Source organism: Stegostoma tigrinum, chromosome 35 (assembly GCF_030684315.1).
Source record: "Stegostoma tigrinum isolate sSteTig4 chromosome 35, sSteTig4.hap1, whole genome shotgun sequence".
NCBI lineage: Eukaryota > Metazoa > Chordata > Chondrichthyes > Orectolobiformes > Stegostomatidae > Stegostoma > Stegostoma tigrinum.
Genome location: NC_081388.1, coordinates 16,573,588 through 16,645,296, shown reverse-complemented (window position 1 = coordinate 16,645,296; position 71,709 = coordinate 16,573,588). Strand labels below are relative to the sequence as shown.

At 44.5% G+C, this 71,709-nt stretch overlaps 3 protein-coding genes and 1 long non-coding RNA gene across 6 annotated transcripts; 3 read left to right on the top strand and 1 right to left on the bottom strand.

The window, feature by feature from the left end:
- Positions 1-4,861: 4,861 nt before the first annotated feature.
- On the top strand, positions 4,862-7,721 carry LOC125447410 (fibrous sheath CABYR-binding protein-like). Its single transcript, XM_048521737.2, has one exon. The coding sequence runs from the start codon at positions 4,862-4,864 to the stop codon at positions 6,152-6,154; it is 1,293 nt and encodes a 430-aa protein (XP_048377694.1). The 3' UTR covers positions 6,155-7,721.
- A 9,653-nt stretch (positions 7,722-17,374) lies between these two features.
- LOC125447473 (small integral membrane protein 44-like) lies at positions 17,375-28,735 on the top strand. Its single transcript, XM_048521846.2, has 2 exons — positions 17,375-18,521; positions 26,125-28,735. Exons 1-2 carry the CDS (start codon positions 18,281-18,283, stop codon positions 26,274-26,276), a joined length of 393 nt encoding a protein of 130 aa, XP_048377803.2. The 5' UTR covers positions 17,375-18,280; the 3' UTR covers positions 26,277-28,735.
- farsa (phenylalanyl-tRNA synthetase subunit alpha) lies at positions 27,834-55,897 on the bottom strand. Of its 2 annotated transcripts, XM_059640056.1 has the most exons (13): positions 55,739-55,897; positions 51,355-51,492; positions 51,079-51,177; positions 48,805-48,923; positions 45,918-46,010; positions 44,935-45,063; positions 44,253-44,368; positions 42,832-42,916; positions 41,336-41,435; positions 38,974-39,142; positions 37,954-38,031; positions 35,874-35,988; positions 27,834-28,624 (listed from the first exon to the last, which is right to left on the bottom strand). In XM_059640056.1, exons 1-13 carry the CDS (start codon positions 55,886-55,888, stop codon positions 28,519-28,521), a joined length of 1,497 nt encoding a protein of 498 aa, XP_059496039.1. In that variant the 5' UTR covers positions 55,889-55,897; the 3' UTR covers positions 27,834-28,518. The 2 variants fall into 2 exon arrangements, with proteins under 2 accessions (XP_059496039.1, XP_059496040.1); XM_059640057.1 differs by lacking the exon at positions 45,918-46,010.
- Positions 55,898-56,065: 168 nt separating this feature from the next.
- On the top strand, positions 56,066-70,620 carry LOC132206324 (uncharacterized). Of its 2 annotated transcripts, none has more exons than XR_009442975.1 (3): positions 56,066-56,114; positions 60,823-60,928; positions 61,039-70,620. It is a non-coding gene; the product is annotated as an uncharacterized LOC132206324 (long non-coding RNA). The 2 variants fall into 2 exon arrangements; XR_009442974.1 differs by having other exon boundaries at positions 56,091-56,982.
- The last annotated feature ends 1,089 nt before the right edge of the window (positions 70,621-71,709 follow it).

The following is a 71,709-nucleotide window of genomic DNA, read 5'->3' as shown; positions in this document are numbered from 1 at the left end:
GTCAAGACACCTCTTTAAAGCCGACATCTTTGACCTAGCTTTCGGGCATCTGCCTAAATATTGTTTTACATGGCTCAGTTTCCAATTTTGATTCATAATGCTTATGCCGAGGATACATTTTTTTTGTTAAAGGCATGAAATAAATACAAATAGCTGTTGACAGACAGGTCTCCAAGATATGGAGAGATTTAGGAATTTTAAATCTCGGTCCAGATGGCTGGTGGTATGCCAGTATAGCAATTAAGTTAGAAGTGCACAGGCAGTGCAGTTAATTCTAACAATGCAGTATTATCAAGAGGTTGCAGGTCTAGAAAAAGAAGATAAACCAGGGTGACAACCTAAACTTCCTTCTAAGTAAGCAAGTCTAATTGCATTTACCCATCCTTTTCCCATATCTCTCTATCCCTGTTGCTTTCAGCCAGTTATCCATTACAGTGAATGTTGACAATACTGTCTGTCTCAAGTGTCGAAGAAAGTCTTGACAGAAAGATCTGCATTTATATGTGAGTGCCTTTCACACACACAGGGTATCTATAATTTCAAATATTGTTGATCTTGCTTTGCAGCTGTAACCTTGCATGCCTCAGTCTGACTCAGCACCCGATGATCTGTATGTCCTTGTTTGCTATGGTCTGCCTGTACTGCTCACAAAACAAAACTTTTCAGTGTAAGACAACAGTGGGGCTGGATGAACACAGCAGGCACATCAGAAAAACTGTTTTCTGATGAAGGGTCTAGGCCTGAAACATCAGCTTTTGTGCTCCTAACATGCTGCTCAGCCTGCTGTGTTCATCCAGCCCCACACTTTATCTTGGTTTCTCCAGCATCTGCAGTTCCCATTATCTCTGAAAACTTTTCACTGTACTGTGACAATAATAAATCAAATCAAACATATCTGGTGGCACTCTCAGACTCACTATCATAATGTAGGAAATGTGACTGCCAATTTGGGCACGGCAAGCAACAATTTGATAGTGGCCAGATAATCTGTGGTAACTCTTTCATGAAAGAGTGCCTGCAGGATCTTGCATGTCCACTTGAGAAGGGAAAGCCTCAGTTTAATAATTTGAATGGCAGCACCTCCGATAGCGCTTTCTCAGTACAGTGTTAGGCTGGAGTCATTCTGTTTCTCACATCTCTGGGTTGACCTTTGCAGGAAGGAGGTCTAGCATTTGCCACTGGGGCTGACTGGGAAATTAATCCAGCAACTCAGTATGTAAAGTATTTCTTCCTGCCCTCTGTTTTAAATCTAATTTACTTAATTTAATGTTTATGGCTTCCTCTCTTTACAACCTAGTTGCAACAACTAGAAACAGTCTGTTCCATCTTTTCTATCATGTCATTTCTATCATAGGGGCAACTTTTTTTACACAGAGAGTGTGGTTTGTGTGTGGAATGAACTTCCAGAGGAAGCAGTAGATGCAAGGACAGTCACAACGTTGAAAAGACATTTGGATAAGTATATGAATAAGAAAGGTTTGGAGGGATATGGGCCAAGGTAAGTGGAACTAGTTTAGTTTATCATGGACTGACAGGACGAAGGGTCTATTTACATATTGAATGACTCTGACATACCACTCTGCAACTTGTGTTCTTCGAGAGGAAAAAGCTTCAATTTTTCAAAACATATTTAATGGTTATCTTTCCTTCTCCGAGACAGTATCCCCATTTGTCTACATTATGCCCTTTCTAAAGCCTTTATTTTCCTACAGCATGGAACCCAATTCAGCACTCTATGTAGTTACTGAGGTTTCACATAAGGTTCTTATTAACCCTTGGTTTTCATATTTTATCTGTCAACACCAGAAACACAGAGTGAATGAAGGTGATGCAAGATGTTCATAAATAAAATTAAGGTGCACCTGTATATCTGCAAGACATTGAATCAGAAATTGATAGAGAACAGGAGGCTATTCAGCCCATTGTACTTGAGCAATCATCCAATTTGTTCTTCTGCTCTTTACATATAGGCCTGCAAAATTTTCCAAGAAATATCTGGACTTGAAGCACTCATCAGAGCCCATTTCAGATTGAATGGACTTGTGGTTATGTATGAATAATGAGAAAACCCTAAAGTAGTCATGTGCTCAAATTCAACGGCTCCTTGAAGACAGATGTCCAGAAATGTGGCATTCTCATCATGTCCTGATGGAGATATGCAGGAGAACGAGCAATCTTCAGTAATGGCATTGTTTCCTTCAGGCTACAAAGAATAGAGGGCAAGATAGAAAATACTTTGTGGAACTGGAGGAACATAGCAGGTCAGGCAGCATCAGAGGAGAACAAAGACCAAAGAACAAAGAAAGTTACAGCACAGGAACAGGCCCTTCGGCCCTCCAAGCCTGCATCAATTGAGATCCTCTGTCTAAATCTATTTTCTAAGGGCCTGTAGCCCTTTGCTCCCTGCCCATCCATGTACCTGTCCAGATACACCTTAAAAGACACTATCGTGTCTGCGTCTACCACCTCCGCTGGCAACACGTTCCAGGCACCCATCACCCTCTGCGTAAAGAACTTTCCACACATATCTCCCTTAAACTTCCCTCCTCTCACTTTGAACACATGACCCCTAGTAATTGAGTCCCCCACTCTGGGAAAGAGCTTCTTGCTATCCACCTTGTCTATACCCCTCATGATTTTGTAGACCTCAATCAGGTCCCCCCTCAATCTCCGTCTTCCTAATGAAAATAATCCTAATCTCCTCAACCTTTCATCATGGCTAGCGCCGTCCATTCCAGGCAACATCCTGGTGAACCTCCTCTGCACCCTCTTCAAAGCATCCACAGCCTTTTGGTAATGTGGTAACTAGAACTGTAGACAGTACTCCAAACGTGGCTGAACCAAAGTCTTATACAACTGTAACATGACCTGCCAACTCTTGTACTCAATACCCCGCCCAATGAAGGAAAGCATGCCATATGCCTTCTTGATCACTCTATTGACCTGCATTGCCACCTTCAGGGAACAATGGACCTGAACACCCAGATCTCTCTGTTCATCAATTTACCCTGGGACTTTTCCATTTACTGTATAGTTTGCTCTTGAATCAGATCTTCCAAAATGCATCACCTCGCATTTGTCCGGATTGAACTCTACCTGCCATTTACCTGCCCAACTCTCCTCTATCTATATTCTGCTGTAATCTCTGACAGTCCCCTTCACTATCTGCTACTCCACCAATCTTAGTGTCATCTGCAAACTTGCTAATCAGACCACCTACACCTTCCTCCAGATCATTTACATATATCACAAACAATAGGGGTGCCAGCACAGATCCCTGTGGAACACCACTGGTCACAGGTCTCCAATTTGAGAAACCCCCATCCACTACTACTCTCTGTCTCCTGTTGCCTAGCCAGTCTTTTATCCATCTAGCTAGCACACCCTGGACCCCATGTGACTTCACTTTCTCCATCAGCCAGCCATGGGGAACCTTATCAAACGCCTTACTGAAGTCCATGAATATGACATCTACAGCCCTTCCCTCATCAATCAACTTTGTCACGTCCTCAAAGAATTCTATTAAGTTGGTAAGACATGACCTTCCCTGTACAAAACCATGTTGTCTATCACCGATAAGCCTATTTTCTTCCAAATGGGAATAGATCCTATCCCTCAGTATCTTCTCCAGCATCTTCCCTACCACTGATGTCAGGCTCACCGGTCCATAATTACCTGGATTATCCTTGCTGCCCTTCTTAAACAAGGGGACAACATTATCAATTCTCCAGTCCTCCGGGACTTCATCTGTGTTTAAGGATGCGGCAAAGATATCTGTTAAGGCCCCGGCTATTTCCTCTCTCACTTTCCTCAACAACCTGGGATAGATCCCATCTGGACCTGGGGAGTTGTCCACCTTAATGCCTTTATACCAATTTGACCTTGAGTAATCAAACATCTGTCCCTAACCTCAACATCCATCATGTCCTTCTCCCTGGTGAATACCGATGCATTGTACTCGTTAAGAATGCCACGCATTTTCTCTGACTCAGCGCATAACTTTCCTTCTTTGTCCTTAAGTGGGCCAATCCTTTCTGTAGTTACCCTCTTGCTCTTTATATATGAATAATAGGCTTTGGGCTTTTCCTTAACCAAGTTTGCTAAAGATATCTCATGTCCCCTTTTAGCTCTCTTAATTCGTCATTTCAGATTCGCTCTACATTCCGGATATTCTTCCAAAGCTTCCAAGAGAGCAGGAAAGTCAACCCTACATCATGACAATCTCCTCTTTCCGAGCAAGATAGAAAAGCTGGGCAGTGTAATGAGACAATTCATTCTTGGCTCCACAGCCACATTAGAAGCCATAACAACTTGAACGCAAGAAATGGCCATCTTCAATAATTAAGGGAAACCAATGATGACTAGGGGGTCAAGAGACAAGATAATTGAAAATGTCACATGAGAGTGAGTGTCATTGATCTGTATGTATATCTCAGAATCAGAGTGTCAAGACAGAAGGTTGCTAAGGAACCAGTAACAAAGTTGTGTATGATGCTGCCACCGTGCAATAAGCATCACCTAGTGAGCTCAGGGAGATTCCGATTTCAAGTCCCCCACTTTGTGCTTTAGCTGCTCGGAACTGGGGTGGGAGGAAGGGTCAATAAAACAGGCCTCAGCAGCAATAGACGGAGGTAGTTACATCTATTTCACCCCTCCCTGTCCTCCTCCCCTCCCCCACCTTTCAGGACTGGGACAGCCCCTCCCCCAGCCCCCGCAACAGTCAGAACAAGGTGTATATCAGGTGACAAAAGGGCTAAGCTTCATTGTGATGCCCCAACGGTCCATCAAGTTGCCAGCAGCCAGTGCCCATGTTCACGCATGAAGATCTGTGTCAGCTGTAAGCCAACCAACTCTCGTGAAAATGGCAGACGACGAACAAGCTGCAGCACCTGCGGAAGAGGGGCAGCCAGAAGAGGCACCACCTGAAGAACCAGCCCCAGAAGAGGCACCACCTGAAGAGCCAGCCCCAGAAGAGGCACCACCTGAAGAACCGGCCCCAGAAGAGGCACCACCTGAAGCACCACCAGAGGAGGCACCACCTGAAGAACCAGCTCCACAAGAGGCACCACCTGAAGCGCCACCGGAGGAGGCACCAGCTGAAGAACCAGCCCCTGAAGAGGCACCTGAAGCAGCCCCAGAAGAGGCACCACCTGAAGCGGCCCCAGAAGAGGCACCACCTGAAGCGGCCCCAGAAGAGGCACCACCTGAAGCGGCCCCAGAAGAGGCACCACCTGAAGCGGCCCCAGGGGAAGCACCACCTGAAGCGGCCCCAGAAGAGGCACCACCTGAAGCAGCCCCAGAAGAGGCACCACCTGAAGCAGCCCCAGAAGAGGCACCACCTGAAGCAGCCCCAGAAGAGGCACCACCTAAAGCAGCCCCAGAAGAGGCACCACCTGAAGCAGCCCCAGAAGAGGCACCACTTGAAGCAGCCCCAGAAGAGGCACCACCTGCAGAAGCCAAGAAAGAAGAAGCACCTGAGGAAGCCAAGAAAGAAGAAGCACCTGTGGAAACCAAGAAAGAAGAAGCACCTGCGGAAGCCAAGAAAGAAGAAGCACCTGAGGAAGCCAAGAAAGAAGAAGCACCTGCCGAGGCTGCCAAGAAGGAGGGAGAGAGCTGTGAAGTCCCTTCTGGGGAAGAGAAAAAAGCAGACGAAACTTGTGAAAAACCAAAGTCCCAAGAGGAGAAGGAGAAAGAGGAAAAGGAAAAGGAAGAGAAAGAAAAGGCCAAGAAAGCTGCAGACTCATGTGAGAAACCAAAGTCCCAAGAGGAGAAAGAAAAGGCGAAGAAAGCCGAATGTGAGAAACTAAAATCCGAGAAAGCTAAAGAAGAGCGGCCAAAACCGGCAGAGAGTGCTTGCACCAAACCAAGGCCAGAGGAGAAAGCGAAACCAGTAGAATCTTGTGAGAAATCAAAAGAGGAAGAGAAGATTTGTACGTGCCGAGACTCGAAGCCGGCAGATGCAGGCTGCAAGTGGAAAGAACCGAAGGAAAGCTCAGCCAGTTCCAATCAGTGCTCGAAAGCTAATGAATCGTTCTGTAGCTGTGGAAATCCGAAGGCTCCCGGAGCCATGACCTGTGCAGCAGCACAACCGGCAGCCTGCAGCTGTGGAAACCAACACTCCAGATCTTCATCCTGTGGACACTCTTACCATTAGGCAGCAGGAAGGTCCAACATTGAATGGATTCAGGAACAGTCCGCGCAACACTTGTTTTTAGGGAATGGCTGTGAAGTGGACAGTAACAGCCAATTTGGCAGCATTACTCAGCAATGAGCTTTTAAGTGATGACAAATTGGTGCAATGACAGAAAAGTGGCAGAATGTAACACTGGTGCAAAGTTGGCTTTGCTTGAGCAGAGAACAGGAGGATGACCTACTTCCCAAAACCTTGACGAATAGAAACAAGTTCTCTACAGAACTGCATCCCCCAACCACCACTCTCCCTTTTAAAGTCAATGATGTTACACGGATGAATGGCAGAGCAAGGGAGGTTAGAATATCTTCAAAAGGAATCTGTTAAGATAACAAGGTAACAAATAACACAGTAGCCCAATTGTCAATCTCAGCCGCTAGATATATCTCCTTATACCAGATTCTAGTTCCCGACTTGAACCCCCATGGTCTCACGCCTTGTCGATCACAGGAATCTACCCCTGACTTTGCAACAAAAAGAACGCACCCAGGACCCTTTTTATTTGCGTAACCTCAAAGTTAACCTGTCCCACACTTGGGTGCAGTTCCAGAGTATCAAAGCACAAAAACAATGTTCTAAGATAAAGCGGTATTGAAGAAGAAAAGAGATATCAAGTGTGTTGTTAAATAATCAGCTATTCCCCCCAACCCCCAAGGATTTGTCATTTACTGTTGTATCTCATAGGCATTCCCTTCTCATCTGTCATGCATTTGGATTTATGAAAACCCCTCCATTGCAATGTCAGAAACATAGCACCAAGGATTCATGGTAATGAGAAACAGAGCATTTAGACACAAAGCAATAACGGGTCAGAAGTCGGTTCAGCCATTTATCTAGCCACACTGTGGCTAATATATATACCAATTCCATCCAGCTATCTTAGCTTCATAGCCTTTAAATGCCCTTTCTTATCGTCTTCTGCCAAATTGCCATTATTCCAACATCCAACGAATTATCTGCCACTCCTTTACTTGCCCCTAAATTTTATCTCACAGCAGCGGCCACTGCAGGGTGAGGTCGTTAAGGTGTGTCAAGGTCATATTGAGGGCAGTTAGATGCAAAGTAAAACTGCCTTCCACCCTGTAGAAAACAAACCAGCTGTATGAAGGATGAAGACAAAGAACCTTGCCCAACCCATCTGATTGCCTCCTTACGCATTATAAACCAAACCATCTTCCACTCATGGCATCCAGCCACTTCTTAAATCAGCCCTCAACCTCAAGAAAACTCATCTTGGAAGAACTAGCCCTTAGTGCAGCAATGACCCTGTTCTGTCCTTGGTGGCTGATACAGTTGTGGACATATCTCCTTGCGGTAACACGAGAGACACCTCTTAGAACACAAACAACTTCAGCATCAGTAGAATCTGCTCTGAAGTCCCTTCTTGTATGAGACTTCTTCCCATTCTTGGTTTCACAGTTTGGAGACATCATGTACAAGAACAAGACCATCACTGTGAACCATGAATATGACAGAAAATGTGCAACTGTTAGTCCTAGTGGATGACAATACCGACCTCACGGGAAGCGATGATTCACAACAACATGCTGCGTAAGCTAGTCTGAAACTAGGTTGGCAATAAAAAGAAGTGCATTGGCTCAAGCTGAGGTAACATTGTCCGTGAGTGTTTCTTTCCAGGATGCTTAGTGCTATAACCGATATAGAAAGATGAATAACAAATGAGAATGGTAAACTGGTACAGTGTAAGTATATAGAGAAGAACCTTTTAAAATTACATCTGATTTTATTAACTTGATTTGATTAATTCATTGCTCACATCTTCAGTGCAGCAGAACACTTTCCAAATCATTATTGTGGCTAGGGCAGGGCAAATATAGGAGGAGGAATGGAAGAGGTCGATAATGTATCCCATCCATCCGCAGACAAGAATGAAAATAGGAAATAATGAACGTAGAACATAGAACATTACAGCACAGTACAGTACAGGCCCTTTGGCCCTCAAATGTTGTGCCGACCTGTCATACCAATCTGAAGCCCATCTAACCTACACTATTCCATGTACATCCATATGCTTGTCCAATGATGACTTAAATGTACTTAAAGTTGGCGAATCTACTACCGTTGCGGGCAAAGCATTCCATTCCCTTACTACTCTGAGTAAAGAAACTACCTCTGACATCTGTCCTATATCTTTCACCCCTCAATTTAAAGCTTATGCCCCCTCGTGCTCGCCATCACCATCCTAGGAAAAAGGCTCTCCCTGTCCACCCTATCTAACCCTCTGATTATTTTATATGTCTCAATTAAGTCACCTCTCAACCTTCTTCTCTCTAACGAAAACAGCCTCAAGTCCCTCAGCCTTTCCTCGTAAGACCTTCCCTCCATACCAGGCAACATCCTAGTAAATCTCCTCTGCACCCTTTCCAAAGCTTCCACATCCTTCTTATAATGCGGTGACCAGAACTGTACGCAATACTCCAAGTGCGGCCGCACCAGAGTTTTGTACAGCTGCAGCATAACCTCTTGGTTCTGGAACTCGATCCCTCTATTAATAAAAGCTAAAACACTGTATGCCTTCTTAACAGCCCTGTCAACCTGGGTGGCAACTTTCAAGGATCTGTGTACATGGACACCGAGATCTCTCTGCTCATCTACACTACCAAGAATCTTACCATTAGCCCAGTACTTTGCCTTCTGGTTACTCCTACCAAAGTGCATCACCTCACACTTGTCTGCATTAAACTCCATTTGCCACCTCTCAGTCCAGCTCTGCAGCTTATCTATGTCTCTCTGCAACCTACAGCATCCTTCGTCACTATCCACAACTCCACCAACCATAGTGTCATCTGAAAATTTACTAACCCATCCTTCTACGCCCTCATCCAGGTCATTTATAAAAATGACAAACTGCAGTGGACCCAACACTGACCCTTGCAGTACACCACTAGTAACTGGTCTCCAGGATGAACATTTCCCATCAACTACCACCCTCTGTCTTCTTTCAGCAAGACAATTTCCGAACCAAACTGCTATATCTCCCACAATTCCATTCCTCCGCATTTTGTACAATAGCCTATTGTGGGGAACCTTATCGAATGCCCTGCTGAAATCCATATACACCACATCAACCGGTTTATTCTCATCTACCTGTTTGGTCACCTTCTCAAAGAACTCAATAAGGTTTGTGAGGCGCGACCTACCCTTCACTAAACCGTGCTGACTATCCCTAATCAATTTATTCTTTTCTAGATGATTACAAATCCTATCCCTTATAACCTTTTCCAACACTTTACCAACAACTGAGGTAAGGCTCACTGGTCTCTAATTACCACGGTTGTCTCTACTCCACTTCTTGAACAGGGGAACCACATTTGCTATCCTCCAGTCATTTGGCACTATTCCTGTAGACAATGATGAGTTAAAGATCAATGCCAAAGGCTCGGCAATCCCCTCCCTGGCTTCCCAGAGGATCCTAGGATAAATCCCATCCGGCCCAAGGGACTTATCTATCTTCACACTCTGTAGGATTTCTAATACCTCTTCCTTGTGAACCTCAATCCTACCTAGTCTAGTAGCCTGTATCTCAGTATTCTCCTCGACAACATTGTCATTTTCTAGAGTGAATACTGTCGAAAAATATTCACTTAGTGCTTCCCCTATCTCCTCTGACTCCACACACAACCTACCACTACTATCCTTGATTGGCCCTAATCTTACTTTCGTCATTCTTTTATTCCTTAAATAAATATGGAAAGCCTTAGGGTTTATCCTGATCCTATCCACCAACAACTTCTCATGTCTCCTCCTGGCTCTTCTGAGCTCTCTCTTTAGGTCTGAGCTCTCTCTTTATTGAAAAATAAAGTATGTAAGCTTCGAGCTCTCTCCTGTATTAGTAACTGGGTCCTGGGTCAGCTGTTAATTTTAAAACTGAGATTGCTAGGTTTTTGTTGACCAATGTATTTTGGGAAATAGGACAAATGCAGGTAGATGAACTAAGGCAGTATCAGCTATCGTCTCATTGAATGGTAGGACTGGCTTGACGGTCTGAATGGTCCCTTCATTCCACCCGGCCATCCTTTGGTGATAAAGACACAAAATCATGTCCTAAAGGTAGTCCAGAGAAATCCGTCTCGGGTGACACAGAGTTTAGGCAGGATATCAGAGGGTGAAAGAAGCAACCGTGGAAACCGTACACAAGGGAGAAAATGGCGTGGCTGAAATAAATCTGGAGTAGGACTTCAAAGTAAATCAAAGGAGCAGGAGAAATAGGGCAAGGGATCAAACTGAATGTAATACAAACAACAATATTGTTCACACCAGACCAAATGTGTTCAAACTATAACTGTGCTCCTGGTTTTGGTACTGAAAGCAGAAGCCATGTTTATTCAGAATCCACAGGAGGAATTAAAAGGTTTTCCTGCCTAGATAGTGAAGCTGAGTTATCCGACTTATCTGCCTCTCTCACACACTGTACTCAACAAGATGAGGGATTCCAGGTTTGGTGTCCAGTTCCAGCATCAAGAGTTCTCGGGTTAGGTAAGGCAAAGTTGCAGAAGCTCCTACTACCCTGCCCAAACTATGCACTTCAAACCTATCCTTTAGAAAGCCCACTAGAGTAGCATCTGACATGGTATCTCAGAATTTGACCAACAAGGCACTGTTACTGAAACTTGTATAGGATCAAGGTCAGAATGCACTAACAGAGTGCTGTGCCTCATTCCAGGGAATAGAAAAATGGCATGGAAGCACAGAGACTGGACAAAAGACAAAAGCAATTATGGGGATCAAATCTGAGTGACAGTAAGCCATCAGGAAAGATTATTTCTTCTGTTTGATAAAGAAACTTGGATGGAGGTGACCTAATAAAACTCCTTACAATTAGCAAGGAATACCCCAGAGAAGATTTGGAGTAGACATGAGAGTGTGCAAAATTAGAGGCAGTACATAGAGCAAGGCTATAATAAAATACAATGGGGGATTCAAGAGAAATCCCGGGCAGTAGTGAGAATGTGAAATTTACCACTATTGGGAGTCGGCTGTATTTAAGGGGAAATTCAATAAACCCATGGGAGAATGAGGAATAGAAAAATATATCGATAAAATCATGGAATCCTTACAGCATGGAAGCAGGTCATTTGGTCCATCAAGTCCACACGAACCCTCCAAAGAGCCTCCTGCCCAGACCGACCAGCCTACCCTATCCCTGTAATCCTGCATTTGGGGGTAGATGAATGAGAAAAGAAAGCTTCTATGCAGCGTGGATCTGTTGGGCTGAATGACTTTCTGTACTGTTGATGTGGAATGACAGGAAGGAAGAAAATGAAGATTGGTTAAGAAAAAACAGGCTTTTTCTTCATTTCAGGCTGTCACTGGTTAAAAGTCAGCCTCCTTACCTCTGGGTTGATCTGTCATGGGTTTCAGTTGTGCTTACTTTCTCCACGCCTCTTCATTTCACACTCTGACACACTGCACTCCTTCGCACCTTGACTGACAGCAACTTCAAGAGGTGGGAAGTTAAGGCTGGCAGACCAGCTCATTGCCATGGTAACCTCTCCAGCAACCAACGTTTCTCACAGACAGTAGGTAACCACTTTGGTTAGGCCACAGTGCAGTAACTGTGTGCAGTTCTGGTCACTGCACTATAGGGAGGATGTGTCTGCACTGGAGGGGGTGCAGAGGAGGTTCACCAGGATGTCGGTCTGGGATGGAGCGGTTTTGCTATGAAGAGAGGCTGGATAGGCTCAGGTTATTTTCTTCAGAGCAGAGGTAGCCAAGGAGGGGCCTGACTGAGGTCCATAACATTATGAGGGGCACAGACATGGTGGATAGGAAGCAGCTGTTTCCCCTTAGTTGAAGGATAAATAATAGTGGTAGTGTCCCTACCCCTGGACAGAGAGGCCTATATTCAAGTCCCACCTGCTCCAGAGGTGTGTAATAATATCTCTGAACAGGTTGATTAGGAAAATGTAGGTTAAAGTAAAAACAATGGGTTATAATTCTAAGGTGAGATGCAGAAGGTTTAGAGGGGATTTGAGGAAAACCTCTCTCATCTACTGGTGCTGCAATTGAAGCAAGAAACCTCAAAATCTTTCAACAAGTACTTGGATGAGCACTTCAAATGTCATAACATTGAAGGTCATGATCCAAATGCTGGAAAGTGTGAGATGTGTAGATAGGCCAAGGCAGACCAGATGGGCTGAAGGGCCGCTTCTGTGCTGTAATACTCTGTGACATGACTAGAACAGGCAATGCCTGTGACACACTGATAGAATATGTGCCATTCTCCCTTCCTCACCTGGTGAAAATACGTTGGCCCAAATGGTCTAGGCCCGAAACATCAGCCTTCCTGCTCCTCTGATGCTGCTTGGCCTGCTGCATTCATCCAGCTCCACACCTTGCCATCTCCGTTAAAGGTGAAGACCTGGTTAAGTGAGGACCCATGCCAAGATAACAAGCTTGAGTTGTAAAGCACCTTCCACGGCCTCAGCTGGTTATCACACACTCTTCACCTAACCTCAAACATGCCAGCTGGGCTGATACTTTAGAGCAGAAAAGTGATGCATTGTCAGAGGCACGACCTTGCAAGTGAAACATTAAACTGAGAGCCTATTAGTTTGGTCAGATGGCCCTATAAAAAGAGCAAGGAGTGCTCCTAACATCCTGACCAACATTTCATTCCCTAACGATCTCCACTGTCAACAGGTTAATTTGTCACTTACCTCATTGTCTCTGGGACCCTGCTGCGTACAAACTAGATGCTACACTGTAACAGTCACTGCACTTCAGTGAGAATGAGATTTGAAACAGGCTTTGGTGGTTTGAGAATGTAACATCCTATGTAAATGAATGTTTCATTTTTTTCAGTTTCAGAACTCAAGATCAAATCAGCTGAGTTCCCAGTGACAAAGTGAATGACGGAACACAATGGAAACTGAACTCAACACAGAGCATGTTGCCCTAACATTGGGCCAGGTTTCTCAGCAGCTGTAAGACCATAAGACATAGGAGCAGAAATTAGGCCATTCGACCCATCGAGTCTGCTCCACCATCCAATCATGGCTGATAAGTTCCTCATCCCCATTCTCCTGCTTTCTCCCTATAAACCTTGATCCCCTTGATAACCAAGAACATATCTATCTCAGTCTTAAATGTACCCAATGACCTGGCCTCCACAGCCTTCGGTGTCATCATTCTGAATGCGGATAAGACAACGAATTTATGTAGCACCATTTACAATCAATGAACATGTCAAAGATCCTTTACAGTCAATAAGCATGTTCTGAAGTGTAGTTACTATGATGTAGAACATGTGGCAGCCAATTAGTGTACAGCAAGTAGCCAGCTACAAAAGTAGGGCTCTTGTGGCAGCATGGCAGTGCCCTACCTCTGGATTAAGAGGCCCAGGTTCAAGTTTCAACTCTCCAGAGGTGTGTGCTAACATCTCTGAACAGGATGATTAGAAAACTATCTAGCCAGACACAAATAGGGCTCTTGTGGTGCAGTGATAATGTACCTATCTCCCAATCCAGGTTCAAGACCAGTCTGCTCCAGAGGTGTGTCATAACCTATCTGAGCAAGTTGGTTAAAATAACTACCTACAGGACATCTAGGAGACACCCCTGCCCTTCTTTGCAATACCTTTTCTTAAATCCTGGGATAATGGTATCACTGACAAGGCCAACATTTATTGCTCATCCCTAATTGCTCTTAAACTGAATGATTTGCTCAGCCACATCAGGGGACAGTTTAGAGTCAACCACATTACTGGGGTTTGGAGTTACATGTAGACCAGACTGGATAAAGATGGCAGATGTCCTTCTCTGAAGGGCATTTGTGGCCCACTTGGTTTTTACAACAATCGATGATAGTATCGTGGTCATAATTACTTTTAGAAATACAGAAACTAGGAGCAGGAGTAGGCCATTCGGCCCTTTGACACTGCTCTGCCATTCATATTGATTATGGCTGATCAACTAACTTAGTACTCTTCCCACTTTCTCCCTATATCCTTTGATCTCTTTAGACCTAAGAACTATGATTCCTTCTTGAAAACATTCAAAGTTTTGGCAACAACAGCTTTCAATGGCAAAACAAAAATCCACAAATTGCACTGATTGAATTTAAAACTCCACTATCTTCTTTGGGGGCGATTCGAACCCATGGCCCCATAGCGTTTAGTCTGGAATCCCTCGATTACCAGCCCAGTGACACATCCACTACAGCACCATCTGCCTCCCATGGGATTGTTTGGTCACCTGAAAGGGCAACTCGGATCTCTGTTTATCACCTCATCTCAAAATGTGCACCTCTGAGAGTGCAAGGTTCCTTCAGCGCTGCATTAAGAATGGCAACCTGGATTATATTCTGCAGACGACACATGGCCTGGACAGATGGGGTTTTCAAAACAAAGTGAGCTGAATAATAATGAGCTATTGGACAGATGGTTTTCACCTAATTTATAACAAAGCAGCACCAGAATTGTAAAGTTCCTGCACCTTAATTTGACATTGCATTCATGCAACAGTTCATCACATTTCACAAGAGTTTTATAAGCAAGACATTATGTTTAGCTGGCACTGCTATTATCCACCAGGCAGTTGAAATATGGAGCAAAGATCCACAAACTCAATGAATTCAGCACCCATGGACCAGTCGAACCAGGAACATTCCTTGTCACAATGGACATTTCGGCACTCTATGACAATGACAGCATCGCCGCAACAGCCTCAGTGCTCAATACCGCCAATTCCCAAGTGCATCCTACAAGTCATCCGCTTCATCCTCGACCACAACGTCTTCACCTTCGACAACCAGTTCTTCATCCAGATGCACAGAACAGCTATGGGGACCAGATTTGCTCCCCAATATGCCAACATTTTCATGCACAGGTTCAAACAAGACTTCTTTGCTGCACAGAATCTCTGAACAATGTTATACACCAGATACATTGACAAGACTTTCTTCCTTTGGACTCATGGCAAGGAATCACTGAAACAACTACAAAGCAAAATCAACAAGTTTCATCCCACCATCAGACTTACCATGGATTACTCTTTCAAATTGGTCTCATTCTTGGACACGCATCTCCATCAGAGAGAGACAGATACCACAATACCACACGCTACCGCAAGCCCACGTTTACCCTCATGATGCTGCGCTTCTCTAGCTTCCAACCTAAAAGTATTAAAACAGCCAGCCCCTACAGGCTAGCCCTATGCATACACAAGATCTGTTCAGATGAGGAGGAGTGTGACAGACACCTGAAGGTGTTGAAGGACACCCTCATAGGAACAGGATACGATGCTCAACTCATCAATCGCCAGTTCCGACGTGCCACAGCGATAAACTGTAATGACCCTCTCAGAAGACAGACACGGATATATCCGATAAGGTACCCTTCGTCACCCAGTACTTCCCAGGAGAGGAGAAACTAAGCCTTTTTTTTGTAGCCTTCAACACATTGTCGATGATGATGAGAACCTCACCAACATCTTCCCCACACCTCCACTTCTTGCCTTCAAACAACCACCAAACCTTAAACAGCCTTCAGGACAACATCGATCACAACACCACACAACCCTGCCATGGAAACCTCTGTAAGACATGTCAGATCATCGACATGGACACTACACTACCATCACATATGGGATCATGACCCGAGACGTGCACAGCCTATACTCATGTGACTCGGGCAACGTTGTCTATCTCATACGCTGCAGGCAAGGATGCCCCGAGGTATGGTATATGGGTGAAACAATGCAGACACTATGTCAGCAGATGAATGGACACCACGTAACAATCGTCAACAGTGATGTTGCCTCCCAGTGGGAGATCACTTCAGTGGTCAAGGACATTCAGCTTCGGATCTTCGGGTAAATGTCCACCAAGACGGACTTTAGGAGGCACAACAACACAGAGTTGCCAAGCAGAGGCTGATAACCAAGTTTGTTATCCATGAGGAAGGCCTCGACCGGCATCTTGGGTTCATGTCTCACACACACACACACACACACACACACACACACACACACACACACACACACATTTTCTCTCTCTCTCTCTCCCCCTCACTCAGACACACTCTCTCCCGCACAGATAAACACACACATTCTCTCTCTCTCACACACACACACGCACCCTCTCCTACCCCATATACAAATACTCACTCTCTATACCCCCCCACCACACAAATGTAAATCTATGGTGTGAATTTGTATTTGCAGATACATTTTGTTTTGTTCAAAAAACACACAATTTATAGACAGTCGGTCAATGTGACATTTTATAAATTCCCACTTCAGAAATAATAACAGTCTAGACTTGAAACCAAAACACAAACAGATTCTAAACAAGGCTTCACACCTAACAGGTGTTGTCTGGTCTAAAACGTACCTCCTCTTTACACTGATAAAACCCTTAGTTCTCTCAGGGCAGTGACTTGAAATTAATTCGGGGATTTACATAAACATATTAATCAATTAAAACGTAACTGATTAAAGATTTACCAGCATCTTAGGTTTGTTTAATAGATCCTCATCAGTGGTGTGACCCTTTGATTTTCTACTTATAAATTCTGTATCTGATACTACTTCTCTCACTAACACCTGAAGCAGGAGTGAGGGTCTAAAAGTGAGGCAGTCCCCTCTACCTGGATTCAACAGAGCCTCAGTTTAACATCTCACCCAAAGGATTGTACATCTATGGGCATTTCCCCAGTACCACACTGGAGGCTCTGGGTCTCTAGAAAAGCACCTTGTCGGACTGAAACTCGCATCTAGTTTAATGTCTCCGTGTTAATTCTAATTTTAAACATATTTTAACCCCAGTTCGGGATCTGGGATTCCTGCTGTGTTATAATAAACTCAGTGAGTGACCAAAAAGGGTTAATTAAAGAATGACAATGGAGGTGAGCCCGATTCTATTTCCAAGACAGTTCTGAAGAAACCACTGGACTCGAACCATTAACTCTGTTTTTTCACTCTCTCCACAGGTGCTGCCAGAATTTACTGGGTTTCTCCAGCTTTCTCTGTGTCTATTTTTAAAGTTTCGGCACTTTGCTTTTATCCGGCTCAAATTGTCTTCTTTGAAGAATTGGATTTAACAAAAGAAAAATCAGTTAAAGTAAAATAGGGTGCGAGAATACCTGGTCCCAAGGGAGATGCTGTAAATATCAGGGAGTAATAATATCGAACATTAGAGTCAGGCAAGGACAGAACAATGAGCCGGAGTGCCCCCCGCTGGACAGTCTGACGGGAGCTCTCAGCCAAGCTTCCTAAACCCACCTGGAAGATTAGCGTTTGGAAATTCATGAGGAATTGATTCGCATGTAATGGATAACAGTCCACTCCACAGGACTGCCTCCTCTCTGCTGAAACATCTTGGTTACACACCCCAGTCAGAGGTCGGACGTGGGGAACATAGAAATGACGGTGTTAGCCGGATACAAGGCACGAATTTCAACGCAATGACTCGAAACATTAACCCTGCTTTCTCTCTGCGCCCGACCTGCCGAGTTTCTCCAGCACTTTCTGTTGTTACTGCGTAAAAAGAAAGACTTTTCAGCATTTAGCTTCGTTCAGCTGACGACCTCTTTGTCCTCCCTTTCTGGCTGTCTCTTTCCCTGCATTGTGCTCAGTACACAATTTCCCTCTTTTTTTAAAGGTTTTTTGCGTCTTCGGTTTTCTGATTCCGTCCCTTTATCCCCCTCGATATTTCACTTTATCGTGTCTTTGCCTCCCCAAAAATGGGACAGGTTTAAGGACCGCCCAGGATTGATGTGATTTGCTGATGAACAGTCGAACTTTAGCAGCTCGGTAGACAAAGCGCTGTTCTGGCACCAGTGTCAGAGAAGGATCTGTTGGAGGGAACAGCTCCAGTTAAGTCTCGATACACAGCCTGCTGCCGCTAACAGCCAGCTGAACGTTCCCAGGCAGTGAAAGCTGCGCAGAATATAGGCTTTGGGACTGGGAGAAGGGGGTCAGAAGCTTTAACATGCTTACAAATATGAAGCAAAACTGGGTTCAAACCAACGGTGCACCATCAATCTTCACTCTGTAGGACGGTTCTCAGCGGCGCCCTTCACCCTGAGAGGGGGAAATTTCAGCTCACACCTTGGACGGACCTGCAGCCATGGAGCAAGTCTCGAGTCTGCCCACAGGGAACGCCAATTTGACAGAAGCGCTGGGCCACGCGTTCCAGTACTCGCTGCCGTCCAGCGATGTGCTCTATAGCGACTACAAACCCCCTCAGAAAGAACTCATCCCTCTGCCCAAAGCTGTGCTCTACCTACTTACGGCGGCCCTGGTGGTGGTGGCAGTAGCTTATGCCATCGTGGGCCATCTCCTTAAAGACCTCGCACACGACTTTGCAGGTGAGTTCAGGTCAGCAACTATCAGCATTTATCACTTGCTGGGGAGCGAAATGCTTTTTGCTTTGGAATTTGTGGCCTTAAGGTATCAGAGCGCAGGGAGTCAAGGAGATTCGTGTTTTCATTTTTTTTACGGGGGATATGCTAGCATTTATTGCCCGTCCCTGATTCCCATTGATAAGGCGAGCTGCTTTGAACTGCTGCAGTCCCTGTGCTGCAGGTTAGCCCACAGTGCCCCTAGAGAGGGATTTCCATGATTTTGACCAAGTGATCCCGAAGGAACTGTGATATATTTCCAAGTCAGGCCAGCAAGTTGTCTTGGAGGGGTCCTTGCAATGGGTGGGTGTATCCATATATCTGCTGCCCTTGTCCTTCTAGATGGAAGTGGTTGTGGGTTTGGAAGGTGTTATCTAAGGATGGTGTCATGCTTCTTAAGTATTATCAGAGCTGCACTCATCCAGACAAGTGGGGAGTATTCCATCACACTCCTGGCTTGTACTTGGTAAATGTGGACAGGCCTTGGAAATCAAGAGCTGAGATACTTGCCACAGTATTCCTAGCATCTGGCTTGCTCTTGTAGCCATTGTATTAATGTGGCTAGTCCAGTTGAGTTTCTGGTCAATGGTAACCTGCAGGATTTTAATCATGGGGAATTCAGTGATGGCAATGCTATTGAATGTCAAAGGGTGATAGATTCACTTCTGTTGGAGATGGTCATGCTAAAAATCAACAAGGGAATAGAAGTCCCAGAGTCTGTGTAACGCTTACACTTCCACCACTTTTCCTCACAGTTGACAATCTGCCATATGGTTATGAGGTTGCTGCTTTGTTACATCTAGGATTAGATATTACTTAATCTCAACTATCTAATCAGATCATAAAATACCAGTGAGACCAAGGAGTCTCCCGGCCGTCATAGCCAATTTATGGCACCAGAAAAACAGATTAGTGCGTCACTTTTTAAAACCTGCTTGCAGATGCTTTTGGCAGACCTTCCACTCCCAGGATATTTATGACTACCTGGGCTAAGGGTGACAGCCACACAGGAACACCAGCTCTTGTAGTTTATCCTCTAACGTACACACTAGCTTGTTTGGAAACTAAATCACCATTTCTTCACCATTGCTGGATCAAACCATGTAAATCCCTTCTTGGACAGCTCTGTGGGTGCACTGACACCATAGACATACTGCAGCGGTTCAAGGTGCTGATTCACCACCATCTTTCAACAAGACTTGGGGAAGGGCAATAAATCCTGACATTGCCAGCAATACCCTACAGCCCAAGAATGAACAACATCACCACACTGAGTGCCTGCAAAAGATTAACACACTCCAAAAAAAATCATTATGTTGGCTTTACAGAGAGCTGTAAAAATCTATTAATTACTTGCAATCCAATACATAATATGCTGATATCGTTCCTCTAATGTAAATCTGTTTTGTAGTGTTATGAGACTAGTCAATTACGGTTACCTGATTTAACTCTGCAGCTCTCAATAGATGCTGGGTTAACAGTTGCATCATATTAAGATCCAGTAACAGTAACTCCTCGAATCGGGTTGGCTGAGGAAATGTCACTGGGCTAGATTCACCAGTGTGGAAGGAGGTGCTGTCTGAACAGGAAAAAATGCTCTGGCCATCAGAAAATGCACTTGAAAGGAATTAAGGCCAGGGTAACACTTTTCTTTCTTTGCCTTTCACTCTCAAAGGATACCTGTCTAAGCAAGATGCACATATCTTAGTTAGTTGCTATTTTACCAGTAGGAACATGATCAATACAGGAGTACTTCAATGTTTCGTTCTGGTGATCTCTCTCCCTCCTCAAGGTACAACTTCCATAGAGGCATAGTTGTACGTGGGCTAGCCTCATGCCAATGCCCAGCCTTTGAATAACTGGCAGACTACTTGACCAAGGCAACCATCACAGTTGATGCTACTCCCAGTCTGTGTTGTGCTGACCAAAGATGATCCACATCCTTCAGCCCCAGGAGGTTGTTTCCAGTTGTACCATACCTCAGTACCTAGGCAATGACCCATTATTTTAATAGATATTGAACCAGGTGACCCTTGTGTGGCATAACACATGGGGTGGCCACTGATACATCCATTTCTACACTATGTTAGGTTAGGTCACCTTAAAGACTACAACATCCAACTTATAATTAGACATAAACCAGAAAAACTTTGCGGACACTGTAAATCAGGAATAAAAACAAAGTTGCTGGAAAAGCTCAGCGGGTCTGGCAGCATCTGCGAAGGAAAAAACAGTGTTAATGTTTCAGGTCCGGGTTCTCAGAAAGGGTCATCGGACCCAAAACATTCACTGTTTCGTCCTACACGGAAGCTGCCAGACCCGCTGAGCTTTTCCAGCAAATTTGTTTTTGTTATAATTAAGTATGTTATGATCACATGTGAAGAACAATACCCCTTGTCTCAGAGTGATACTTTGAGACTTCAGCAACAGTTGTAGTCACAAAACATCACACTGCCTAGGAACTAAACTTAGATAACTCCCAGTCACTGTCTTGTAATACATTGGGAGGGGATTAATACCTTAAACCATGTGATCTGCTGAAATGAATTATTCAGTTGCACCCTGATAAATCAATGCAATTAACAGTTGAACAGCATGCTACCATTGAAGTGGCTGACCTTTACATAAGCCACACGCATTTGGATTAAAAGCTTCCCAGACCTCAGCAAGTCTTGTTTAATAGCAGCAATGGTTTTAATCACCTCACTTGTGGGTGTCTTATTCAGTATCATGTGTGATCAAAAAATGATGCTTGATCTGAGAAATGTATTGTTGTTACACCATGGAGAGTGGAGTGACTGCACATCTGTATAAACACCTCTTCCACCACAAACCCCAATCTTGCTAGTCACTCAGTATTTCTCAGAACAAAGAATTTTGACTCTATTCACATCAATCCGATGTTATGGTCTTTAAAAAGGCAATCCAATTTGCGGACAGTTCAAATAAGCAGCAGAATACTACATCTGTGCATCACCCAGTTCAACCTCTCCAGCTGGTTGCAGCAAAAAAACTGAAATTTCTGGACACTCAGCAGGTCTGGCAGCATTTGTGGAGGGAAAGCAGAGTTAACATGTTGAGCCAGTGACCCTTCTTCAGGACTGATAGTAGGTAGGAAAAGGTAGTGGACCTGCTGAAGACAGGGGTGAGGAGAGGAAAACGGAGAGATGGATCCCAAAGAAAGAGAAACCAAGAGTTAGAGCGACAGAGTGTGGGAGAGGTGGAGGGCTGGGGGCTGTGAGAGAATAAAAACTGAAAGAACAGCAGATGCTGCAAATCAGAAATAAACACAGAAGCTCAGCAGGTCTGAAACTTCATTTTCTGCTTAGGAACCCTGCAGCCCTCCAGACTCGATATCAAGTTCAATAATTTTAGGGCCAAAACTCTCCAATGTCCCAACCCTCCACACCAAAAGCCAGACCTTGTTATCACAGCCTGCCATGACAATACCTGTTGTAAGTCACTAATTGTCCCCATTAACAACTATTTACTCTCCCAGCCTGATTGTTACCAACTCCTTTTTCTGTCCAACTGTCTTCCTCTCTCTTAAGGCTCTATTGTTTACTCCCTCCCCCACCTACCTCCCTATTTTCTGCATATAAACTGACATTTTCCCAGCCACCATCAGTTCTGAGGAAGGGTCACTGAACACGAAACGTTAACTCTTGTCTTTTTCCTTCACAGATGCTGCCAAATCTGCTGAGATTTTCCAACAACTTCTGTTTTATTGTTTGAGAGAGAAGGAGTTAGGTGGACAAGATGATGATGCATAGTTAATAGGGAAGGAGAAAAGCTGACAATGGGGACCATGAGTGGGTGAGATTGGACTGACTGTGCTGAAAGTGGCCCATGTCATTGCTGGGCGTGTAAGTGGATATAGGGCATAGAACAAGATGTTCAGGCTGCAAAAGCATTAAACTGAATATTGAGTCCTGAGGGCTGCAGGGCCCCCAAGTGGAAAATGAGATATCGTTCTTCTAGCACAGTGCAACATTCAAGCAATGCGACCGATGATCAGCTATACTCAATTATTTGTTGAGAATAACCCTCAGTCCTACTGGCCACAAAGCTGTAAAGCAGTTTCATACTTTAAATAAAACGCTGTGGATGTGGGGATAAATCAGAAGGGCTAGAGCAATTCAGCAGCATTTGGGGAGACAGAAACGAGAGTTAATGTTTCAAGTCGAATAGAGCTTTTCTCCAAAACGTGAACTAGGTTGTTGTCTCCACTATTTGCTGCAAACTTGCTGTGTTTTTACAGCATCTTGTTTTCAAATTAACGAAGGATGCTGTAGGTTGCAGAGAGACATAGATAAGCTGCAGAGCTGGGCTGAGAGGTGGCAAATGGAGTTTAATGCAGACAACTGTGAGGTGATGCACTTTGGTAGGAGTAACCAGAAGGCAAAGCACTGGGCTAATGGTAAGATTCTTGGTAGTGTAGATGAGCAGAGAGATCTCGGTGTCCATGTACACAGATCCTTGAAAGTTGCCACCCAGGTTGACAGGGCTGTTAAGAAGGCATACAGTGTTTTAGCTTTTATTAATAGAGGGATCGAGTTCCGGAAACAAGAGGTTATGCTGCAGCTGTACAAAACTCTGGTGCGGCCGCACCTGGAGTATTGCGTACAGTTCTGGTCACCGCATTATAAGAAGGATGTGGACGCTTTGGAAAGGGTGCAGAGGAGATTTACTAGGATGTTGCCTGGTATGGAGGGAAGGTCTTACGAGGAAAGGTTGAGGGAATTGAGGCTGTTTTCGTTAGAGAGAAGGTTGAGAGGTGACTTAATTGAGACATATAAAATAATCAGTGGGTTAGATAGGGTGGATAGGGAGAGCCTTTTTCCTAGGATGGTGACGGCAAGCACGAGGGGGCATAGCTTTAAATTGAGGGGTGAAAGATATAGGACAGATGTCAGAGGTAGTTCCCTTACTCAGAGAGTAGTAAGGGAATGGAACGCTTTGCCTTCAACGGTAGTAGATTCGCCAACTTTAGGTACATTTAAGTCATCATTGGATGAGCATATGGACGTACATGGAATAGTGTAGGTTAGATGGGCTTCAGATCGGTATGACAGGTCGGCACAACATTGAGGGCCGAAGGGCCTGTACTGTGCTGTGCTGTAATGTTCTATGTTGTGGAGAAAGTACAGTAAAATAGTGTATAAAACTGAACCTTTGGGATTGAAAAGCAGCAGTTTGTTGTCATTAATGTGACCGGAAATGTAATAATCCAATGCCCAGTCTCATCCTGGGCAATCTGTATTGAAGGTCTCGGCAAATTGGGAACTGGTTACTGCTGATGAAAATGTTGTACTGGTTGCACTGATGGAACCTCTTGGAATTATTTAGCAGAGATTCTCTAAAATGGTTAAAAAGATGTTAACAGGAGGCAATGGTTTATTGGTATTATCAGTAGATTGTTAATCCAAGTATTTTTCTGGGGATCTAGGTTCAAAGCACACAGTTGTACAATATTAATATCCAGCAACACTAACCCCTCAAATCAGATGTGTGTGTATCAAGGAAATGGAAAAACTGGATTATTCTCGAGACAGTTCCTGGAGTGAAAGATGAAGGGTGACCTTATAGAGGAAAACAATCATGAGGGGCTTGGATAGGGTGAATAGCCAAGGTCTTTTCCATAGGGTAGAAGAGTCCAAAACTAAAGGGCATAGATTTAACCTGAGACGGGAAAGATTTAAAAGGGGCCTAAGGGGCAACTTTTTCTATGCAGAGGGTGGTGTGTGTATGGAATGAGCTGCCAGAGGAAGTGATGGAAGCTGGTACAATTACAACATTTAAAAGGCATCTGGATGGGTACATGTATAGGGAGGGTTCAGAGGGATCGGGACCAAATGCTGGCAAATGGGACCAGTTTAATGTAGAATATCTGAATGCCATGGACAAGGATCTGTTTCTGTGCTGTACACCTCTACGAGTCCATGATAGTCAAGTGATTTTAAAAAAAGACAGGAAGTGGCAAGACAGCAAACAGATTTAAGATGACTGGCAAAGAAATTAAGGTGAAGAGCTGTTATTTTCTTCCAAAATAAGTTATGATGAGGAATATGTTGCTCAAATAAGATGGCAGAATTAGGTTCAATTGTAGCTTTCAGAAAGGGAATGTTCACATGGGGTGGGGCAATGTCTCAGGACTATTGGAAACCAGATTTAAGAACTGATGGACAGGCTGAGATTTTGTAACAATCTGGCTGCATTAGGAGCCAGATTAACTCCCACTATCCCAAACTATGTATGATTCAGAAAATTATAACATCAGGCAACTAAAAGCCAAATCTCTATAATACTTTGTTTGCCTGAATCCACCTGACCACAGAAAGCAGTTATTTTACTTTCAATGTAAAAGTCTGGGTGTTAGAACTAGGCCCAGATTTGATTACATCAGTAATGGTGACCGCAGCAACAACTCAATTGTTGCAAAAACCTTTCTGGTTCACAAACATCCATTAGGGAAGGAAATCTGTTGTCCCTACCCAATCTGATCTAAATGCAACTCCAAGTACATGGCAAAATTGCTGATTCCTAACTCCTCTCAGAAATGGCCAAGCAAGGCACTCATATGTAGCAATTAAGGATGAGCAACAGATGCTGGGTCTGGCAGTGATATCCTCATCCCACTCAAGAACAAAGACTACCAAGTTTAAGGAGGGTATAATGACTGTAACTTCCCCATCCCATGCTAGCTGCTGAACCCTTTTCCAACTTATTTCACTTAGCAATCCTGAAACAAAATTGCCTGCTCCGTAATAAGTGACAAACTTTAGTCACAATTCATTGTCACTACAGCTCCTTGGGATCTATAAATTCAGAATTTCTAAAATAAAAAAAAACATAGGTCTGGTCAGCTGTGTCTCATGTTCTCCAGCTCTGTGCTCAGTACCCATGTTACACAGACTTAGTTGGTTACAGGTATGGCTTTGTAAGGTCATAGAGCTAAAGTCTGTTCCAGCATAGAATCCAGGCTAAGGCTGTGATGCAGTATGGAATCAGATGGGTTGTTAAGCCAACCTTCGTGGGACAGCTCAAAGATAAGCAATGGGTCCATCCTGTTTCTTGTCCAATATTTATGTGTCAACCAGCATAACCACATCTGCTAATTTCTCATTTGCATTTTGCATAAATTATGCTTGATGCAAATTGGTTACTTAATTTTCTTAACCATAACAATTTAGCGTAAAATCAGGTGGAGTGCTTTGGGTTATTTTGTGAATGCTAAGGCTGCTGGTGAAATACAAGGTTACCTTCCATTCTTGAACAACCTTTCAAATTGCTGGGAAATGAGCCCTAGAAGAGATATTTTCAGTCTTGCATGTTAGGCCATGTGGAACATAAGAGCTTAAGAGTGGTGAAACATATTAAATAACTTGTAAAATGGAATTGGAATAAATATTCGAAGTGGGGAGTGTAGGGATGTGGAGAAAGGGCAGGAGAAATAGGACAAACTTGTGGCTCTCCAGTGGGTAGTGTGACCTCCATGCTGTATCATTCTATAGCACTAGGTAGAAATTAGTCACTTGAAGTTTTCTTTTCACAATGTGTTTCCCAACAGATTGCATATTTGGTCCAAGGCAGCATGACACAGAGACTGGCAATGACCTGAAGTGCATCACTCGTGAAACACTGCTGTACCCGCTCCAGAATCAGGAGGCAATCCAAATCCCAGAAGAAAACCAAACACTGCATTTACCACAACAGACATGACTTCCAACTAGGAATCGAGGGATGGATTAACCAAAGAGGACTCAAACTGAAAAATCCTCATACCATCACGAGCACCAACTGAATTCAGTCTAATGACATCAGCTGCCATCACCACTGAGTTAGTTTCTTGTAAGCCGAATGTTGACAAATTAACTTGTGACTTTCTGAAACCTTAATGTATTTCCGGATGTAGCAGAATTAACTGTACAATATATACATATATATAACAAAAACACATGGCCACTGCATTTATGAATAGAATGGCAAGTTGTCAAGGGAAAGCTGTGCATTTATATAGCACCTTTTAACATAGGGCAAACTATCCCAAGTTACTTCATCGGAGGGAGCATCAAATGAATTTAACCCTCAAACCTCACATTTTGCAATTTTAGCTCTGCTATATGAGAATCCAATTTTTTTTGAATGCCTCTAGAGGCTAGGTCACAATTCCCTCCTGATCAGGCTATTCCAGATATGTGTACAAAGGCATTTTTTCCTGCATTTTTCTCTAGCTTATCCTCAAAACCATTTCTTCCAATATTCTTCCTTATATCAATGAAATATTTGGAATTTATCTTCAGAGTGTTTTATATATTTTGCTTAATTTGCTTGCTGTCTTGGCTGCAATTAGCATCAATCCTTCCTCTTAGCTCATCTCTCCTCATATTTGAATAATTTCCTGTTGTATCTACCCCAAAGGCTTGCACACCTATGAAATTCTGTTACTTCAAGCAAATGTTCTAGGCTTTGGGCTCCTTTCAGCAGTTTCCACCCACATGACTGCAGCATCTCAGCAGCACTTAACCAATGGCCATGCTGGCAGCACTTGGCAACGAACAGGTATAAGTGATGACATGTCATAGCGTCAAAAGGGTCCTATGCTGGTCAAGTGAAACTGCACTGAAAAATTATCGATTGTTAACTTGAATGAGTGATTTAGTATGGTGCCACATCCTATGAGACCCTGGGCTTGTCTGGCTCTGCGACAGCATCCCCTATCTGAGCCAGAAGGTCCAGATTCAAGTCCTACCTGAGCTGCAGGTGTTTCACAACATAACCAAACAAGCCAATTAAAATAACTCTTACAAATCCATTCTTACCATGTGCTGCTCTTCCCAACCCCTAGAATTGTTTATGGAAATGCTGGCAATATCTTCCAGAGCGCAATTGTTCCTATTCCAAGCTTTATTAAACATTCTTTGTCTGCAAGACCGGCACTGGCTGTCAGTCTGAATAGATTCAATATTTTATAAAGAAACTTTAGGTGGGTGTCTGGTTACTCAGAGGTGTAAAATTTGTTAGTCTTTGGTTTCAATGTTATTCTGATTGCAATGCTACCTCTTCCAATAATACCATCTTATCCCAGCTGGAATTTTCCTATTGATAAACCTAGAATAGCAGTGATAATCTGTTACAATCTCTCAAGTGACTAACAGCCAAGAGTCAACCAATCTGGACATATTCCAATCACTCAACGTAAAGACTGAATTTTCACTGAAAATAAAACTAAGGCAGATCTTGGGGTTAATTGACCAAGAAATGAAACACCATAGAATATACTTTAGTTTTGCTCCATTTATTGCTTTGGATTACAGTTCCCATTTAAATTTCTGATACAAGATGGCTGTTATAAACATACTGCCCGGGAATCAAGACATTGTTAATGAGGTATATGCCACAGTGACAGCCTTTCAGAAGGCCTCACTGTATAAAACAAAGAAAGGAAAGGGGCCATGACCAGAACTAATTATAAAAAAAGGATTGCACAATGACTAAAAACACTGCTTCCTTTGAGCTAGTTCATGATGTCATACTATGCTCTGTATAGTGCTAATTAGATAAGGTTCCAGTGTACCTAGCCAATAAGAACAATTTGGGTAACAGTCCAAACATTAAAAAATTAAACTTTTTACTTCAACTGACTTGCAGTTCAATTCCAGCTTCCACTGCTATTTCAATTTGATGTCTCTCATGTTTCCACAATAACCAAAGTTCATGTGTCAACTCCATGCGATGTTTTAAAGGACCAACTTAAAAATAACTGGAACATGAACACTGTGATTTTAGCTGAGGCAGTGAAATAGTAAGGCCAAGTGATAGTAAGCCATTTCCCAGGGCTAGAAAGCCCAAAATTTTACTCTGCCTCTCCCCTAATCTCCCAAACATAAATATAGTGAAAACTTTTCTCAGGCTAAAGATGTGTAGAGCACACACTTCAGAAAGAGTCAGTTTGTGCTGAACGCTAGGGATCCAGGCGGCATACTGGGCTATCGTACACCATCTGCAGGTTCACCTTATGTCCCACCAGCTCACGGATGTTGTTGATGCCATACTTGATCATGGTTGGCCTGGAAAGCAATAATAAAAAAAAACTGCAAAATTTAAACTCAGATCTCGGATATTCTATGATAAGAAGGTGCACAGCTGGATGAACACAGCAGGCCAAGCAGCACCAGAGGAGCAGGAAAGCTGACATTTCGGGCCTAGACCCTTCACTTTTTGTGTTGATTGAGATCGAGATGAAGGCAAAAGTCATTGGGAAGATAACACACTGGAAATTTTATAAAGCACAACCCAAGATAGAGTCATAGAGCTGTACAGCATGGAAACTTACCCTTTGGTCCGACTTGTCCATGACAACCAGACATCAAATTAATCTAGTCCCATATTTAGTCTTTGGTTTCAATGTTATTCTGATTGCAATGCTACGTCTTCCAATAATACCCTCTTATCCCAGCTGGAATTTTCCTATTGATAAGCCTGGAATATCAGTGATAATCTGTTACAATCTCTCAAGTGACTAACAGCCAAGAGTCAACCAATCTGGACATATTCCAATCACTCAACATAAAGACTGAATTTTCACTGAAAATTTGCCAGCATTTGCCCCATATCCTGCTAAACCCTTCCTATTCATATATCCATCCATTTGTCTTATAAATGTTGTAATTGTACCAGTCTCCACCAGTTCCTCTGGCAGCTCATTCCACTTGCGCACTATCCTGTGTGAAAAAGTTGCCCTTCAGATCCCTTTTAATTTTTTCCCCCTCTCACCTTAAACCTAAGCCCTCTAGTTTTGGACACCCCTACGCTGGGGAAAAGACCTTGGCTATTCACCCTATCCATGCCCCTCATAATTTTATAAACCTCTATAAGGTCACCCCTCAACCTCTGATGTTCCAGGGAAAATAGCCCCAGCCTGTTCAGCCTTTTCCTATAAGCTCAAACCTTCTAACCCCAGCTACATCCTTGTAAATCTCTTCTGCACTGTTTCAAGTTTAACAATATCTTTCCTACAGCAGGGAGTCGAGAATTGAATGCAGTATTCCAGTAGCGGCCGAAACAACATCCTGTGCATCCTAACTCCTACTGACCAATAAAAGCAAGTGTACCAAATACCTTTCTGAAGAAGGGTCTTGACCCGAAACGTCAAACTTTCCTGCTCCTCTGATGCTGCTTGGCCTGCTGTGTTCATCCAGCTTCACACCGTGTTATCTCAGATTCTCCAGCATTGGCAGTTCCTACTATCTCTGAACCAAATACCTTGACTGCCTGGATGTCAACTATGGATCAATGGACATTTAACAAACAGCATGCTTGCATTAGAAGCTATCAAACAAAAAAACAAACTCGTCATGTTTATGAAAACTATGTTCTGGGATAGGAAGCATGGCGTTGATAAAGAAAATTTGTATTGGTTTATTGCCATTGAACATTTTTGTGCAAGTGTTGCACTACGCGCGAAGGTCTCTAGATACAGATAGAATCTTAGAGTGCAGTAAACATGGAAACATTTCTACACTCAGGAAAGCTGAATCTTTGGAATTTTCTATCCTAGAGGGTTGTGGATGCTCTACGTTAAGTATAGATAAGGCTGGGACAAATGCATTTTTAGTCTCTCAGAGAATCAAAGGATGTAGGTAGAAAGGGGAAATAAAGGAGGTTAGCAACGATCATTATGAAAGGGTATAGCAAGCACCAGTACAGTCTTAACCTGCTCTGTCTACTTCGGAGGCCTTTCAGCCCATCGCCTATGCATCAGCTCTTTGAATTGCCACTCCAATTGTTTTCACTACCAAAAGTACGCATAATATCCAATGACCTTTAGAAAGGTTACTGCTTCAATCACCTATTCATTCAAAACAAAACAACGTTGTGCACTAAACAACAAATATATTTACATCTTCCCTTTGACTCTTTTGCCAATTACCTCTACAGGTGTGGAAATTAATTTAACTCAGACCAGGGATGGAGCTCAACAGCTGACCAGATCCATCAATGTATTAGTCGGTCATATGTATTTGGGCTAAACATGCAGTGCCATGAAATTGGGAAGAATCAAAAATAGAAACATTCCAAGTGATATAATGGATTGGGCTCTGAGAAAATGTCGTGAACCTTCCTAACCAGCCAGGGGATAGCATGAGGAACAAAAACAGAAGAGATAAGATGAAACACAATACACAAAACAGAATTTTATATTAGAATACTTTGCTTATAACTTTGCATATTTTGTCTCCAGTGGAAAAAGGAAGAAAGTTCAGACCATGCTGGCAACTATAAAAACGAATTAAGGACAAAATGCTTTAAATTCACTGTCCAATAAATCCTCCTGAACAGCAATAATTGATTGTGGCCCATATCTGAAGAAGTCAGCACCTATAAAGTTACAGGACAAAACTGCGGTTTCTTGCCCTGTAGAAAACACTATCAGGTGAATGTGCTGGCGCTATTTATAAACAGAACAGAAGACGATCTGATATAATGCGTACGAAGTTGAGTAAAGGACGTTCTTTAGATTTAGGCTGTATGCTCAGTGACCGCTAAAAGTTAATGCAAGTAATCCCCAAGCTCCTTCTAACCCTTAGTCAGTTTCTAACGTTCATACCCTTGGCACCAGCTTAATACAGGAGCTGGTACATTAAATGCAACTTACTGAAGAAAGGGAATGGCAGGGATGCAAGGGACCCACTAAATAAAGGTCCCAGGACTGTTACTTAAGATGCTTTGCCTTGGTCCTTAACTGGAAGTCATTGCCCCAATAGGAAACATTTTGCCCTAAAACAGGGTTATGCTACAGCATCAAGTTTCAACTGTTGTGGAACCATTGTCAAGATTTATTTGCTTTTGCCTGTAGTCACCTCTGTTTCTGGAGCAAAAAATCTCCCAACTGAAGTCTTTAGTACACAATACACCACCAAGCAGCTAACTTATTAACAAAGCCAAGGTGATGCAGAAACAGGTTCAGGGGCACAGGCAGACTTCCTATCCATTAAGTTTCCCCGACTGATATAAGGGCACTTGACAGCTTCTTATTACTACTTTATATGGACTCTTTCAATGTAGGAATGTTGGTGCTGCTGCCTGTCAAACAGTCAATCCGGCAGTCTATCCTTTCGGGTGGATGCACAAAGGGTGCTACTCAAAATAGGGATATCTGCCTTGTGGCCTGGCAAATATTAAGCCCTCAACTAACACCACTAAACAGATTATGTGCTTCTTGTCATATTGCTGTCAGTGGGGGCTTGCTGTGTACAAATTGGTTGCTGGGCTTCCTACAGCACAAAATTGCTAACAAAAGGTACCACTGAAAAGAGATGCATTGCTGATGCTTCTTGTGTTTGACACATTCGGACTAATGCGAGAATGCCAAATCTCAAACTATCACAAGAATTTATACAACAGGAGAGAAGTTTCCATCACTACCTCCATGGCAACATCATGTCCACTGTCTACCTACAAACGAATCAACACCCTTTTATTCTGTCATAAACTGTTGCGATGGCTTGTGTTGGAGTTGCCCATGGCTGAAGAGCATTGTTAATTGAGAGCAGTTTTCACAATCAGAATCATGGCTGCCAAATAAGATAATGAAGTGTCTCAAAGAAATCTTAGCGAAAGAGAAAACTTGTTACTTAGTAAAGTGTAGAATGGAAAGTCGGATCCCACCACAATCAAAGGCTTTATAAGTAATTTCTATTACATATATGTAGGTATACTGAAATTATATGTGCAACTAACAAGTTAATGTTATGGAATTTAACTGAATTCATTTAGAATAAATGGCTACAGACAGTAGAGAGAAGATCCCATCCGTCACCGGTGGGCCAGGGGCGTGTGGAATTGAGGAACGAATGTGTAAATACCAACGACCTTTTGACGAAGGGTGTAAACAGTTAACCTTGTGAAAGAACACTGGAAACAACCAGCGCTTTAAGGGGGCACTTGCAAAATTTTACTTAGTTATTATGACCTCGGGGAAGCAAATCATGACAGGTAAGAAACAGCATCTACTCAGTACGATACAACTGGCAAATGTCTGGGGAGCGGCATAACTGCCAGAGGAGAGGTGGCAAGCTCAGATGTCAATGCTGTATTGTAATTATCATAACGTGGAATGTATAAATATCCTGTATTTTATTGGGAAAGGTAGTGTCCTAGAGACCTCTCCAAGCTGGATTTGTAAGGAGCTCTGAATAAAGATTGATTTGTACCACCAAACACAGGATTCAGACGCCTGTTTAAAATCGTCTCTAACAGCTTGAATATTGGTATTTTGCAACTATTCTGATGAATGCAAGATGAAACGCTGCAACAATATGACTACCTGCTGAGGAGAGAAATTCTGTGTTACCAAGAGACTTCAGTTATACTTCACCACTTTAGACTAACGATAATGAAAGACACCGTCTTAGTGCAGATTTTTGCAAAGGGACAGATCTGCCACTAGATGACTCCACGTCCATTCCCACAGAGCTGTGTTTTAGTGAAAGATCTATTCTCTAACAAAATATTTAAAGTATGAGAAATGCAATTTTTCACAGTACAGGTGAAATTAGTGTTTAGAACATGCCTGGGTATCAATTACCTAACAATGGAATTTAATGCACCTTAACAAGAAATCTGAAAGAGTTGAGTGTGGTTGTGACCTGAAAGTTTGGCGTAAGTGAAATTGCAAAAAAAATGACGTGTAGGGATGGATTCTTAATTTACTGCTTTGCGCTCCAAAAGCTGCAGTGAATCGCTGGGAGCTAGATGATAAATAGCTTTTAATCCCTGTTGTACAGTAGAATTCAAAGGGCAACTCAAAGAGGATTAGTGATGTACTGAAGATTTACAGTACAGACAATGTGCATGATTAGTTGCTGAAAACCACAATCACTGTTTCTGGTGGATGGATGAATCACTGTTCTGTTAATAGGTGATATTCTCAAGGCTAAGACCAAACAAATAACCAAGTTTAAAACTGGAAATGAGAGACTAACTGACCAAGGACTGCAAATGAAATCTGCTCACATCTCGTGGAAAGTGTTAGGTCAATAAGATTTGAAAATCTCCTAACAATTTGCTGTTGATTCAGGAAGAGAACCATATTTATTTGCATACGGCAATTTGGATATTAACCTGGGGCGAGAGGCCAATGATGGGAATGGAACATTTCTCCATTTCAGGTGTCCAGCGTGAGCATTAAGCAGAATGCGTTCAGTGTTTTTTTTAATAAAGACTTATTCATGACATGTGGACAATGCAGACTAGGCCGGCATTGCCCTCAGAAGGTGATTAATGACCTGCATTCTTGAACTGCTGCAGTCCATTTGTAGCTGCATCCACAGTGCTACCAGGAAGCAACTTCCTGGATGTGACACTGAAGGAACAATAATATATTTCCAAGTCAGGATGGCGAGTGGTTTACAGGGAAAATTCTAGATAGCAGTACTTCAGCACATCTGCTACCCTTTTCCTTTCTGATGTTGGTGGTCACAGGTTTGAAAACTTCTAATATGCTTTGGTGAGTTGTTGCAGTGCACATTGTATGCAGGTTAGGTGGATTGGCCTTTCTAAGCTGTCTTGTAGTGTTTAGGGATGTGCAGGCTAAGAGGAATGGCCGTTGGAAATGCAGGGTTACAAGGATAGAGTTGGGAAGTCGGTGTGGACTTGATGGGCCAAATGGTCTGCTTTCACACAGTAGGGATTCTATGACTTGTAGATGAGACACAAGGCTACTGTGTGGTGGTAGATTCAACTGATGTTTGCGTACTTAGTGCCAATCATGCAGGCTGCTTTGTCCCGGATAGTGTCAAGCATCTTGAATGCTATTGGACCTGCACTCATCGAGGCAAATGGAGGTAATCTTTTACATTTCAGACTTGTGCCTTATAGATGGGGGACAGGTATTTGGGAGTCAGGATGGGACACACTCGTTACAGGATTCCTAGCCTCTGATCTGCTCTTGGAGCCACAGTAATTATATGGATAGTCCAGTTCTGCTTAGTCGATGGGGTAACTCCCACAGTGTTGATGTGGGTTATTCTGTGATGGCAATGTCATTAACTATCAAAGCGTGATGGTTTCATTTTTCTTGAGGACGGTCATTTTCTGGCACCCACGGCAAAAATGTTACTTGCTTCTTGTCATGCCAATCCTGGATATTATCCAAATCTTGCTACACTTGGACACAAACAGGGGCATGTTTGGGGAATGAAAGCCGGAACTTGTATGTACGTGTGTCACAATGATCATCTGGTGCCTCTGAATTTCTACTCTCTTTGCCAGGGTGCACAGAGACAAACTGTACACCTCCAGGTGTACACCATAAACTAGGAACAGAAATTGCCTGTGGGATAAGGTTACAGCATTTAAAAGACATTTGAATAAGTACATAAATAAGCAGTGTTTGGAGGGATATGGTTCAGGCACAGGCAGGTGGAAATAGTTTAGATTGGAATTATGGTCGGCTGGGATTGGTTGGACCGAACAGTCTGTTTCTGTGCTATATGACTCTATGAGGGGTACAGATAGGGCGAATAAACAAGAACTTTTTCTTAAGGCAGTTGCATCCAAAATTAAAGGGCAAAGGTTTAAGGTGAGAGGGGAAAGACTTAAAAAGGATCCGAGGGGTAACTTTTTCCACACAGCGGGTGGCACATGTATGGAACGAGCTGCCAGAGGAAGTGGTGGAGGCAGGTACAATAACAATATTTAAAAAGCATCTGGATGGGTACACGAATTGGAAGGGTTTAGAGGGATATGTGCCAAATGTTGGCAAATGGGACTAAGTCAGATTGGGATATCTGGTTGGCACAGATGAGTTGGACTGAAGGGTTTCTTTCTGTGCTGTATGACTTTTTGACTCTAATCCAGTTAAGTTACTGCTTTAAACATCTGGACCATCAGGAGAGTGTTGCAGCTAATAGCACTCACAGGTATGAAAGTGCATGAGAAAGAATAATTTGTTTGACTTCAACAGCTTTATTACAAGTGTTAATTTGAGTCAGTCTTGTTCAGTACTAAAATAAAACTGCTAAATCCCATCAGTTGTCGAAAGCTGTTTCACCAACGCCCCAGTCCCAGTTTCTCATTACCTCTAATTCCTACATTTCAACATGGACAACAAGTCAAAATCGCTTTGCTGGCTATAGAGTGGTTCAGAACAGGTACTTCAGAAATGCAAATTCTGCAATCCACACCACCCCTCCAATCTGGCTGAATTTGTGGAGACAGTTTATGGGTTGGGGGAGATGGGAGGAAGGCCATAAACACATTCTCATAACTGTCTTCAACCTTCTTCCAATTATGCCAGGCCAGGTTATTACCTACCGTTCGAGTGACAGGCCCCAGGCAATTACTGTCACATTTTCTGGCAGACCCATTGGGAGCAGCATCTCAGGACGGAAAACCCCAGAATTTCCGACTTCCACCCACTTCTTCAATCCTGGAGAAAGAACATTTCTTTAAATCAGCATGAGACCCTGTGACCCCTGCAAGTGAACAATGAGTACTCGAAGTTGAGAAGAATTCATTAAGGACAAATTAGAAGAAGGGGTGCCACCTAAGCCAGCCTGTTCATTAGCTAGAGGATTTGGAATGTGGTTTGGAATGTTTTTGCAAGTATTGCAGTATCAAAAAGAAAGCTACAAAATCTGTTCAGAGCATGGGATTGGCAAAGGCAACTTGAAGGAGTGAATGCAAGGGTTAAAAACAAAAACAGTAAGTTTGCTGACAGCAACGATATGACGTGCAGACTCAGCATGTTCACTGCTGAATTGTGACTGCACATGAGCATACCAGGCATATTTTTAAAAATTAAAATAAAAATTCTGCTGTAACACTTTCTTACCCAATATATGCCAACATTTCTTTTTGTTAGGTACACACCATTCTTTGCTTAAATATATTTAATGAGACATATTGCTGCTAATGTACATGTTCATGCTCCTGTATGTCAGCAAGTGGAGCCAAATTGAAACAAGCTGCTTGAGAAACTCAAGCCTGGTAGCACTTGTGGAGGGAGGGAGGGAAGGAGGTGAGGGGTGGGGGGGGGGGGGGACAGACGGTAGGAAGGAGGAAAGTGGATGCGAGGGAGACAGGGATGAAAGTGGATGTGAGGGAGGAAGGGAGGAGCGTGGGAAGGGAAGAGGGAGGGAGTGAAGATGGAAAGGGGGAGGAGTTAACATTGAGTCCAATGATACGGGACTTGAAGCATTAACTGTTTTTCATGCTTTAGATGGTGTCAGATCTGTTGATTTTCTCTAGGAATTTGTTTATCTTTCTGATCAGCAGCATCTGCAGTATTTTGTTGTAATTATATACATGAACTTCTGATTAAACAAACAGGTCATGCAATTATGGACTAAAAAAGCTGACAACAATATTCAAAACTGAATGAAATCATTAACCTTCCAGTTCAATAGTCCTTCTAAGCATTAGGTTGTTGCCAGTGATGCAGTCATTTCTTGAGTCAGAAGGCTGCAAGTTCAAGTGACACTACAGATTTGGGCATGTAATCTACCACATTAGGGTAGTAGTGAGGGAGTGCTGCAATTGTGGAAGTGCTGAAGTTGAAATGTTAAACCTAGGCTACAACTGCCTGCCCGCTGAGCCAAATGCATGTGTCCATAGACAAGTGTTCCCCAAGTGGGCAAAGCTCCTAGTATCCACTGCCTATTTGTCCATTGATCAAGAACTGGTTAAGTGTTGTGAATTCATTCACTATTCATGAACTTTGTTGTGCACAATTACAAAAAGGGAATATAAAACACGAGTGGGGATGTTTCATTACAGTTCCACAGCATTTGAAACTATACCTCAAGTGTTGTGTATGGTGTTGATCTCCTTATTTATGGAAGGATGAAAATGTATTAGAAGCAGCTCAGAGAGTATTCACTTGACTCCTACCTGGGATTGAGCTGATGTGTAGTATCTTATGAGGAAAGGCTGGACAGTTCAGGCTTTTACAAATTTGCATTTTGAAGTAATTTAATTGAAGAATAATCTGGAAGACTTTGACAGGGTGGCTGCTTCCCCTTGTTGGGCAGGCTACAGCAAAAGGAGACAGTTTAAAAATAAAGAGTCTCCCATTTAAGACAGATGAAGAGGACTATTTTTCTTTCTGAGTCACAGTAATGTGGAATTCTCTTCGCCAGAATAGAGGTGGCAAGGTCATTGAACACTTTTAAATACAGAAGTATAGGTAGATTAGGGAATTAAGGCCAATTGGGGAAATGAAGTTCAGGCCACAATCAGTGTAATAGAGCAGGTGAAAAGGGTTAATTCCTGCTTCTAATTCATATTCCCGTATGTACAAAATGGCTGTAACAAAGGCAACACTGCCATTGAAGGTGAATAAAGAGTAGGAACCTTGAACTGCTGAAGATCTAAATCAGATCTTCACACTTACCTTCATGATAGCTGAAGATCTCCATACTAGGTTCTGTGTAGGGGTTGAAGGCTGGCTTATAACGCAGTTTGGTTATACCTGTCAACAACAGAAAGACCACAAAGAAAAAAACTCAACTTTTTAAAATAAAAACATTTTGAACAAAACATAACATATACTTTTTAATGCTTAAACATGAATTTTCAAAAGCAAGATGAGAAACAGAAAGTAGGATCTCATTATAATGTGGTTTGGGTACTGGACAAACATTTCAAAGGCTAGGGTCATTGGTCCAAAGAACAAAGAGTTCAAATCCCGCATCTGCATTTTGCGTACCAAAAATCAGTTTTAAAAATTAAATTGTAACTAAAAGCTTTTAGAAAAGGTGGCCATTTTCCATGTTGCATCACTGATGTGCTTTGAAGAAGAAAACATGATGAGTTCCTCAATATACTTGACTTCAGTTGCACATGAAATATGATCAACTAAAGTGCCTTCTGAAGTGTTTCAGCAAAGCACTCGCCTTCAAGCTACTGTCAGCTCCCACCATCATCAACCTCCTTATATATTCAAACCTCCAGAGAGTTAATACTTTCAAAAAGTATCAATGCTGACACTTCACTTGGGTGTTAGACGTGTAGATTAAAAGGAGTGATGAAGAGGAGTTACTTAATGTTGACACTGAATTGTATGGCTTGAGTGTTAAATTAGTCAGTTGTAGCATCTAGCAATCCCTTCAATTACTAAAATTCAACTTCCTCACTTTGACCTATGCAGCTGCACACCCCAGCTTCCTTTCAATCAAGGTCTTTAGCTTTGGAACAGCAATGTAGAAACAAGAAATGAATTAAAATATACACATTTTCATTAAATAGATTCCTAACCTTGCAAAAAAGTTTTTAAAATGGCTTGTGACACATAATTCCTTCAAAGTTTATAAAGACACACACTTCAAAATGTATCAGCAGGCGCAATTATTTTCTGGATTAAAGTCAGTTACAGGAAGGAACAGAGAAGAACCACATGGAGATAAGGTCTCACCAAGTTTACTGAAGAACTGTTGGAGAACTCCCATCAGATCGCCCAGGGTCAGATCATAATCTGCTACCACCCCCTCAATTTGGTGAAACTCTGCCAAGTGAGTAGCATCCAGTGTTTCATTACGGAAGACTCGGTCAATAGAGAAATACTTCACGGGTGTAAACTCTTCCTGCACAGTTAGAATGAAAACAGTTACAGAAAACGTGATCACATTGGAAAGGAGCAGGACAGGAAAGAGAGAGAGCAGCTTTGGACATCATGCTGTGCAAAGCATAAAGGCCGCACAGCATCATTTTCTTTTGTGCTCCACATCATTCCTTCGACCACTATGTTAAAAATAAATGACTGATCTCCAAAAAGATCTATTTAATACCACCTTCGCATAGGTCTCCCAAATGCATGAACAAATTAACATGAGAGTTCCATACAGTTAATTCACAACACCCTGCTAACCCAGCACATGAAAAACAGAACCACATGTCAGGACCTGGGAATGGCAACAGTCCATACCAGGGACCACTGACTTCAGTGTTCCACGACATCCCATGTGAAAGAATCCCTATACTCTCAAATGCCTGTTAATTGGTTACTTATCTTGACAATGTAATTGACAAGCAAAGGTATGATTCCGTTAAGTATTTGAAACATGGATATACTCCTGATTTGGCTTAAATTGGTTTCATTGCTAATTAACTGACTATTTAAAATATTCCACAACCAAGCTTCAATTTTAATTTTGCAACTTTCACTAGTGATTTGACCTTTGTCACCAAGCCTCTTTAAAAGGTTTAAAATTCGTATTTAAAAATAGTAACAGATGATGGTCCTGGGCCTGACAGGATCAGCAATTGGGTCCTAGAATGGGTGGCAATACCGGACTGCCTGCCTTCTCCTGTGGTTGCGTGTGCATGTCTGTGGAGAGGGAGCACGTGGTGTTCAGTGGTACTCTGTGGACCTTCTGAGACTACAGTGTATCAAAACCAAAAGTTTTATTTTAAAACTTAATAGGCCTCCTCTGGACTTTCCTTGATACAGTGTCCCATTAAACTAATCAGAAAGCACTCCTTTAATGTGGGTTAATTGGTCTCATCCAAAATAACAAAGATGCCAATAAAAACAGTATAATAGGACATTGTTGGGATACCAGGCAATAGTTAGGAGGGCGTATTGCAAAGCTTACTGTATAACGTTACTCCTTGTCATCTGAAAAACTAATGATTGGGTATCTGTGGTTTTAAAGAAATAAGGATAAGAATAAAACATAACTTACTTCTTGGAGCAAAGGTGTGCACTGCACATGTGCAGTCTGCCAAATTGTGGAAAACAAAAATCACAGATTGTCAAGTTCTCTGGGAACAGCAGGATGCCATCATAGCATCTAGTTTTGTATTTCACCAGCTGGCTAGGGATGGAATTAAACAGTACCCCACTGTCATTCTGACAAATATCTCAAAACAGTTTAGGGAGGTAGTGAGAGGAGCTCTACCACGCATTAAGCAGCCCTGTGGGTAGGACATGCTGCCTTAGGCAGGGGGAGCACTACTGGAGCTTGCAGAGCTGGGAATTCCTGCATCAAATTTTATAGCACAGGACATAAGCCAAAAAAAACGGCTACATAATGACAACATGCTCCATCAAATCACCCTCTTGCATATTTTGCATTAACTATCTTCATAAGGTTATGCAGGTACTTCCATCTGACCACTTTACTGATGGAACCATTACCTTTTTACATCCTCAGCTACAGGACAATAATGAAAAGACTGTCAACACCTATGAAGCATGTCAGGAAATGGCAACACCATTCAGACACTTGGGGTTAGAAAATGATCTCCATTTTAATATACTGATGTTAAAGTAGCATTTTTTAAAAGTGGCACTCAACCACTAATCTCACTTTGCATATATGCTGTTCCCTTTTCATCCCCATTGATGAACTTTAAAACAATTTTACATGTCATAGAAGAATGAATGAGTATGAGCAGTACTAAGATCAGACAAATCTGTGCTGATCGTTGGCAGCTCTAATAAAGATACTGACAAATTAAAGGTTTGGAGGTTCTGTCTGATTATTTACTTGGGTTAAAAAAATAGCCGAACTATGGATGTGACCTGTGACCCCTGGCCTTGGTACATTTGTCATGAGGCACACTCACTTTAGCGCTCAAGAAACTGGCAGGACAGAAATCAAATGGGATCTTGGATTCTCCATCCAATCACTATTGTAAATTGCAAACACAGAGGGCTCAGGAGAGGACACACATGGAAAAAGTAGCCATCATGGTGAAGCACTGGAAACAATCAACACCTGAGCAGGTACTTCCTCAAAAGGGGATAGGAGGAAGAAAATAGTCAACCTCACCTTTTGGGCAAGTTTGTACAGCATTCGTGCACTGACTGCTGTTGTGTGCGTTCGCAAGAGATTCTTCTGTGCTTCCTCAATCTTCCAGTCATATTTGTATCTGGATATGTACACAAATAGTTGCTGAAAACAAAGAACTAAAGACTCCAACATTTGCATGGCTTTAAATGCAGCACACTTGTTTTAGAAATAGTTTCAAAAATGATTCAATCATTCTCTTTCCCACCACTACTGGAGCATGGCAGCAGCAGTGTGAAGCATTGATGTGACACTCTACGACAAGGTTCCTTTGACAGCACTTTCTAAACCAAGGTCAGACAAACTGAGCAGGAACACCACTACCTACAAATTCACGTTACAGATCATCCTGAATTGGAACTAAATCACTCCTCCTGGACTTTCACCCAAGAGATTACAAAGGAATTCTTTAAACTGCAGTGAGCGCAGGTGGACCATTGGACAATTCTGATGATTTACTTGGTTGAAAAAAAAGGCCAACTCAAGTACAGACTGTGAGGTTTGATCACGGACAGGGACTAAACCCACGCTGTGAGGCACAAACCCATCTCTGCATCTGAAAAGTCAAATGCCCATCGTATATACACAAAAATGTCTCCACTCTGCGCACCACCCGAGAGAAGCCGTGAATGCATAATGCCCTTTCTACAAATGCTAGTGCTCCCAACTCCCTCATCCATGCCAGTACACACAAGGCCAATCCTGTGCCCAGCACAGAAAACCAAAGGCTCTGCACAACCTAATCCAGCCCAGAGTTCTCCCCATCCTGCTCAGCTACGCCTCCCACTTGCCAGTGCACCAACCTCAAATCACCATGACATGCAAATACCAACCCATGCCCTTGTGCACCCTATCAACCTCACCTTTCCCCACAGCAGCACAGCCAATTCCCCCACCAAAGCCATCACACCGAATTTTCTCCTCCCCGATCAAATTTGCCCACTTCCCTCCTCCATCCTGCATTTAATTATTCTCCCACTCCTATACGTCCCCTCTCCAGGGCACTTTCTCCTCACCTCTGCTCCCAATCCTGCCTCTATCCCAACGCAGCCAACCACATCATCTACATAAACATAACACACTCCAAACACATAGGTCAGTCTGCAGCTGAGGGGAGAACAGACAAATTAATATTACAGTCTGTCATCAGGCAGTTCCTGAAATTTAAACATCCTCTCCACAAGATGCCAAATGACTGTGCCTTTATCAGACCATCACAAGCTGCAAGACAGACAAGCTTCTTCAAAAACTTGTTCACTGTCAAATGGGAAACATGGGAGCCAATCTGCTTAGCACAAACTTACACAAAAGGCAAAGGGATGGAAGGTACAGTTTATTTTCAGTGGTACTGGTCAAAATATGAACAAATCCAAATATAAAAAGCTCTTTACTGTACATTATTCCTGAACAACACTGCACAAAGACAAACAGAGAACTTGCATTTGCCAAATTAGCTGAAGTGATTAGTGCAGACTTACCCCAGGGATCCATATCCGCCCTCTGAATGAACTTTCTTCACTCTTTCAAGGTAATCCATTGGAAATTTTGTTGCAGTGGCTGGCTCTGGGTGTGGTTAAAAAGGGGAAAAAGCAGGGATACTTGAATTCCAAAAATAAAAGTTATTATTTTGCAGTGCAGCACAACCTACGGATGTAGCTCACATCACTCCCTCCCTTATACCACTGCATACAGGAGTGCAAAATATACTGAAATGTGAGGCTGGATGAACACAGCAGGCCCAGCAGCATCTCAGGAGCACAAAAGCTGACGTTTCGGGCCTAGACCCTTCATCAGATGAAACGTCAGCCCGAAACGTCAGATTTTGTGCTCCTGAGATGCTGCTTGGCCTGCTGTGGTCATCCAGCCTCACATTTTACTACCTTGGATTCTCCAGCATCTGCAGTTCCCATTATCACTGCAAAATATACTGATGTTGGAATAAACAATTAAAAAGGAGGTTGGCATTTATTTGACACAACATTGTGCATGTCTTAATAATTAGATTGCAATTACTTTTAAAGTGCAATTGCTGTTCCAGAAGGAAACAGAAGCACAACAAAGTGAATAAGTAGAAAATCTCTTCTTGGAGGAACATTGAGACAGACGTGTGGGCAGGAGGGAGGTGTGCACCTACGCAAAGCAAAGAGGTGCGGTAAGCAATCAGTTTTTATTAAAACAGTAAAAAGTTAAGCAACTCTCTGGTGTCTTGTGGTTCTGGGCTAGAGAAACAAGGTTTGGGGCAGTAGCTCGATGCAGCCCTTAGTGGGGTGAACACAGATAGCAAATTGTGAGATGAAGAAAAATGAAAATAGGTGGATTGATCAAGGCAATACTGAGTAACCATATCTATTGAAAAATACTATAACTGCCCCCTCCATCCTGAACCACATTCCAATTTTGTTCCTATTCTCCTCCTGTCTGAACCCATGGTTTCACAAATGCAGAACGGTCAACCAAATGATCGTTACTAATAGATAGACAGAGTCAATGATCGTTAACAAACAACACCCTCCAATACTGAATATTTTGGCTGAGCCCAGACTCGTCCTCACTCCACTCCCATGGAATGATGTGAACCAGATAGAGAAACTCTTCTCTTCCTTGCTATTCTGAGACCTATCAGTCATCTCCTGCAGAAGCCAATGGTTCCTTCCTGATCAGTTCAATCTGTTCTTCTCCATCTCAGTTCTGAAGAGGAGAAATGCTGAGCTGACACATTAACACTGCCTCTCTCCCAACTTACGTGGCTGGGCCTGCTGAGTATTTCCAGTATTTTTGGTTTTTGTTTCTCTTTGACTCAGTACTGGGTCAGGCCAGTAGCTTTATAAAGGCAGTGTTTTAATTCACTCAACCACTGTCCCACATCCAAATCACCAAAAGCAAGATTTACAGTTCATACCAGATAGGAAGAAGGTGTCATGTTGGTCTCGGGCTGGGTGTTGCTGAGGTTGAAAGAGGGAGTCAAAGTTCCAGAATGAGCTCTCAATGAAGTTATTGGTTGGCATCTCTGTGAAACTGAAAACATTCAAAAACTTTTAATAAACATCCTTTATGGTATGACAGCAGGTGCTCCAGCTAGTTCAATACTAGGGAAGGCAGGTGGCAGGGAGGTACAACCAAAGAGAGAAGTGAAGTAAAAATACAGTAAAAGATAAAGGCAATACTGGATAACCATCATTTCTGAAAATTCTTTCCCTTTTGAACTCCATTCCAAATTTACTCCTTTCCTTTTGTCAACCAGACCTCAGTTTCCCAAATGCAGAGATACCAACTAAATGATCATTAACATTTTTCCCCCTCATTCTTACACACTGTCAAGAGAAAGTCTAATAAAATTATACAAAGAGCTGAGCCAATTTTAGAGAGTCACCACTATATAAAGGAGGAACAAATGGTCTCTTTCGGTGCTGTATCATTCTATACTCACTATAAAATGGTCTATGACAAATATCCTTCATATTTCATTCCTTAATTACAACTGAATAGGCAGTGCTCTTGTAACAAACAACATTGGCAGTACTAGCAGCTAAGATAACTAATCATGGATCATTTCAGATGTTAAGGAAATAAACCTCACTTACCCCATCTCCAGAAATATTTGTCGGAATTGAGTTCGGACTTTCATCAAGGGGTGCAGGTGGCCACATTCTGGAACGATACCCATAGCATCAAAGTTGTACGGCTTGAACTTCTTCTCTTTCCAAGATCCACTGTCAACAAAATTTCACAGGGGCACATTTTAGAGACCACAGTGCTGCCTTCAGCAAAAGTAACACCAAAAAAAAGACAGCTGATCCGCTAAGCAGGGTTAACCTAATTAGGGGCAAATTGTGACTTAATTTGTGTTTTATAACGGGTACAAGGATTAGTAAGTATTTCTCGTTCAAAATAGGAATGAAATTTCTGTTAAGGTGAAACAGCAAGTCGCTAAAATTGCACAGTGAAAAAGAAGCACAAATTCAGACTGCTACTTGTAAGTGCATTAGGTGTTGTGGGACAGAGCCATTGAAAGCAGGACAGTTGTAATTTCAATGCCCATTTTGTGAAGCCAGATGATCTCCCAACACCATCAAATGGAATCTTATCACTACTAGGAAGAGGGGAACAAATAAAATCATCCAATTCTGTTCCCCAGCTGCTGCTCGCTGGAGCAATGTGCTTGCTCACCACTCATCCAAACCGCACCAGGCTCAACTGCAAGACCTTCTTACACTCAAACATCACCAAGACAATCACCACCCAGTGTAAAGTCACTCTGACTACATGCTGAAGTCCACTTGCATTCCACAGACCAGATTCCAACAAAGTTTATTGCTGCAGATTCTTGGGGAAGAGATGAAAACAGCTGGACAAAAAAATGCTCCAGTGTTGGTTAATAAAGTTGTGTAATTGTTTGGGTGGGGTCTCCTATTCTTTAGCCATTGGGCTGCAATGGGACTGAGGTGACACCATGCCACAATGTGGGACATAACTGATCTTAGGTTGCTGTTTATGCCACAATGCTTTGGACATTAACTACTGCCACTTTCTTGACGGTTCGTATTAATTGCTTCTAGCATCTTACTTGGCTATCATCTCCGGGGTAAGTTCAGTATCCTGCTTAACCACTGTGGTGCTGAATGAGCTTCCTTTGGTGATCCAATATGTCTTCACGGTCCTGTAGAAAAGCACAGCTAAAGTCAATTTCAGTGACTTTCATTCCTTGTGGTTCTGCCCATGACTCACTTTGACTTTCCAGTTCTCAGCGTAGTGACTTAAATTGAGACACAAGCTGGTGGCATTTTTGATCTTTACCTGATTTCATTCTGAACCTGACTCCCAAATATCAAAGGAATTACCTTGTGTTTATATTGTGGATTTTACTGAAGCACTTTGAGACATCCAAAGGTTGTGAAAGTGCCTTACAGCTAATTGAATATTTTTGAAATGTAGTCAATGCAAAAATTGCAGCAAACTACTTTCCATGCAGAAAGGTCCCTCAAACAGCAATGTGATAATGCCTAAAACTATGGTTCTTTCAGAGACTTTGACTGAAGAATAAACATTGTTTAGAACATCTGGGAAACTCCCTGCCAATTATGCATGGGGGCCTTTTACCTCCAACACAGACATCAGTTGGAAACTTTAACTCTCAACCAACAAGCAGTAGCTCCAAGCGTCAGCACTAGGTAATGGTATTGCTAAAGTGGGACTTGAACACAAAGTTGCTACTGAAGAGGCTAGAGTATCACCATTAAAGCAATCCAATTTGATTGGCATCTCAGTTTGCCTTCCTGTCTGGTGATTTTGGGGGCGGGGGGGTGGTGGTTGGGAGGTCTTTGGGCTGCTACTTGCTGCATAGCATTGTATAGAACTGTGTAAAGGTTCTCACTGGGCCTACAGGACCAAATGCTATCAGTAGTGGCAAGACAGTACTGTACTGGTAAAGTCACTGATGCTCCTAGGTCTTGGGTTCAAATCCTGCCATGGCAGGTGCTGAGCTTGCAGTTCAATGACTCAACCTGGCAATGAAAACTATTCTTAGTGGTGATGATAATTATGACAACTATCATCGATCGTTGTAAAAGACCCATCTGTCCAACATATTACAAACCTCACTAATATCCTTTAGGGAAGAAAATCTGCTGTCATTACTTAGTCTAGACTAAATGTGACTCCAGACCCACAGCAATGTGACTAATTCTTAAGTGTCCTTGATAGCAGTTAGAAATGCACAATAAATACTGGCCCTGGAGGCACTGGCCACATTTGATAAAATAAATCAAAACTGGTACACTTAGGAGATGTACTTATGAAAGAGTTGCAGATACACCCCTTTGTTTGATACAAAATAACCTTAGAGTGGCCTTAAAGGCTAACAATAATGCTGAGTACATATTCTGAAAACCAACAGACTCGAACTTGGTAAGTTCAGCCGTTTATTAACGAACAAGTTAAAGATAAGAAAAAGTGTTCATACATGATAAAGGAGTAATCAGAATGGAAGCAAGGGATTGAGAAAGAAGGATATTAGGCAACTGCGACAGGTCAAAGTTCTCAGTACCATGCTGATAAGGAGAAGTCAGAAAAGAAATGCATGCCATTCAGGTTTCAAACAGGTTTGATATCGAAAACAGTCACAAAAAAGTTAAGAAGTCTTTACGATTACTTCCAATAAATATTCACCTGGTCAGTTAAATATGAGCAACATTATTCTTTCAGACAAAAGATACCAAGTAAAACTGCTGACTTTATCATCAAAAGAGGTCCTGGAGAAGCTATGAACTCAGTCTAATTTAACAGACAGCTAGAAAGTGAAGTTCAAATGAGCAGGTGCATTTGTAGCTCCAACTGCCACAACAAGTGAGCAGTAATGCTGGGAAGGGGGGAGCGGGCGGAGGCCGTAAGGTGTCACAGCACTGTAGGAAGTTTTGAAAAATTCCCAGAAGCTTTAATAGACCACTTCAGTACGTTAAAGTACAGCTTTAAAACTAGGTGAGAGTCACACAATGTGCACCCCGGGCTTAGATCAAGGCAGATGGCTGCCTAAGACACTTGGCTTCACTGTGGTTAGATTTCAGAACTGCTTCTGTGCTTCAGTGGACTGCTGAAACCTGTGTTGTTGAACTACAATGGTGGGTATTCCTCCACTAAAATGTAGATTTAAGTTTTCAAGATATTAACCTGAAAAGACAGGGTAGACAAAGATAAATTATTTCCACTGTTTGGGGATTCTATAACTAGGGGATGATCCACAAGTTAAGGATTGTTCGGGAGAGGATTTAGGAAGTATTTCTGCACATGAAGGATGGTAGAAGCTTGTAACTCTCTTCCACAAATGGCAGTGGATGCTGAATCTGTTGTTAATTTTAAACCTCAAACAGCAAAATATTTGTTAAAGCAAAGGCATTAAGGGATACAGTTAGAAGGCAATTAGGCCACAGATCAGCCATGATCTCAATGAACGGTGAAATATGCTAGAGGGGCTAGATGGCCTACTCCTGTTCCTATGACTTCATCTATCAGAGGTATAATATAGCAAAGCTACAGAGTACTCACTGCCATTCACAGAAAATAACTTGCAATTGCAATTTCTTTCTGCACAGCGAGGCAGTCAATCTTTCTCATTATTCCTCTGGCCTTGCTGGACAGCATACCCCTGCAGGCTAAGTTACACTGATTCTTCCCTTTCCATCATTCCTCTGTACTAGCCTCCACATCCTCCCTTCCAACTTAGGATTGCTATCATGGGGAAGGGGAAAACAGAGTTCTACACAAATCCGCCCACACTAGGAAGGAGCTTGTCACTGATAGATAAAGCAGAGGAGCATTTTCTCACACCATGGCCCTGATGCCTCCTGTAGTCAAACAGTGCGCTGGCACTTGAAGCAGGAGGGAAGTCATTAACTGTGCCTCATGGTACAGAATGAGTGACCAAAGACACCAAGATGCGAAAGGCTTGGAAGACTTACACCTCACTGAGCAGCTTTCTCTTTTTTAATTCGTTCTTCTCCTTATCATCCAGTTTGCTGTCCTTCCCCTGTTGGACCAGCAGCAACTTGTTTTTGACAGCATCTTCAATGCAATCAGTCTATCAGAGGAAAGCAAGTTACATGACTATTAGATATCAGGAAAACAGCAGAATCTTTCATGTGAATTCTCTGCATTACGTGATGGCAAATTTCACAAGCTTGTGTGTCGGAAGAAATCATCTCAGGTACTCAGTTTAATAGGAAGTGTAGTTAAGATGCGAACAATTAACACCTTTGAAAAGGAACTTAAAGGACCAGCTGGTGTGTCAGGAGATGGATGGTTATACAGTCACGTCTGAATGGGACAGATTGAAGTGTGGCCTCAAAAGTAAATATGAAAATCTGTTTGGTTGTGAGGGGACAGGGGTACTGGCTGTGCTCATCATTACAGACTGCAATAACAGTAGGCTCGATGGCTGAAGTCCTTTTCCTTTCAGTCCAAGCTTCTGTGTTCAGAAGAACCGGGTGTGCTGCAATGAAGCCCCTTCGCCTTCTTACATTTAACTAGTTTTCATTGAGTACCCCTCCCAACTGATGAGGAAAACATCTGTCCTCCACTCAATTCCCCTAGAGCAGCCACAAGCAGTGTGCACGACAGGGAACGAACCATGCTGGAAATCCATTGTACAGATCTCGTATCAACAACTTTGTTACAGATTCAATCTTATTTTCCAAACTAGGTGCTGCAGATGGAATGAACAGCAACATTCAGCATACTATCATATCTGGAGAATACAAGTTCAAAATTACCTTGAATATTTAATATAAATAATTTGCACTGATCATGCAAACTCCCTAATGGAAGAATTAACCAACCCAATGTATTTTGAATTGGTTAAAAAACAACAGGCAAAGGTAATAATATTTGTAAATTAGAGTTTCACTGTTTAATTTTTCCCTAAGTATGGATTTTCCTTTGGAAAATTTCAATACATACATTTCACCTGCGCACGTATTTGTCATTCTGTCATGCAACACTGCTAAAAAGAGGCAGCAAACATGAACAAAACTGCAAATAGTTTGACCACTGTTGTTGTGTTAAGTGCAGTAACAATCAAATTGCTAAAGGCTTTGGTTCAATCAGAAATCTGTTCTTGAATTAGCTAAAATAGGACTGAGGGAAGAGTATCTCTGACAAGCTAAGTCCCACAGTTATGCACTGAAGCATCAACCCATATTCTGCACTAAAGGCTTGAACAAGGTTCCAACTCAACTGCCCAACTCAGTGGTGAGCGGAGTCTGACTAGGTAGAAATGAAGTTTGTGAATCAATAAGCTGCTTGAAAGCCCTCAAGTTAAATGGTCACAGTGTTTAAGGTGCTGTGGCCAAAGTGGCCAAAACAGCTCAAGGCAGCATTCATTGAGCAAAGGTTTCAGCCCAACTGCCCAGCCCTCTTTGCTGCTATGTCCACGCCCCATATCCTTGAGGCACTGAGTTTCCACTGGAACTAAAAAAGTCAAAACTTGCATCTGAATTTTGTTAATTTAAATTTGAATATTTGACTTTAATGCAGTGCCCCTTTAAGGAGCTGACACCCTTTAAATTTCATCTAATTTGATTCTGAAAATAGGGTTCTGTGGAAGGATGTTTAATCTGTTTTTTCCACTGATACTATCAGACCTGCTGAGTTTCTCCAGTCCTTTGTTTTTATTTCATAAACAAGCAGTTCAGTCAGTACTTGTGACGAGAATGAATGCCCAAGCGAGTCAGTACATTCCCATGTAGACATCACAGAAATATCTCCAACTGAAATAAAACTGTTGAACTAAATTAAAGCAGACAGGTTAATGTGCACACAAGCAAAACCAAAAATTTTTGAAAAATTCAGTAGGTCTGGCAGCATCTGTGGAGAGAAAGCAGTTAACAGTTCTGAAGAGGAATCACAGGACCTGAATCATTGAATCTCTTTCCCTGTCCATGGGTGCTTCCAGACTTGCTGAATTTTTCCAGCAATTTCTGTTTTTGTTGCTTATTTCCAACATCCACAGTCCTTTGTGTTTGTTTTTAGGTTATCGTACCCACTGAACATTGTTGACAACTTTTGATTTCAATCGGTTTTGTGTGCCCATGCATGTGCATGAGGGGGGCTGTATAGTGATGGTAAAACCCATTTCACAAAACAAGACTATCAACTTTGGATGATTAAATCTGATAGCTCTACATGCATTATAAGAGTGACGTTACACAAACGCTAGGAAATCTGCGACCACCTACGGCCTTAAAGATCCGAGGTCCTCCTTCGGCATTCTTGTCTATGCGTATCCATTTACTGGACATAGCCTTGTTGAATCCCACTTTTCCACTTGGCAGTTTCTAATGAAAATGAAAAAAAAGGTCCATTTTTTGAAAGCAGCACTTCATGCTTCGAGACGCAGACTGTAGAAATGCAAATTTAATGATGTTTAATAATGGAAACAGAATGACTGGGCGTCCCTCACGACAGGGTTAAGACTTCTTAAATTAGACAGCATTCCACTGCAACATGCTCACCATCAGGTCACTCTGAGTAATTCCATTTGGTGGAATAGCATCAAAAACCCTAGCTTCATGACTGCCTTTCTCCACAATCTCTTTTCCTTCATCAGTCAGCTCCCAACGCTTGGTGGATCGCAGTTCAGCCTCAATCACCTGCAGTAAAAGAGAGAAAGAAAGAAACAGAGCACAAGCTTTGCTCAGCAGTAACATGCTAATGGGCATGACATAGTTATGCAAGTGGGCAAGTAAACCAGAGGTTTGGATACATAAAACATGAGCTCTAGTTATGTAGCAACAAGATTCTTATCCTTCTTTGTTAACCTATGACCCTGTTGTGGAATGGGAATGTACATAGTCTGGACAGGTCATGCCAAAATACCCTCTGCAGCTGAATAGCTCAATATGAATCAGTGACCCAATGCTGAGGAAGTACCTCTCCCACACAGACTTCAATTGTCCCAAATCAAAAGGTGCATAAATAATTTGGGGCAAGTAATAATTTGTAAAATCATTTTGAATCAGTGAATATTTTTAAAGACACAGTTTCTCTTGAATTTCCAACACGATTTCTCCAATAAACAAAAGCTAGGGGAAGGCCCCCACGTGTAATTTTTGCCTACCATCTGGCAGCCCAGATGGTTACGCCATCTAGCCACTTCAACAGGTTAGCCCACCATTATCGATCTGCCCAGCTGAATCAAACACTCTCACAGTACACTTGGCTAGACAGGTCCGCCCACTGTCTGCATGGAATGAACTGCTACCTATCTCTCTGGACAGACTCGGAGGAGAGATGTCAATGTGCTGGAATTATTATAGATATTTTCTAATCAACTCATATGCCAAGAATAATCAAAGAAGACTCAATGTAATTTTTTAAAATTTATTCATTTGTGGGTTGTGGGCATCGCTGGGTGGCCAGGATGTCTTGCCTATCCCTTGTTGCCATCGATAAGGTGGTGGTGAGCTTCCTTCTTGAACCGCTGAAATCCACCTGCTGTAGGTTGCCCCGCAGTGCTATTAGGGAGGGAATTCCAGGATTTTGCCTCAGTGGCTTTGAAGGAATGGCGATATATTTCCAAGTCAGGACAGAGAGTGGCTTGGAGGGTAATTTGAAAGTGGTGGTATTCCCATATGTCTGCTGCCCTGTCCCTCTAGATGGAAGTGGTCATTAGCTTTGGATATTTGGTGAATTTCTGCAGTGCATCTTATCGATAGCACACACTGTTCCTTCTGAGCGTTGGTGGTGGAGGGAGCGGATGCAGTGCCAATCATGCAGACTGCTTTGTCCTGGATGGTTTCCATCTTCTTGAGTATTGTTGGAGCTGCACTCATCCAGGCAGATAGGGAGTATTCCATCACAGTCCTGACTTGTGCCTTGTAGATGGTGGACAGTGTTTGAGGAGTCAGGAGGTGAGTTACTTGCTGCAGTATTCCAAGCCTCTAAACTGCTTTGTAGCCACTACATTTATGTGGTGAGTCCAGTGAGTTTCTGATCAATGATAACTCCCAGAATGTTGATAGTTGGGGATTCAGTCATCGTAACGCCGTTGAATGTGAAGGGGTGATAATCATAGCCTGGCATTTGTGTGGCACGAATGTCACTTGCCACTTGTCAGCCCAGGTCTGGATATTGTCCAAACCTTGCTGCATTTGGACATGGACTGCTTCCATGTCTGAAAAGTCGCAAATGGAGCCACTGTCCCGACAACCCCACCCCCACACGCCCCCGCGACACCCCTCCCCGTCCCGCCCCCCCGACCAGCCCCCCCCCACCCCCTCCCCGTCCCGCCCCCCCCGACACCCACCCCACCCGCCCCCCCCCGTCCCGCCCCCCCCACCCCCCCGTCCCGCCCCCCCGTCCCACCACCCCCCGTCCCGCCCCCCCCACCCCCCCGTCCCGCCCCCCCCGTCCCGCCCGTCCCGCCCCCCACCCCCCCAGTCCCGCCCCCCCACCCCACACCCCCCCGTCCCGCCCCCCCCGCCCCGCCCCCCCCCTACCCCACACCCCCCGTCCCGCCCCCCCCTACCCCACACCCCCCGTCCCGCCCCCCCCCTACCCCACACCCCCCCGTCCCGCCCCCCCCCTACCCCACACCCCCCCGTCCCGCCCCCCCCCACCCCACACCCCCCCGTCCCGCCCCCCCCCCTACCCCACACCCCCCCGTCCCGCCCCCCCCCCACCCCCCCGTCCCGCCCCCCCCAACCCACACCCCCCCGTCCCGCCCCCCCCCCCAACCCACACCCCCCCGTCCCGCCCCCCCCCCTAACCCACACCCCCCCGTCCCGCCCCCCCCCAACCCACACCCCCCCGTCCCGCCCCCCCCCCAACCCACACCCCCCCGTCCCGCCCCCCCCCCAACCCACACCCCCCCGTCCCGCCCCCCCCAACCCACACCCCCCCGTCCCGCCCCCCCCTAACCCACACCCCCCCGTCCCGCCCCCCCCCACCCCACACCCCCCCTACCCCACACCCCACACCCCCCCGTCCCGCCCCCCCCCACCCCACACCCCCCCGTCCCGCCCCCCCCACCCCACACCCCCCCGTCCCGCCCCCCCCACCCCACACCCCCCCTACCCCACACCCCCCCGTCCCGCCCCCCCCACCCCACACCCCCCCTACCCCACACCCCCCCCACCCCACACCCCCCCGTCCCACCCCCCCACCCCCCCTACCCCACACCCCCCCGTCCCACCCCCCCACCCCACACCCCCCCTACCCCACACCCCCCCTACCCCACACCCCCCACCCCACACCCCCCCTACCCCACACCCCCCCCACCCCACACCCCCCCGTCCCACCCCCCCACCCCACACCCCCCACCCCACACCCCCCCCCGTCCCGCCCCCCCCACCCCCCCTACCCCACACCCCCCCCCGTCCCGCCCCCCCCCACCCCCCCTACCCCACACCCCCCCCCGTCCCGCCCCCCCCCACCCCCCCTACCCCACACCCCCCCCGACCCCACAGCCCCCCCGACCCCACAGCCCCCCCCGACCCCACAGCCCCCCCACCCCACACACCCCCCCGTCCCGCCCCCCTACCCCACACACACCCCGTCCCGCCCCCACCGCCCCCCGCACCACCGCCCCCCCCGCCCACACCGCCCCCCCCCCGCCCCGCCCCCCTACCCCACACACCCCCCCCCGCCCCGCCCCCCTACCCCACACACCCCCCGTCCCGCCCCCCCCGCCCCGCCCCCCCCCACCCCACCCCACACCCCCCCCGTCCCGCCCCCCACACCCCCCCGTCCCGCCCCCCCTACCCCACACCCCCCCCGTCCCGCCCCCCCCCACCCCACACCCCCCCCCGTCCCGCCCCCCCCACCACCCCACACCCCCCCCCACCCCGTCCCGCCCCCCCGACCCCACAGCCCCCCCCACCCCCCCCACCCCACACCCCCCCCGTCCCGCCCCCCCCGACCCCACAGCCCCCCCGTCCCGCCCCCACCGCCCCCACCGCCCCACACGCCCCCCCGTCCCGCCCCCACCGCCCCACCGCCCCTCGCACCCCCGTCCCGCCCCACCGCCCCTCGCACCCCCGTCCCGCCCCCACCGCCCCACCGCCCCTCGCACCCCCGTCCCGCCCCTCCCCCCTCCCATGCCCCACTCTTGCCCCTCCCCCTCCCATGCCCCACTCTTGCCCCTCCCCCTCCCATGCCCCACTCTTGCCCCTCCCCCTCCCATGCCCCTCCCCCTCCCATGCCCCACTCTTGCCCCTCCCCCTCCCATGCCCCACTCTTGCCCCTCCCCCTCCCATGCCCCACTCTTGCCCCTCCCCCTCCCATGCCCCTCCCCCTCCCATGCCCCACTCTTGCCCCTCCCCCTCCCATGCCCCACTCTTGCCCCTCCCCCCTCCCATGCCCCTCCCCCCTCCCATGCCCCTCCCCCCTCCCATGCCCCACTCTTGCCCCTCCCCCTCCCATGCCCCACTCTTGCCCCTCCCCCTCCCATGCCCCACTCTTGCCCCTCCCCCCTCCCATGCCCCACTCTTGCCCCTCCCCCCTCCCATGCCCCACTCTTGCCCCTCCCCCCTCCCATGCCCCACTCTTGCCCCTCCCCCCTCCCATGCCCCACTCTTGCCCCTCCCCCCTCCCATGCCCCACTCTTGCCCCTCCCCCCTCCCATGCCCCACTCTTGCCCCTCCCCCCTCCCATGCCCCACTCTTGCCCCTCCCCCCTCCCATGCCCCACTCTTGCCCCTCCCCCCTCCCATGCCCCACTCTTGCCCCTCCCCCCTCCCACGCCCCACGCCCCACTCCCCACTCCCCACTCTTGCCCCTCCCATGCCCCAGCCTCTCCTCTCCCCACTCTCTGCTCCTCCACCATCACATCACATCACAGCACATCATTGGTCCGGGGTAGATGAATAACGTTGACACCGGCACGGCGCCGTCTTACATCGCCCAGCGTCTGCAGGCTCTTTACAGCGCCGACCACAAGTTGGTGATCGAGACCCAGTCGGGCGGCTAGCTCGCCGCTGTCGGCTCCCCCTCCGCCCGCCTCCTGCAGCCTCCGTAACAGCTCCTCGAGCAGAGCCGGCTCCGCCATCTTGCAGCGTCATTCTGACCCCTGACCCCGCAAACGTCCATAACGAGAACAACAAAAAAACCCATTGAAACCCTCAAACAAATACTTTTCACAAGTCTGGGAATAGATACAGCCCAGTCTAGTATATATTTGCAACGCTTTTTAAAATATTTATTCTTTCCCCCCTGCGTTGGTTCACTTGGTCACGTGACGCTGCCGCTTGTCCTGCAACAACAGCTTGGTTAATGTAAGAAACTAAGACAGACGTTGCCTGGCAGTATTTGTGGAGAGACAAAGCACAGTTAATGTTTTAAGTGCAGTGACCTTTTACAGAACTGATAGTAGCTAGGCAGTGGTATATATGGTGAAGACAGGGGTTTGGGCAGGGAAAGGAGTGAGTGATAGGTGGGTGGAAGGTGGAGCTGGAGAGAGAAACAGAAACAAAGTTAATAGACAAATTGGTGGTAAACTAGGGAATGAGGAAGCTAAGAATAGAGAGTAGGTGGAAATGGTTGGCTGTGCTGAAGCCATAACAGGGTATGGGGTGTTGTGGGGTCAGGATACTGCCAGATAAAGATAACGAAAAGAGCTCTGAAAAAACAGACTCTAAAGTTGTTGAACATGACATTGAGTCCTGAAGGCTGCAGGGTCCTCAGGTGTAAAATGAGATGCTACTCTTCCAGTGTGCGCTCAGCTTTGCTGGAGCGTTGCACCAGGCCCAAGGCAGAAATTTTGGCCAGGGAACATGGTGGTGTGTTGAAGTGGCGGGCAACTGCAAGCTCTGCGTCATGTTTAGGACAGAACATAGACGTTCTTCATAATGGTCACCCAGGAAGTGTTATGTCTCCCCTTTATTCAAGGTGTCTCAAAGATGATATGTAGGTTGATTTCAGATGAGGTTCGCTGGATGGATTCCAGAGTTGAGGAGGTTTGTTTTATGAAGAAAGATTAAGCAGTTTAGGAAATCTTTGCAAAGAAAGCTATGGGTGCAGAGCCTATGGATATGCTTAAGGCATTCTTTAAATCTACCTGAGAGGTAGGAATTGAACCTGGGCCTCCTAATTCCAAAGTAGAGAAACTACCACTGCACCACAAGAACGCCACTGATGATAAAGGTAAAGATTTTTGAGGGAATTCTTTGGTTAAGGGCCTCAGTAGCTGCTGGCACAGTCACTGACAGTGTCCTGCAAATTAAATCACAGATGCACAAATGGTCAGAGAGCAAATATCAACAGGGGATTTTGGGTCTGATGGTGATCACATAGACAAGAGTGGAACAGGACCATGGAAGGATTTGAAAGCCAGGATGAAAGTTATTATCAGGATGTTGCTTATGACCAGCAACCCGTGCAAGTTAGCAAAAGCAGTGGTGATAGATGAATGGGACTTAGTGCAAGTTAAGATGAGGGTGGTGAAATTTTGGATGACCTCAAGTTTAAGGAGGTTAAAACCTGGAACACTGGACAGAAGGGCATTGGGATCAAATCTAGAAGTAACACAGTGTGAATAAGGGTTTCCGTGGCAGATGAGTTGAGTTGGGTAAAATTAGGCTATTTTGTGGAAGTAAAAGCAGGCTCATACATACACATAGAAGAAGTAGAAGCAGGTTTAGACCATTCAGCTGTCAAGCCTGATAGGATAATGGCCAATCTGACTGTGGCCTCTACATTCTTGTCTACCCCTGTACCATGTGGACTCCCTTGTCAGTCAAGAATCTAGCCAACTCAGCCTTAATGCCTGTGGTCTTAGTAAATGAACAAATGAGGTTGGGGGCGATCAACTATGCTACCGACAGACTGGCTTAATTGGAGACTCATTCTTGGGGGGGGAGTTGATATAATTTAGCTAGGGTAAGTTTGAAGTGGAGGCAGAAAATCCTGTCTTCAGTCTTCCCAATATATAAGTTGAAGACGTATCTGCGTATCGCATTTTGGGATGTCAGATAAGCAGTCTGATCATTTTAAAAACAACAGAGACGATGAGAGAGGTGGAGCTTGGTGTGATCACTGTACATGTGAAATTTCAGACTGCAGGGAGGCAGTAATTTCAATGAGAACTTGGAGAGGAGGAACAATAGATATGTGGATGACACCGGGGGAACTGTATGAAAGTAGGAATAGAAGCTATTGCAAGTGATTGCTTGGCTATAATTAGATAAATTAAGAATGGAACCAGAATAGGACAATCCCATCTAATTGGACAACAGTGGTGAGGTATTGGAGAAGGATGGGTGGTCAACTCTATCAAAGGCTGAAAGCCACAAGAAGGCTGAGTTTACCTTTGTACAGTCACTTACCGTGTAATTTATAACTTTAATAAAGAACTGAATCAGGGTTGAAGGATGAACCTGACTGAAGGATTCAAGCATTGAATTCTGGGAAAGCTGGACACAGATTTGTGATAATGGGAACTGCAGATGCTGGAGAATCCAAGACAACAAAATGTGAGGCTGGATGAACACAGCAGGCCTCTACATTGGGGAAACCAAGCGGAGGCTTGGAGACCGCTTTGCAGAACACCTCCGCACAGTTCGCAACAAACTACTGCACCTCCCAGTCGCAAACCATTTCCACTCCCCCTCCCATTCTCTAGATGACATGTCCATTATGGGCCTCCTGCAGTGCCACAACGATGCCACCCGAAGGTTGAAGGAACAGCAACTCATATTCCGCCTAGGAACCCTGCTGCCCAATGGTATCAATGTGGACTTCACCAGTTTCAAAATCTCCCCTTCCCCAACTGCATCCCTAAACCAGCCAGTTCGTCCCCTCCCCCCACTGCACCACACAACCAGCCCAGCTCTTCCCCTCCACCCACTGCATCCCAAAACCAGTCCAACCTGTCTCCGCCTCCCTAACCTGTTCTTCCTCTCACCCATCCCTTCCTCCCACCCCAAGCCGCACCCCCATCTACCTACTAACCTCATCCCACCTCCTTGACCTGTCCGTCTTCCCTGGACTGACCTATCCCCTCCCTACCTCCCCACCTATACTCTCTCCACCTGTCTTCTTTTCTCTCCATCTTCGGTCCGCCTCCCCCTCTCTCCCTATTTATTCCAGAACCCTCACCCCATCCCCCTCTCTGATGAAGGGTCTAGGCCCGAAACGTCAGCTTTTGTGCTCCTGAGATGCTGCTTGGCCTGCTGTGTTCATCCAGCCTCACATTTTGTTGTCTTGGACACAGATTTGTACTGTGTTTGAGGAGGTGAGAGGAATTATAGTAGTTGCTGGAGAATTTTAACCCAGGTCAATATATCGCTCATCAGTCAATCATTAATATTGCCAACTCTAGATTGTCCATTAGAGCAACATGGCTTTTTCTAAATAAATAAGTACTTTTTAGCTTGTTTAATTTATTTTAAAGCCATGTACCTAGCTACAGTGAAAAGTTTTGTTTTGCATGCAGTACAGACAGATCATACCGAAAAAGTGCATTAGGGTAATAGAACAGAGTGAGGAAAACAACATTACGGCTGCAGAGAAGGTCAAACAGAGAGATCAGCATTAAATTTTAAATTAGAGAGGTCTGTCAAAAGTCTAATAACAGTAGGGTGGAAGCTGTTTTTGAATCTGTTGGTTCACATGTTCAAGCTTTTGTGTCTTCTGCCCGACGGATGAGATTACAACCAGGGTGGGAGTGGTCTTTGATTATGTTGGCTGCCTTCCTGAGGCAGCAAGAAATACGGATGGAGTCAGTGGATGGAAGGTTGACTTGTGTGATGGAGGGAGCTGTGTTCACAACTGTAGTTTCTTTTGGTGCTGGGCAGAGCAGTTGACTGTGCCTCAGCTGCCAGTGTTCACACCTCCAAGTGAAAAGGTTGTGAGCCCAAGCCCCACTCCAGGGAACTGAGCTAAAATCAAAGCAGATAAACTCATTTGTTAGGAACCATGTATAATTTTAATTTTATGTTCTTTTTCGTTTTATTTGTTAAGGAGGGAACACATTGTTTGCTTATAGAATTTCATTGAGGAGCTTGGGGGCTGTGGATTGAAAGTCTTAGAGTCTTTTATTATATAATTTTAATGAGATTTTAAACCTTTTGAGGTGAATGGTTCAGGGATGACCAAGGTTGAATGTCACAGAAGAACAGAATCTGAAACGTCAGTCAGTATATTTTATGCCAGAAAGTGGAGGACTGCAGGGTTTGGGGAACTTGTGTAGTTGCTCTGAAAGTAGTAGTGATTGTAGCTTGCAGTTTGTGTTAGAGAAAAACTAATGATGGCTCAGAAACTTTCTAAAAGGAAACTGGTTGTACTTGTACCAGTTCTGGTCCGAGTGCTAGTAGCGATAATGACAACTGTTCACTGAAATTTGTGCGTTTGTAACAATTTTGTTGGGGGGGGGGAAAGAGGTAGTGTGAACTTGAATCTTTCTCTAATGTCTTTAATTAAATGTTTTCAGTCTTTTCATCTCCCCTCAAATGGTACTTTTTGTTTCCTTGTGTAATAAACATCTTATTCTTTGTGTTAAAAGTAGACTAGCCACATTTTATGAATGTGTTTAATAATTGACCTCCATGTTTGGAAAAAAAAATCTAACAAGCTAAGTTTCAGTTTGGAATCTGACTTGTCCAATTTTAACATCAGCTGGAGTCGTAGCATGATGCAGTGCAGAAGGAGTGTCGTTTTCAGATGAGACCTTAAACTGAGGCTCCACCAGCCTTATTTGGTTGATGTAAGAGATTCAGTGACACTATTTTGTAGCAAGGACGTGGAATTAATTCTGGAGTGTTGGCTGATATTCACCCCTCAATTGACAACACGAAAGTAGATGATCTGGTCATTTATTGATTTTGTTGTTTATCGGACCTTGCTCTGCCTAAATTGGCTGCCGTATTTCCGACATTATAACAATGACTGTATTTCAAAAATAATTCACTGCTGTAATGCAGAGTCTGGTGGTCACGAAAAGTGCAACATAAGTGCTATTGTTGGTTTTGTTTCATGGATTAATAGGGTTAATCAACTTCTCTGGTTGGAAACCAATAAGGGAGCAAGAGAAGTCCCAATCTTGCCCCTTGCTGAACAGGAAAGTCTCCAGCACCAGGGGCCACAGTCTCAGGTAGGCCATTTATTTGATTTGTTTATTGTCACGTGTATTTTGTTTTAAAAAAATACGGTGAAAGGTCTTGTATACTCGTTGCCACTCTCCACCATTATCTTAAAACACAGAAAAGTGAACCAAAATGTAGAATGTGAAGGCAGAAAAATGAAGAATCAAAGAAAAGATGTTCAACTGTGCGTCCTTCTTGTTGAGTGCTCCATCATGGGTCATGGGAGTAGTGGCCAGACACGAGGCCCCTTCGCTGCTGCTGCCGCCACTGAAATGAAAGTCACCTCTTCTTTGGCACCATCTCACCTCCACCGATGCCCTGGCCTCCATGAGCCGAGCTAGACCTCGCCAAAGCAGATGCCACCAATGCTGCCGGGTCCCGCACCAGTCTAAACTCAACACTGCTGCCGTCGTGAGTCCACTTCAGGCCTGCCTCATCGATGTAGCCACTGCCAATGCTGCAGGGTCCTGTACTGGGCCCAAACTTTTCTCTGTCTCTGCCGCCTCCACCTCCATGAATTTGCGCCTGACGCAGACATTGCCAGGAGCCCAAACTCTTCCCCCCCCCCCCCCCAACACGGCAGCCACGAGTTGGCACTAGGACCGCCTCGTTGATGCAGAAGCCAAACTCGCCTCTGACACCTCCACCACGAGTCCACGCTGCTGGGCCCACTCACCACCGACACCATTACTGCAACCGAGCTCTTCAACAAGAGGCAAGGAAGAGAAGAAAAGAACAAATAAGTAAAGAGAGAAGACAAACAAAAGAAAAGAAACAAAAAGAAATGTGGATGAGCCCTGGCTCGTAGGCCCTACTCCACCGCCATCTTACCAGAAGGTCTGAGGTGAGGAGAAATTGCTTCATCCAGAGGGTGGTGAGCCTGTGGAATTCTCTGCCACCAAAGCGAGTGAGGCCGAGAGATTGAATGTTTTCAACAAAGAGTTAAATATAGTTCCTGGTGTTACAGGGATCAAAGGGCACAGGGAGAAAGTAGGAACAGTCAGTTGGTCATATTGAACAGAGGAACAGGCACGAAGGGCTGAATGGCCTAGTCTTATTTTCTATGTTTTTACATTTACAGCAGTTTGAAAGTTTGTTCATCACTACCTTCTGAAGAGCATTTGGGGACGGCCTGTAAATACTGACCAATCCTGGTAATGTGATCATGCTACATTTAATCCTGATTTGTTTATCCTATCTTTAATCATTCCTGCACCCTTCCATTTAAGTGCTTGTTTTGCAAGATCTCGCAGCTAGCGAACATTGGTCAGAAACTTGATGCTTATGATCAGTGAGGCTCTGCTCAGACCAGAACATTGTAAGATTACTCCGTCTGTACAAGACCTTTCATTTTCAAATAATTTCTTACTCCCTGAACTTTTTGAACATCATGTTGTAGTTTACTCATTCCCTGGTTGCAGGCATTGATAGAAATGGACCTGTCCAATGTACTCATGCCAGTTTATATACAGAGCTGTTCAACTACGATCACAGTGTGTCCCTACTACCTTGCAGTTTTTTTTCCACATAAGAATTTTTGCCCAATCCCTTTTGAAAATATCTATTAAGTCAAATTCCTCTACCCTTTCAGACAGTGCATTCTAGATCGTAGTAACCTGCTACATTCCTTGCAGTACAGGACGGGAACAGGCCCTTCGCCCCACCATATCTGTGTTGTCCATGATGCCATTCTTTTACCAACTACCTTAAAGCTGAAAATGCAAGATACATAGTAGACCAGGCAGTGTTTGTGAAGAGTTTATGTTTTAGCTTTGTGACCTTTCATCAGAACTAGGTTAGCAAAGTAACTTCAGAATTCTCTGCCTCACAAGGCAGTGGGACAGCGTCATTTAATATTTTAAGGGTGGAGGTAGATAAACTCTTATATTTGGCAGGAGTAGATGGAAATGTGGAATTCAAAACCCAGCAAATCAGCCATATCTTATTGAGTGGCAGTGCAGGCTCAAGTGGCCAAATGATCTACTACTTCTTCTTCTATTTCTTAACTTTGCATTGGGTTTTAAATAAGAGGTGGGTGAGGACCAAAGGAAGGTCAGAAGGCCAAAGCAAAGCAAAGGAAGGAGAGATTAACTCATGAGTTTTTCATTTCCCCAAAGGATAAAGAACACGTTAATTTCGTGAATGACAGATACTAGTCCAAATCATGATCTGTACCTTAAAATGGAACTCTGGTTGCCCCATCATGATAATTTCCAAGTAGTAATGTCTTAGAGTCATGGAGCATGGAAACAGACCCTTTGGTCCAACTCATCCGTGCTGAACCAGGTTTCCCGAACTAAACTAGCCCCACTTGCTGGCGTTTGGTCCATATTCCTTGACACCTTTCCTATTCATATACTTACCCATATGTCTTTTGAATGTTGTAAATGTAACAAAGAACAAAGAAGATTACAGCACTACCTGCATCTACTGCTTCCTCTGGCAGTTCATTCATCATATGAACCACCCTCGGTATGAAAAAGTTGCCCCTTGGGTCCCTTTTAAACCTTTCATCTCTCACCTTGAAAAATGCCTCTTTTTCAAACTCCCCCACCATAAGGAAAAGACATTTTGCTATTCACCTTATCTGTACCCCACATGATTTTATAAACCTGTATAAAGTCCTCTGCCTCCTACGCTCCTGGGAAAAAAAGTTCCAGGCTATCCTTATAACTCAAACCATGCAGCCCTGGCAACATCCTGGTAAATGTTTTCTGAACCCTCTCCCATTTAACAATATCCTTGCTATAACAGGGCAACCAGAACAGCACACAGTACTCCAAAAGTGGCCTCACCAACATCCTGTACGACCTCACCAAGATGCCCCGACTCCTTGCTGTTTTTTGTTTTTGTTCTGGTTTTTGACTTGCGATGGTACAAGAAAAGAAACAAAGGTTCGCAGAGCAGGTGTGCTATGGTCTGAAAACAGATAAATGTGCAAAACCAAGAAGGTTAAAAGAAAGGAAACAAAATTTCAACTAAGATTATGGTCTGAAATTTATTGAACTCAGTGCTGAGTCAGGAAAGCAGTGATGATCCTAACTGAAAATGGATTTCTGTTCTGTAAGCTTACACTGAGCCTCAATGAATCTGTACAGCATTCCGAGTCAAGGGATGTCATTTTGAGAACTGAATCTGTGCTTGCTGGATTGACCCTCTTGTTACTGCTTCTCATTACTTACATTGCCAAACACTTCATGATTTTGAACACATATTAGATCTTTCACAAGCATTTCTGCTCAAAGGAGAACAATTTCCGTTTGTCTTGCCTAGTCTATTCATATAACTATAGTCTTTCATTCTGTCTAATAATCTCCTGCGGCCCCTCTGTAAAGTCAGATTCTTCATTAGACTTGATGTCCAGAATTGACCGCAAAGCTCCAACTGGGGACTAATATTTGATAAATTCCTTCTTCTGTTTAGGCAGTCCTTGGGGATTGGGGATGACTTGCAATTCCAAAGCAATGTGATTGTTTCTGAGATAACAAAGTGTGAAGCTGGATGAACACAGCAGGCCAAGCAGCATCTCAGGAGCACAAAAGCTGACGTTTCGGGCCTAGCCCCTTCATCAGAGAGGGGGATGGGGAGAGGGTTCTGAAATAAATAGGGAGAGAGGGGGAGGCGGACCGAAGATGGATAGAGGAGAAGATAGGTGGAGAGGAGCGTATCGGTGGGGAGGAGATAGGTCAGTCCAGGGAGGACGGACAGGTCAAGGAGGCAGGATGAGGTTAGTAGGTGGGAAATGGAGGTGCGGCTTGAGGTGGGAGGAGGGGATAGGTGAGAGGAAGAACAGGTTAGGGAGGCAGGGACGAGTTGGGCTGGTTTTGGGTTGCAGTGGCGGGAGGGGACGAGCTGGGCTGGGATTATCTCTGATTGTTTCTGAGTTAGCCAGTGATATTCAATGGGTGCTTTGCAGATTCTGCCACATGTTAGTCAGGTGGTACTAGAATTGCTGGATAAACAGGTTATTTGGTGGTTTGTGATTTCCCACTGACTTTGCCTCTGCACATACCCAGTGAAATGTTGTCTACTGGGTTGAATTTCTGTACCTGAACCTTCTTGATTTTGATTGTTCGCAGTCCAGGGTCTCCCATGAGTCACCAGGGATGTTTGACTTCTTTGAGGCCATCCCTACAAAGTGTGATCCGAGATAATGGGAACTGCAGATGCTGGAGAATCCGAGATAACACAGTGTGGAGCTGGATGAACACAGCAGGCCAAGCATCATTTTAGGAGCACAAAAGCTGATGTTTCGGGTCTAGACCCTTCATCAGAAAAGGAGGATGGGGAGAGGATTCTGAAATAAATAGGGAAAAAGTGGGAGGCCTACCGAAGATGGATAGAGGAGAAGATAGGTGGAGAGGAGAGTATGGGTGGGGAGATAGGCAGGGGATAGGTCAGTCTGGGGAGGACGGACAGGTCAAGGGGGCGGGATGAGGTTAGTAGGTATGAAATTGAGGTGCGGCTTGAGGTGGGAGTAGGGGATAGGTGAGAGGAAGAACAGGTTAGGCAGGCGGGGATGAGCTGGGCTGATTTCGGGATGCAGTGGGGGGAGGGGAGATTTTGAAGTTGGTGAAATCCACATAGATACTAATGGGCTGCAGGGTTCCCGAACGGAATATGAGTTGCTGTTCCTGCAACCTACGGGTGTCATCATTATGGCACTGCAGGAGTCCTAGGATGGACATGTCATCTAAGGATTGGGAGGGGGGAGTTGAAATGTGAGTCCTCCTGCAAGTTTCTTGCCACAACTTGCCACAATTCTAAGTGCTTTGGAAGTCTGGTGTCAGGCATTCAGACAACATATCCTACCTAATAGAGCTGGTTTTTTTGTGATTGGTGCCTAAGTGATGGGTCTAAATAAGTTCCAATAGAACAGGTTAAACAACATTCTGTAGTTAATGGCTTTGTTTCATCAATTGCGATGCAGCAGTGGGGTTTCAATTCCTGCACAGGCTGAAGTTACTACGAAGGACCCTCCTCAACATCCCCTCCACCTCGCCTGAGGCATGGACACTCTCGAGTTCAATCACCCATTACACCTCCTTCCAATGGGACTGTAGTCCTATGTTGCCTTTATTTATCATTCTCATAGGGTATGCGTCTACTACCGCACGTTAAAAAATTTTCCTACATTTGCAGCTTGTATTTTGCATTTTAAGTTTTGTCGGTGGCAATTCACATATCAACCAGCTATTACACATGCAAATTCCATTTAGCTTCAATAGAGCCAGGAAGCACTTTACAATTTATTAGCATTGAGTGTAATGAAAGTGTGTGATTTACGTGCAAATCCGATATCAAGTGTCACATATTTAATTGTGACTCGGATGTATTGTCACTTTCTACAATGGCCTTCATATTTTTTGCCCTCAGTGGAAGAACAGGCAAAGAGAGGCTGTGCCTCTCACTGGCTGCAAAGAGATCCTGTTTGGAGTAAGAAATAACAAGGCGTAGAGCTGGATGAACACAGTAGGCCAGGCAGCTTCAGAGGAGCAGGAAAGCTGACCCTTCGAAAGAAGCTCAGACCCAAAACATCAGCTTTCCTGCTCCTATGATGCTGCCTGGCCTGCTGTGTTCATCCAGCTCTACACCTTGTTATCTCAGACTCCAGCATCAGCAACTCCTACTATCTCTCCTGTTGGTAGTAGTTTAGCACATTACCAAAACCTGGTCACCAAACGATCCTGCATTAAAAAACTCATGTAAACGCTTCCACCAATGGCTTTGTGTTCTGCTCCCGCACACAAATCTTTTCATTTTCTTCAGTGTTCCATCCCTTATTTTCCTGTTTTCCTCCAGCAAAGTTGGGTCAAAATCTTTGATATCCTTCCCTGATGGTATGATGGGTAACCATGCCACATGGGTGCAATAGTTCAAGTAGGAACCAACAACTCAACAGTAATTAGGAATGGGCAGTTAAAGTTTGAACACTGATGCCCACATCCTACGAGCAAGTAATAAAAATAATTGTTACTCTATCCTTTAAAGGTGCCCTTCAACCAGCAACAAGAACTTGTGTTTATGTAGTGTCTGTATGGTGTTTTTTAAGTAGCAAAACACCCAGAGGTGCTGAATTATAAAATGCAATATGACAGCAAGCCACTTAAGGAGCTTTTAGATCAGATGACCAGGCATATTAACATCAGTGTCCTTGAAGGAGCCAATAGCACCAGTAGCAAGGTCATGATCATCCAAAGCCAACTTCTGCTGGGTTGGCTATGTGCTTAGGGTGCCTGGATTTTGACTGCCGAAGCACACCTTGTGTGTCCAGCTCAAGGAAGGCACTTGAATGTGAGGAGGAAAGGAAGCACTTCAAAAACTCTCCCAAGTCTAGAATGAGCTGCCAGCGGAAGTGCTGGAGGCTGGTACAATTACAACATTTAAAAGGCACCTGGATGGGTATTTGAATAGGAAGGGTTTAGTGGCACATGGGCCAATTGCTGGCAAATGGGATTAGATTTGTTTAGGATATCTGGTCGACAGGGACAAGTTGAACTTGTCAAGGTCTGTTTCCATGCTGTACAGCTCTAATGACTGTATGACTCTGAGGCTTATCTACTTCACGGGCAACATGTTGGCCCAGTGGGTTAGCACGGTTACCTCAGGGGACCCGGGTTCAATTCCAGCCTTGGGTGACTGTCTGTGTGGAGTTTGCACGTTCTTTCTGCCTTTGTGGGTTTCTGCTGTGTAGATTTCCTCCCACAGTCCAAAGATCTGCAGGTTAGGTTGGTTGGCTGTGTTTAAAAAAAAGTTCTCTGCAGTGTCCAGAGACATGGATTAGCTATGTAAATGTGGGATTATGGGGATAGAGGAGGTGGCTGAGTCAGGGTGGGATACTTTTCAGAGGTTTGTTGTGGACTCAATGGGCTGAATGGCCTATTTCTGCACTGTAGGATTCAATGATACTTATTTTTTGCCTGTTCTTGTGTAATGTTTCAATGCCAATTGAAATCGCTAATGGCAGTGCAAGATCCTGTGTTTCAAATGAAGTGAAGTATCTCAGCAAAGTTCCTATAGTCCCTCAAGCTTGTTTGGCCCTATTCAATATGAATGAGGCATACTCTATCAAAATTGAATTGCACAACACAACCCGTTACCTTATATTGGACCCCAGTGTGTGATTGTGGCTATTCCCTGTGAAAGGAACTCATCACAGATCTTTAAACAGACAAACAAGTGGAGCGGTCAACAAGAGAGATTGAAGTGTGTCAAAAGTTATGATAATACTCTTGTCAGTTTTGAAGGTGCTATGGAATTGCACGGTGTTGTATTTTGAAATCAAAGTCTATAAACTTTAAATGGGGGGAGAAAATCTCTGAAGACATTTTAGAAATCTCTGGGGGAGGTTGTGGCATAGTGGTAATGTTTCTGAACCCAGACTAATGCATGGGTTACATGGGTCCAAATCCCACATGGCAGCAGCTGGAATTTAAATTTAGTTAATAAATCCGGGATTGAAGCTCGTTTTAGCCAAGGATGCAGTTGAATTATCATCAATTGTTATAAAGCCCATCTCATTCACTAATGCTCCTAAGGGCGGGAAATCTGCCGTCCATACCCAGTCTGGCCTCCATGTGACTCCAAATTCACTGCAATGTGACTGATTTCTGAAACGGCCAATAGTTCATAAGTGATTCATACTGCTCTTGCCAATAACGTCCACATCCCATGAGACAAAAATTACAAAAGCCATTAAATTGTATTTGTCAGGTACAAACAAAAAATATAATGTTAGCCTTTATATCCAGAAGATTAGAATGTAAAAGGGGTGGGTTTCTGCTTAAATCATAAAAAGCCATGGTTAAACCATGTCTCAAGTACTATGTACAGTTTTACGCACCACATCTTAGAAAGAGTGTACTGAAAAGGCATGCACCATTCGCCAGAATGTTCACAGGGCACCAAGAGTTACGTTATGATGAAACATTATAATGAACTTGCAGCATGGGTTAGTACCTGGGACTTCGATGTTGTGGCCGTTTCGGAGACATGGATAGAGCAGGGACAGGAATGGTTGTTGCAGGCTCCGGGATTTAGATGTTTCAGTAAGAACAGAGAAGATGGTAAAAGGGGCGGAGGTGTGGCATTGTTGGTCAAGGACAGTATTACAGTTGCAGAAAGGATGTTTGGGGACTCGTCAACTGACGTAGTATGGGCTGAGGTTAGAAACAGGAAAGGAGAGGTCACCCTGTTGGGAGTTTTCTGTAGGCCTCCGAATAGTTCCAGAGATATAGAGGAAAGGATAGCAAAGATGATTCTCGATAGGAGTGAGAGAGACAGGGTAGTTGTCATGGGGGACTTCAACTTTCCAAATATTGACTGGGAACACTATAGTTCGAGTACTATAGATAGTCAGTTTTTGTCCATTGTGTGCAGGAGGGCTTCCTGACACAGTATGTAGATAGGCCAACAGGGGCGAAGCCACATTAGATTTGGTACTGGGTAATGATCCTGGCCAGGTGTTAGATTTGGAAGTAGGTGAGCACTTTGGTGTTAGCGACCACAATTCTGTTATGTTTACTTTAGTGATGGAAAGGGATAGGTGTATACCACTGGGCAAGAGTTATAGCTGGGGGAAAGGCAATTACGATGAGATTAGGCATGATTTAGGGAGCATAGGATGGGGAAGGAAACTGCAGGGGATGGGCACATTAGAAATGTGGAGCTTATTCAAGGAAAAGCTCCTGTGTGTCCTAGATAAGTAAGTACCTGTCAGGCAGGGAGGAAGCTGTAGAGTGCGGGAGCCGTGGTTTACGAAGGAGGTGGAATCTCTGATCAAGATGAAGAAGAAGGCTTATGTCAGGATGAGATGTGAAGGCTCAGTTAGGGCACTTGAGGGCTACGAGGTAGCCAGGAAAGACCTAAAGAGAGAGCTCAGAAGAGCCCGGAGGAGACATGAGAAGCTGTTGGCGGATAGGATCAGGGTAAACTAAGGCTTTCTATAGGTATTTAAGGAATAAAAGAATGACAAAAGTAAGATTAGGGCCAATCAAGGATAGTAGTGATAAGTTGTGTGTGGAGTCAGATGAGATAGGGTAAGTGCTAAATGAATATTTTTCGACGGTATTCACTCTAGAAAATGACAATGTTGTCGAGGAGAATACTGAGATACAGGCTACTAGACTAGGTGGGATTGAGGTTCACAAGGAAGAGGTATTAGAAACCCTTCAGAGGATGAAGATAGATAAGTCCCCTGGGGCGGATAGGATTTATCCTCGGATCCTCTGGGAAGCCAGGGAGGAGATTGCCGAGCCTTTGGCATTGATCTTTAACTCGTCATTGTCTACAGGAATAGTGCCAGATGACTGGAGGATAGCAAATGTGGTTCCCCTGTTCAAGAAGTGGAGTAGAGACAACCGTTGTAATTATAGACCAGTGAGCCTTAGCTCAGTTGTTGGTAAGTGTTGGAAAAGGTTATAAGGGATAGGATTTATAATCATCTAAAAAGAATAAATTGATTAGGGATAGTCAGCACGGTTTTGTGAAGGGAAGGTCGTGCCTCACAAACCTTATTGAGTTCTTTGAGAAGGTGACCAAACAGGTAGATGAGAATAAACCGGTTGATGTGGTGTATATGGATTTCAGCAGGGCGTTCGACAAGGTTCCCCACAATAGGTTATTGTACAAAATGCGGAGGAATGGAATTGTGGGAGACATAGCAGTTTGGATCGGAAATTGGCTTGCTGAAAGAAGACAGAGGGTGGTAGTTGATGGGAAATGTTCATCCTGGAGACCAGTTACTAGTGGTGTACCGCAAGGGTCGGTGTTGGGTCCACTGCAGTTTGTCATTTTTATAAATGACCTGGATGAGGGCGTAGAAGGATGGGTTAGTAAATTTGCAGACAACACTAAGGTCGGTGGAGTTGTGGACAGTGACGAAGGATGCTGTAGGTTGCAGAGAGACATAGATAAGCTGCAGAGCTGGGCTGAGAGGTGGCAAATGGAGTTTAATGCAGAAAAGTGTGAGGTGATGCACTTTGGTAGGAGTAACCAGAAGGCAAAGTACTGGGCTAACGGTGAGGTTCTTAGTAGTGTAGATGAGCAGAGAGATCTCGATGTACATGTACACAGATCCTTGAAAGTTGCCACCCAGGTTGACAGGGCAGTTAAGAAGGCATACAGTGTTTTAGCTTTTATTAATAGAGGGATCGAGTTCCGGAACCAAGAGGTTATGGTGAAGCTGTACAAAACTCTGGTGCGGCCGCACTTGGAGTATTGCGTACAGTTCTGGTCACCGCATTATAAGAAGGATGTGGAAGCTTTGGAAAGGGTGCAGAGGAGATTTACTAGGATGTTGCCTGGTATGGAGGGAAGGTCTTACGAGGAAAGGCTGAGGGACTTGAGGCTGTTTTCATTAGAGAGAAGAAGGTTGAGAGGTGACTTAATTGAAACATATAAAATAATCAGTGGGTTAGATAGGGTGGATAGGGAGAGCCTTTTTCCTAGGATGGTGATGGTGAGCACGAGGGGGCATTGCTTTAAATTGAGGGGTGAAAGATATAGGACAGATGTCAGAGGTAGTTTCTTTACTCAGAGAGTAGTGAGGGAATGGAACGCTTTGCCTGCAACGCTAGTAGATTCACCAACTTTAGGTACATTTGTCATTGGATAAGCATATGGACGTACATGGAATAGTGTAGGTTAGATGGGCTTGAGATCGGTATGACAGGTCGGCACAACATTGAGGGCCGAAGGGCCTGTACTGTCCTGTGATGTTCTATGTTCTATTAACTAGGTTTGTATTCTTGTGCTGAGGGGCAGCTACTGCCAAGGTACAGTGGGGAAA

Coding starts and splice junctions, on each gene's coding strand:
- LOC125447410 (XM_048521737.2), top strand. CDS start 4,862: ATGGCAGACGACGAACAAGCTGCAGCACCTGCGGAAGAGGGGCAGCCA.
- LOC125447473 (XM_048521846.2), top strand. CDS start 18,281: ATGGAGCAAGTCTCGAGTCTGCCCACAGGGAACGCCAATTTGACAGAA. Junction 18,522..26,124: donor CCTCGCACACGACTTTGCAG/GTGAGTTCAGGT, acceptor GTTTCCCAACAG/ATTGCATATTTGGTCCAAGG.
- farsa (XM_059640056.1), bottom strand. CDS start 55,888: ATGGCGGAGCCGGCTCTGCTCGAGGAGCTGTTACGGAGGCTGCAGGAG. Junction 51,493..55,738: donor GCCTGCAGACGCTGGGCGAT/GTAAGACGGCGC, acceptor CTTTTACTGCAG/GTGATTGAGGCTGAACTGCG. Junction 48,924..51,078: donor GACCTCGGATCTTTAAGGCC/GTAGGTGGTCGC, acceptor TTCCTCTGATAG/ACTGATTGCATTGAAGATGC.